The following is a 72089-nucleotide window of genomic DNA, read 5'->3' as shown; positions in this document are numbered from 1 at the left end:
AGTAGGAAAACAACAGAAAAGAAAAAAAAGGTGCAGAAGCTTACAAAACCGGGATATACGTCTGCTTGACTCCCCTGAATTTATTTTTCGAAAAGGGGGAGCTCCCCGGCCTCTGCATTAGAACGATGCGTACGGCCATACTTATTAATAAGCAAAAAGGTTCAACACAAGTCATCATGTCTCAAACAAAAGAACGAAAAATGCTCACAAAGAGCAGAGAAAGAAAAATAAAGCCACAACCGGCTGGCATAAGAAAAATAAGAAAACTAATTGCCTATCCTATCACATAACCGCCATCCAAACTGGTTGAAAATAGCCCGTGCTACCATCTCCCATCTCCCAACGGATAGATCCAGTAACCATACGCTCACTGGCCTTTGTCGGAGTGACTAGCGACCACATACGGATCAACACAGTGGCTCGGAAAATAAGCTGCAAAAAATGAATCCTTGTTGTTCTGTTAAAGAGCAAATCATTTCTGCAGTTCGAGACTGCCCATAATAAAGCACATACTCCTACACGAATGTATCTCGCTGTTTGAGAATGTAACCCGTCAAGCCACGTCCCAAATAACGTGCTGATATTATTTGGAGGAGTAATATTAAAAGCTATGTGAACGGCCCGCCAATTTTTTTTTTTGCCAAAGGGCAGTCAAGAAAGAGGGGTTTGATGGATTCATCCTGAGCAAAAAAACTACATATTGTAGATCCTGTCCAGTTGCGTTTTTGCCAAATTGTCCTTAGTTAAAATGACTTGTTTATGTACGAACCACATAAACACTTTAATTTTCAAAGGAACTTTGACTTTTCAAACATGTTTCGAACTAGGAATAGAGGTAGAGTTGATAACATCCAGATACATGGATTTAACCGTAAACTCCCCATTCCTAGTTAGCTTCCAGCACAACTGATCAGGCCAATGGACCTGAGTAGTCAAGGTCGATTCAGAAACCTGAGTAGTCAAGATCGATTCAGAAACAGTTAGCGGTAGCACCAAGGACCCCGCGTCGCCAACCCTAGGCGACACGGGGGCGACCATGCCGCCGTCCCTAGGCCCCTCCCCTCACCTCCTCCGTCTTGCCGCCACCTGAGGTCTCACTGGTGAATCCTGGCCTATGATGGCGGCGGCGGGGCCTTATCCCTCGCGCGGTGGTGGCGTTTTTTCCGGGCAGTGGCGGCGCATCGTTCGACGCAGATCCGACGGCAAGGAGCGGCGGGATCCCTACGGCATGCGTGACTGCGGCGTCAGCGGAGGCGCGACCTCCCCGTGGCGGAGTCGCCCCTGTGGCGGCGGCCGAGATCGCCGATCTGGTCTTGCCCAGATGGGCTTGGGCGGTCCGGCGGTTCCGGTGTGCATCTACAGGCGAGCGCGGTGGGCCTGACGGCGCCGGCTGTAGGCACCATGGTGGTGCCATGGCCGGTCAAGCGGCGGCGGCCTGGATCCCTTTCGTCCAGTCCCCGGCAGAGATGGCGGCAGTCCGTGCACGAGATGCTTGAGGGAGGATCTTCGAACCGATCTGGGTGAAAACCTACACTCGGCTAGCTACCAAGGTCGGCGGTGGCGGCGCTGTCTGCGTCGTTCCCTTCTTGAAGGCATCGCCGTGGAGAAGTTCAAGGCCACTCTATGCTACCTCCGGGGGAAACCCTAGATCAGTAGATTAGATGACGGCGGCGCTATGGTGTCGTTTCCCTCTTGGGGGCGTCATTCTTGGAGGTGTACACGGACCGATGGACCAGTGGAAGGCTTTTTGGTGGAGCGGTGCTTCAGCTTACACATTGATGGCGGCGGATCTCGGCGGCATGGCGCCGTGAAGACTCGACGTCTGATGCGCGGAGATGGACTCGCGCAGGGAGGTGGTGGCGCTGTCTGGCGTCGTGTGAAGGAAATATGCCCTAGAGGCAATAATAAAGTTATTATTTATTTCCTTATATCATGATAAATGTTTATTATTCATGCTAGAATTGTATTAACCGGAAACATAATACATGTGTGAATACATAGACAAACAGAGTGTCACTAGTATGCCTCTACTTGACTAGCTCGTTAATCAAAGATGGTTATGTTTCCTAACCATGGACAAAGAGTTGTTATTTGATTAACGGGATCACATCATTAGGGAATGATGTGATTGACATGACCCATTCCATTAGCTTAGCACCCGATCGTTTAGTATGTTGCTATTGCTTTCTTCATGACTTATACATGTTCCTATGACTATGAGATTATGCAACTCCCGTTTACCGGAGGAACACTTTGTGTGCTACCAAACGTCACAACGTAACTGGGTGATTATAAAGGAGGCTCTACAGGTGTCTCCAAAGGTACATGTTGGGTTGGCATATTTCGAGATTAGGATTTGTCACTCCGATTGTCGGAGAGGTGATCTCTGGGCCCTCTCGGTAATGCACATCACATTAAGCCTTGCAAAGCAAACTAATGAGTTAGTTGCGTGAGATGATGTATTACGGAACGAGTAAAGAGACTTGCCGGTAACGAGATTGAACTAGGTATTGAGATACCGACGATCGAATCTCGGGCAAGTAACATACCGATGACAAAGGGAACAACGTATGTTGTTATGCGGTCTGACCGATAAAGATCTTCGTAGAATATGTAGGAGCAAATATGGGCATCCAGGTCCCGCTATTGGTTATTGACCGGAGACGTGTCTCGGTCATGTCTACATTGTTCTCGAACCGTAGGGTCCGCACGCTTAACGTTACGATGACAGTTTCATTATGAGTTTATGTATTTTGATGTACCGAAGGTTGTTCGGAGTCCCGGATGTGATCATGGACATGACGAGGAGTCTCGAAATGGTCGAGACATAAAGATCGATATATTGGAAGCCTATATTTGGATATCGGAATCGTTCCGGGTGAAATCGGGATTTTACCGGAGTACAGGGAGGTTACCGGAACCCCCCGGGGGGTTATTGGGCCTACATGGGCCTTAAGGGAGAAGAGGAAAGGAGGCAAGAGGTGGCCGCGCGCCCCTCCCCTTCCTAGTTCGAATAGGACAAGGGAAGGGGGGGAGGCGCCCCCCCTTTCCTTTCCCTCTTCCTCCTCTTTCCCCCCATCTCCTTCTCCAACTAGGAAAGAAGGGAGTCCTACTCCCGGTGGGAGTAGGACTCCCCCTTGGCGCGCCCCTCCTTGGCCGGCCGCCCCCTCCCCTTGGCTTCTTTATATACGGGGGCAGGGGGGCACCCTAGAACACACAAGTTGATCTTCGTGATCGTTCCTTAGCCGTGTGCAGTGCCCCCCTCCATGATATTACGCCTCGATCATATTGTAGCGGTGCTTAGGCGAAGCCCTGCGACGGTTGAACATCAAGATCGTCACCACGCCGTCGTGCTGACAAAACTCCTCCCCGAAGCTTTGCTGGATCGGAGCCCAGGGAGCGTCATCGAGCTGAACGTGTGCGAAGAACTCGGAGGTGCCGGAGTAACGGTGCTTGGATCGGTTGGACCGGGAAGACGTACGACTACTTCCTCTACGTGGCGTCAACGCTTCCGCTTCGGTCTACGAGGGTACGTAGACAACACTCTCCCCTCTCGTTGCTATGCATCACCATGATCTTGCGTGTGCATAGGAATTTTTTTGAAATTACTACGTTCCCCAACAGTGGCATCCGAGCCTAGGTTTTATGGTTTGATGTTATATGCATGAGTAGAACACAAGTGAGTTGTGGGTGATATAAGTCATACTGCTTACCAGCATGTCATACTTTGGTTCGGCGGTATTGTTGGATGAAGCGGCCCGGACCGACATTACGCGTACGCTTACGCGAGACTGGTTCTACCGCCGTGCTTTGCACACAGGTGGCTGGCGGGTGTCAGTTTCTCCAACTTTAGTTGAACCGAGTGTGGCTACGCCCGGTCCTTGCGAAGGTTAAAACAACACCAACTTGACAAACTATCGTTGTGGTTTTGATGCGTAGGTAAGATTGGTTCTTGCTAAGCCCGTAGCAGCCACGTAAAATTTGCAACAACAAAGTAGAGGAAGTCTAACTTGTTTTTGCAGGGCATGTTGTGATGTGATATGGTCAAGACATGATGCTAAATTTTATTGTATGAGATGATCATGTTTTGTAACCGAGTTATCGGCAACTGGCAGGAGCCATATGGTTGTCGCTTTATTGTATGCAATGCAATCGCCCTGTAATGCTTTACTTTATCACTAAGCGGTAGCGATAGTCGTAGAAGCATAAGATTGGCGAGACGACAACGATGCTACGATGGAGATCAAGGTGTCGCGCCGGTGACGATGGTGATCATGACGGTGCTTCGAAGATGGAGATCACAAGCACAAGATGATGATGGCCATATCATATCACTTATATTGATTGCATGTGATGTTTATCTTTTATACATCTTATCTTGCTTTGATTGACGGTAGCATTTTAAGATGATCTCTCACTAATTATCAAGAAGTGTTCTCCCTGAGTATGCACTGTTGCGAAAGTTCTTCGTGCTGAGACACCACGTGATGATCGGGTGTGATAGGCTCTACGTTCAAATACAACGGGTGCAAAACAGTTGCACACGCGGAATACTCAGGTTATACTTGACGAGCCAAGCATATACAGATATGGCCTCGGAACACGGAGACCGAAAGGTCGAGCGTGAATCATATAGTAGATATGATCAACATAGTGATGTTCACCATTGAAACTACTCCATCTCACGTGATGATCGGACATGGTTTAGTTGATATGGATCACGTGATCACTTAGAAGATTAGAGGGATGTCTATCTAAGTGGGAGTTCTTAAGTAATATGATTAATTGAACTTAAATTTATCATGAACTTAGTTCCTGATAGTATCTTGCTTGTTTATGTTTGATTGTAGATAGATGGCCCGTGCTGTTGTTCCGTTGAATCTTAATGCGTTCCTTGAGAAAGCAAAGTTGAAAGATGATGGTAGCAATTACACGGACTTGGTCCGTAACTTGAGGATTATCCTCATTGCTGCACAGATGAGTTACGTCCTGAAAACACCGCTGGGTGACAGGCCTGCTGCTGATGCAACTGACGACGATAAGAACGTTTGGCAGAGCAAAGCTGATGACTACTCGATAGTTCAATGTGCCATGCTTTACGGCTTAGAACCGGGACTTCAACGACGTTTTGAACGTCATGGGGCATATGAGATGTTCCAGGAGTTGAAGTTAATATTCCAGCAGAATGCCCGGATTGAGAGATATTAAGTCTCCAATAAATTCTATAGCTGCAAGATGGAGGAGAATAGTTCTGTCAGTGAGCATATAGTCAAGATGTCTGGGTATTGTAATCACTTGATTCAACTGGGAGTTAATCTTCCGGATGATAGCGTCATTGACAGAATTCTCCAATCACTTCCAGCAAGCTACAAGAGCTTCGTGATGAACTATAATATGCAAGGGATGGATAAGACAATTCCCGAGCTCTTCGCAATGCTAAAGGCTGCGGAGGTAGAAATCAAGAAGGAGCATCAAGTGTTGATGGTCAACAAGACCACTAGTTTCAAGAAAAAGGGTAAAGGGAAGAAGAAGGGGAACTTCAAGAAGAACAACAAGCAAGTTGCTACTCAGGAGAAGAAACCCAAGTCTGGACCTAAGCCTGGAACTGAGTGCTTCTACTGCAAGCAGACTGGTCACTGGAAGCGGAACTGCCCCAAGTATTTGGCGGATAAGAAGGATGGCAAGGTGAACAAAGGTATATGTGATATACATGTTATTGATGTGTACCTTACTAATGCTCGCAGTAGCACCTGGCTATTTGATACTGGTTCTGTTGCTAATATTTGCAACTCGAAACAGGGACTACGGATTAAGTGAAGATTGGCTAAGGATGAGGTGACGATGCGCGTGGGAAATGGTTCCAAAGTCGATGTGATCGCGGTCGGCACGCTACCTCTACATCTACCATCGGGATTAGTATTAGACCTAAATAATTCTTATTTGGTGCCAGCGTTGAGCATGAACATTATATCTAGATCTTGTTTGATGCGAGACGGTTATTCATTTAAATCAGAGAATAATGGTTGTTCTATTTATATGAGTAATATCTTTTATGGTCATGCACCCTTGAGGAATGGTCTATTCTTGATGAATCTCGATAGTAGTGATACACATATTCATAATGTTGAAACCAAAAGATGCAGAGTTGATAATGATAGTGCAACTTATTTGTGGCACTGCCGTTTAGGTCATATCGGTGTAAAGCGCATGAAGAAACTCCATACTGATGGGCTTTTGGAACCACTTGATTATGAATCACTTGGTACTTGCGAACCGTGCCTTATGGGCAAGATGACCAAAACACCGTTCTCCGGTACTATGGAGAGAGCAACAGATTTGTTGGAAATCATACATTCAGATGTATGTGGTCCGATGAATGTTGAGGCTCGTGGCGGATATCGTTATTTTCTCACCTTCACAGATGATTTAAGCAGATATGGGTATATCTACTTAATGAAACACAAGTCTGAAACATTTGAAAAGTTCAAAGAATTTTAGAGTGAAGTGGAAAATCATCGTAACAAGAAAATAAAGTTTCTACGATCTGATCGTGGAGGAGAATATTTGAGTTACGAGTTTGGTGTACATTTGAAACAATGCGGAATAGTTTCGCAACTCACGCCACCCGGAACACCACAGCGTAATGGTGTGTCCAAACGTCGTAATCGTACTTTACTTGATATGGTGTGATCTATGATGTCTCTTACAGATTTACCGCTATCGTTTTGGGGTTATTCTTTAGAGACGGCCGCATTCACGTTAAATAGGGCACCATCAAAATCCGTTGAGACGGCGCCTTATGAACTATGGTTTGGCAAGCAACCGAAGTTGTCATTTCTAAAAGTTTGGGGCTGCGATGCTTATGTGAAAAAGCTTCAACCTGATAAGCTCGAACCCAAATCGGAGAAATGTGTCTTCATAGGATATCCAAAGGAAACTATTGGATACACCTTCTATCACAAATCCGAAGGCAAGACTTTTGTTGCTAAATTCGGAAACTTTCTAGAGAAGGAGTTTCTCTCGAAAGAAGTGAGTGGGAGGAAAGTAGAACTTGATGAGGTAATTGTACCTGCTCCCTTATTGGAAAATAGTTCATCACAGAAACCGGTTTCTGCGATACCTACACCAATTAGTGAAGAAGTTGATGATGATGATCATGAAACTTCAGATCAAGTTGCTACTGAGCCTCGTAGATCAACCAGAGTAAGATCCGCACCAGAGTGGTACGGCAATCCTGTTCTGGAAGTCATGCTACTAGATCATGATGAACCTACGAACTATGAAGAAGCGATGGTGAGCCCAGATTCCGCAAAATGGCTTGAAGCCATGAAATCTGAGATGGGATCCATGTATGAGAACAAAGTGTGGACTTTGGTTGACTTGCCCGATGATCGGCAAGCAATTGAGAATAAATGGATCTTCAAGAAGAAGACTGACGCTGATGGTAATGTTACTGTCTACAAAGCTCGACTTGTCGAAAAAGGTTTTTGACAAGTTCAAGGGATTGACTACGATGAGACCTTCTCACCCGTAGCGATGCTTAAGTCTGTCCGAATCATGTTAGCAATTGCCGCATTTTATGATTATGAAATTTGGCAGATGGATGTCAAAACTGCATTCCTGAATGGATTTCTGGAAGAAGAGTTGTATATGATGCAACAAGAAGGTTTTGTCGATCCAAAGGGAGCTAACAAAGTGTGCAAGCTCCAGCGATCCATTTATGGACTAGTGCAAGCCTCTCGGAGTTGGAATAAACGCTTTGATAGTGTGATCAAAGCATTTGGGTTTGTACAGACTTTTGGAGAAGCCTGTATTTACAAGAAAGTGAGTGGGAGCGCTGTAGCATTTCTGACATTATATGTGGATGACATATTACTAACACTGCGTTTGGATGTCTCCATTGAAGCCCTCGAAATGGATTTGGTAATCATCTCACATCAATACAACTGTTTGGCTGGACACTGAATTCGTATTGGAAATGAAAAACCAATTCAGTCCGTTTTGGCTACCCCGTAAATCTCCCTCGCACGTTTCGGAGGGCTACCCCTTCGAATTGGACTGAAATGGCCACCTCCCGCAAAACATACCTGTTCGAGCCCGCAACGAGAAAATAGAAGAGAGAAAGGAGGGGATATGAGAAGGCGACCTCGCGACGACCTAGAAGGTAGCAGGCGGGCGGCGGCGGCGACCTAGCAGGTTGGTGGCGGCGGTAACCACCATGGAGTCCGACGACGACACAGGTCCCTTCCTCCCCGGTCCTTCCCCAACTCCTCTTCTCCGCCCCACTGAGCCACAACCCGCCATGGAGGACGGCGACGGCCCAGGACCGGTGCGCCCCGCCCCCTTGTGCCACGCCCCGCCGTCCTCCCCGGCCACCGTGCCCCGCCCTCCTCGGCCACGCCCCGCCGTCCTCCCTGACTGCCGTCCTCTGCCTCTCTTCTACTCCATGGCCGAAGGAACTGCTGCTCCTCTTCTGCTCCATGGCCAAAGGACATTGCTAGAATATTTATTTCTTACTGCCATATTTATTTCTTCTGCTCCATGGCCAAAGGAGATGCCCCGCTAGAGTATAATTTTCATGGCAATATAGCTATGCAATTCCAAAGTTTGTCATCCAAACAGGATTTGGTATTGCAACCTCATAGGCATTTCAAGGGGCAATTCAATGAACAACCAAATAGGCGAATTCGTATTCGTGCCATTTCAATTTCCTCACTGATTTGGAATTCCAGACCAATTCAATACAGAGCTCACCAATGGAGACATCCAAACGCAGCGTAATCGGAAATGATATAGAATTTCTGGATAGCATAAAGGGATACTTGAATAAGAGTTTTTCAATGAAAGACCTCGGTGAAGCTGCTTACATATTGGGCATTAAGATCTATAGAGATAGATCAAGACGCTTGATTGGACTTTCACAAAGCACATACCTTGACAAAGTTTTGAAGAAGTTCAAAATGGATCAAGCAAAGAAAGGGTTCTTGCCTGTGTTACAAGGTGTGAAGTTGAGTAAGACTCAATGTCCGACCACTGCAGAAGATAGAGAGAAAATGAAAGGTGTTCCCTATGCTTCAGCCATAGGCTCTATCATGTATGCAATGCTGTGTACCAGACCTGATGTGTGTCTCGCTATAAGTCTAGCAGGGAGGTACCAAAGTAATCCAGGAGTGGATCACTGGACAACGGTCAAGAACATCCTGAAGTACCTGAAAAGGACTAAGGATATGTTTCTCGTATATGGAGGTGACAAAGAGCTCATCATAAATGGTTACGTTGATGCAAGCTTTGACACTGATCCGGACGATTCTAAATCGCAAACCGGATACGTGTTTACATTAAACGGTGGAGCTATCAGTTGGTGCAGTTCTAAACAAAGCGTCGTGGCAGGATCTACATGTGAAGCGGAGTACATAGCTGCTTCGGAAGCAGCAAACGAAGGAGTCTGGATGAAGGAGTTCATATCCGATCTAGGTGTCATACCTAGTGCATCGGGTCCAATGAAAATCTTGTGTGACAATACTGGTGCAATTGTCTTGGCAAATGAATCCAGATTTCACAAGAGAACCAAGCACATCAAGAGACGCTTCAATTCCATCCGGGATCTAGTCCAGGTGGGAGACATAGAGATTTGCAAGATAAATACGGATCTGAATGTAGCAGACCCGTTGACTAAGCCTCTTCCACGAGCAAAACATGATCAGCACCAAGGCTCCATGGGTGTTAGAATCATTACTGTGTAATCTAGATTATTGACTCTAGTGCAAGTGTGAGACTGAAGGAAATATGCCCTAGAGGAGTTATTATTTATTTCCTTATATCATGATAAATGTTTATTATTCATGCTAGAATTGTATTAACCGGAAACATAATACATGTGTGAATACATAGACAAACTTAGTGTCACTAGTATGCCTCTACTTGACTAGCTCGTTAATCAAAGATGGTTATGTTTCCTAACCATGGACAAAGAGTTGTTATTTGATTAACGGGATCACATCATTAGTTGAATGATCTGATTGACATGACCCATTCCATTAGCTTAGCACCCGATCGTTTAGTATGTTGCTATTGCTTTCTTCATGACTTATACATGTTCCTATGACTATGAGATTATGCAACTCCCGTTTACCGGAGGAACACTTTGTTGTGCTACCAAACGTCACAACGTAACTGGGTGATTATAAAGGAGCTCTACAGGTGTCTCCAAAGGTACATGTTGGGTTGGCGTATTTCGAGATTAGGATTTGTCACTCCGATTGTCGGAGAGGTATCTCTGGGCCCTCTCGGTAATGCACATCACATAAGCCTTGCAAGCATTGCAACTAATGAGTTAGTTGTGAGATGATGTATTAAGGAACGAGTAAAGAGACTTGCCGGTAACGAGATTGAACTAGGTATTGGATACCGACGATCGAATCTCGGGCAAGTAACATACCGATGACAAAGGGAACAACGTATGTTGTTATGCGGTCTGACCGATAAAGATCTTCGTAGAATATGTAGGAGCCAATATGGGCATCCAGGTCCCGCTATTGGTTATTGAGCGGAGACGTGTCTCGGTCATGTCTACATTGTTCTCGAACCGTAGGGTCCGCACGCTTAACGTTACGATGACGGTTTCATTATGAGTTTATGTATTTTGATGTACCGAAGGTTGTTAGGAGTCCCGGATGTGATCATGGACATAACGAGGAGTCTCGAAATGGTCGAGACATAAAGATCGATATATTGGAAGCCTATATTTGGATATCGGAATTGTTCCGGGTGAAATCGGGATTTTACCGGAGTACCGGAACCCCCCGGGGGGTTATTGGGCCTACATGGGCCTTAAGGGAGAAGAGGAAAGGAGGCAAGAGGTGGCCACGCGCCCCTCCCCTTCCTAGTCCGAATAGGACAAGGGAAGGGGGGCGGCGCCCCCCCCCCTTTCCTTTCCCTCTTCCTCCTCTTTCCCCCCTTCTCCTTCTCCAACTAGGAAAGAAGGGAGTCCTACTCCCGGTGGGAGTAGGACTCCCCCTTGGCGCGCCCCTCCTTGGCCGGCCGCCCCCTCCCCTTGGCTCCTTTATATACGGGGGCAGGGGGGCACCCTAGAACACACAAGTTGATCTTCGTGATCGTTCCTTAGCCATGTGCGGTGCCCCCCTCCACGATATTACACCTCGGTCATATTGTAGCGGTGCTTAGGCAAAGCCCTGCGATGGTTGAACATCAAGATCGTCACCACGCCGTCGTGCTGACGGAACTCCTCCCCGAAGCTTTGCTGGATCGGAGCCCGGGGAGCGTCATCGAGCTGAACGTGTGCCAAGAACTCGGAGGTGCCGGAGTAACGGTGCTTGGATCGGTTGGACCGGGAAGACGTACGACTACTTCCTCTACGTTGCGTCAACGCTTCCGTTTCGGTCTACGAGGGTACGTAGACAACACTCTCCCCTCTCGTTGCTATGCATCACCATGATCTTGCGTGTGCATAGGAATTTTTTTGAAATTACTACGTTCCCCAACATCGTGGTGGCGTCGATGGCAGCTAGACCGAGAAAGGTTGATGCAGCAGTACAACACTGAAGATAGATTGGTGGCAGGTGGCTGCGGCGGCCTCATACCCGGCAGGCGTCCTGGTTGAGAAGTGCGTCGGACTGGTGGGTGCCCCATACCCGGCAGGTGTCCTGGTTGGGACCTCAGGTCTTAGATGGTAGGTTTGGCTGTGAGGTCTGTTTTGGTATTAGGCCCGGACTATCAACATCCCTTCATCAACTTGATAGAAGTAGCAACAGATGTTGCCTACACTGTAACTTTAGTCTGACTGTTGTTACTTTGTAAGATCTTGTGTGAATAATTAATAAAATGGATGTATGCATCGTCCAGATGCAGAGGTCGGGGGTCCTCCTCCATTTCTAAAAAAAAGGGAGATACCTCCTTGTTTTTCTTCAAGAAAGGGAAGGTAATCATCTTTATGTTAATTTACGTCGATGATATAATTGTTGCTAGTTCATCACAAGATGCTACCTTGGCCTTGTTAAGAAACTTGAGAAGTGAGTTTGCACTCAAGGACTTGGGAGAGTTGCATTATTTTCTGGGCATTGAAGTTAAAAAATGCATGATGGTATTATGTTGACTCAAGAAAAGTATGCCAGAGATGTAATCGAGCGTGTAGGCATGAAGGAATGTAAACCTTCCAATACACCTATGTCTACAACCGATAAGCTGTCATTACATGAAGGAAAAACACTGAGTACAGAAGAAGGGACTAAGTACATAAGCATAGTTGGTGCACTTCATTACTTAACTCTGACCAGACCTGACATATCTTTTGCTGTAAATAAGGTCTGTCAGTTTTTGCATGCTCCTACTTCTGTACATTGGACAACAATCAAAAGAATATTAAGGTATATTCAAGGAAGTACTGGAGTAGGGCTTAAGCTGTATGTCTCCATCGACTGCAGTAAGTGCATTCTCTGATGCAGATTGGGCTGGATGTCCAGATGACAGGAGATCTACTGGATGGATGTTTTGTTGGTTTCCTTGGGTCTAACCTTATATCTTGGAATGTAAAGAAACAAGCAACCGTGTCATGTTCTAGTATTGAAGCAGAATACAAGTCTTTGGCAAATGCAACTACTGAGGTAACGTGGACCCTACTTGATGAACTAGGTATTGGGAGATCACATGTGTCACAACTATGGTGTGACAATCTAGGTGCAACATATATTTATGCAAATCCTGTATTTCATGCAAGAACAAAACATATAGAAATTGACTATCACTTTGTTCGTGAAAGAGTAGCACATAAGTTGATAGAAATATAGTTTATTCCAACAGGAGATCAAGTTGTTGATGGCTTTACTAAGCCTCTACAAGCTCGGCAGTTCCAAGCCTTCAAGAACAATCTGATCCTTGACGACTTAAGATTGAGGGAGGATGTTAAATAATAGGCTTGTAGAAATGTATAGGCTAGTAATATGTGACATGTCATGTCTTGTATATTGCGTGCATGTAAATCTGGTGTGGCAGGTTGTTAGCTAGGATAGATCTTATCTTTGTATAGCTTGGGGTAGAGGTCAAGTCTGGCAACAACCTGTGCCTCCATTGTAATCTATTCTCTCTATATAACACGAACGCGTCCCTGCCGAACAGCGTACACTTCCACGCTTCTCATACTTTCAGGCTTCGACTGCGATTCCTGCTGTGAACGCCTCTGAAAGTCAAAGCGTTTGTGTGGCTAGTGATCAAAGGAAGTATCCTAACCTAAGCAAGGAAAGGATAACCTGAGTAAGAAAGATTATTTTGGGAATTCTATGGCGCCGCTGAGAGCATTGACCATCTTATTTTTACACGTTGGTTTGCTAAATTGTTGTGGAATGTGATCTGTGGGGCTCTGGGAAATCCCAAAACGCACTCGCGGTCGTAGTGGTCATAGACATAGGAGTAGACACATAGCCCGCGCATTTGCAGGCACCAAGCTAGGGAAGGGAAGGAGCAGCTCAGAAGGAAGAGCAACGCTGCTGGAGGTAGACGGCGCAGCCATCCCTAGGCATGATGGCCGGCGCGTACACCAGCTCGTCGCACCCCTCCGTCCGGTCCCGCTTGAAGTCGACGACGGAGACGAAGAGTGCCATGAAAAGCGCGAGGTGGTTGAGGGCGTAGCGCTGGCCCATGCACTGGTGCGCGCCAGCGCCGAAGGCCAGGAAGTTGCGCTTGCACACCACGTCCTCCCTGCGCTCCTCCGAGAAGAAGCGATCCGGGTCGAACTCGTCCGCCGCGGTGAACCCCTGGAACGACGACTCGTACACCGACGGGAAGACGATGGCGCCCTTTGGCACCGTGTACCACTCCGTCAGCTGGAACGGCTCCGCGGCAATGTGCGGCACCAGCGCCGCCGGAGGACGGTACCGGACCACCTCGCGCGCGACCGCATGGGTGTACTTCATTTGCTGGATCATCTCGCCGGTGATGGGCTCCCCAGACTCCGGCGACCAGATCGCGGACACCTCGGCGCGCACGCGGGCGAGGACGTCTGGGTGGGACGCGAGGGCGGAGACAGCCCAGCAGAGCGAAGAGGTGGACGCGTCCTGGGCGGCGAAGAGGAAGTCGAACAGAAAGCCCCCAAGCTCGACGTCATCGGTGTGCATGGGAGGCGTCGCGTCCGCGTCCATCTCTTTCACCAGTGCCTGCATCCAGTAGTCAGCGAGGCACTCCGGCTCGCCGCCGGCGCGCATCCGTGCCTTGCTCTGCCGTACGCACTCCCCGAGCGTGCGCACCAGGCGCGCCACGGCCAGCTTCGCCCGTCTGAAGGCGAACCCGGGCAGGTCCACGGGCATTGCCAGGAGACCCGCGTTGAAGAGAGCGTAGTCCTTGTCGAATCTCTGCCTCGCCTCCTCGGTGAGGTACGGCCCTACGAAGACCGTCTGTGAGGTCTCAAGGTTTATGTTGCGGCAGGTTACCTGTATGGGTATGGGCGTCGGCGTCGCGGCTGAGCTCCGGTTCCGGTCTAGCAACCTCCGGATGTGGGCGAGGATGATGCGCTGCTGGACGGCGGCGTAGGTTGAAAGAGTGCGCGGCGTGAAGTTGGGCGCCATCCTGCAGCGCAGGTCCTTGTGAACGCGTCTCCGGGGCGTGGCCCCCCCTCACGGACGGCGATGACACGGTAGTAGACGTTCTGCGGTAACGATGCGGTGTCAATATTACTAAATACTCGGAGCGCGATAAAATCATGAGTTTTTTTGCACGACGTGGGCACATGTGCTATAGGAACGATGGTATTTTTTCATAATTTTTGGTGATGGAGAAGTATCCGAAAAATTCCCTCTACGCGGATTGCCCTTCGCGCGTCTACGGCTGTGGCCGGCGGCCTCCGGGGGCTAGCATGCCGCCAAATCTTGCGCCGGCGGCCTCTCACAAGTCTGGAAGTGTTGTGGCGGTTGCAAATGCCCGGCACGCGTGTCCGGGGTGTGCCCCCCTCACGGACGGCGCTGCCGCCGGCACCTGGAGGGGGGAAACGGACGCGTGGGGTCTACGCGGAGGGGATCTTGCTGTGGGTCTGGCCCGGATGTTGCTCCAAAGTGTTCCTATGGGCTGACCTAACACAACCGGGTGGGGAGGTCCACTGGTCAAAGCCCGTCCGTGCAAAGTCAAAGGGGTAGATCCCGTGGTCAAACGCTACAGGGTTAGGCGGGACGGGGGCACTGGGGGGTAGCAATGCCACCGGAGCGTCGCCGTTCGTGAGGGGGGCACCTCCCGGAGACGCGTGCCGCCTCTTCGGACATGCCACCACACCACCCCGCATGTATGAGGGCCCGGTGCGACGCTCGGGTGGCATTGCTACCCCCCAGGGCCCCCGTCCCGCCTAACCCTGTAGCGTTTGACCACGGGATCTAGCCCTTTGACTTTGCATGGACGGGCTTTGAGCAGTGGACCTATCCACCCGGTTGTGGTAGGTCAGCCCATAGGAACACTTTGGAGCAACATCCGGGCCAGACCCACAGCAAGATCCCCTCCGTGTAGACCCCACGCGTCCGTTTCCCCCTTCCAGGTGTCGGGTCCCATACAGACGGTAAACTAAGAATCTAAAAATGTAATAATTGAATTGATTAAAAACTCCGATATTCATCATTGAAAATGTACAATTGCTGTGAACCTTTTAGTGCTCGGGCACCGGGCCGGCTGCCCGGGCACACCCGGTGCCCGAGCACTGAAAAGTTCACAGCAACTGTCCATTTTCTTCATGTAAGTCTAATGAATACCGGAGCTTATAACGTATGGATTAGTGAACTATTTAAACAGGTCAAATTGCTTTTCCCTCGGTGAGGTGGGACTATTTTTTTTTTAAAAAAGCAGTTGCCATCTATGCCTACGGCATAGCCGTCGGCATAGGCCTCCTATCTATGCCGACGGCCTTGCCGTCGGCATAGAGACGCACATGCCCACGGATCGATGACGTGGCAAAGTAGCGGGCCTATGCCGACGGCCTGGCCATCGGCATAGGGCCACCTTATCCTCGTCACCCCGGGGCTCCTCCACTCGTTTCTCTCCTCGACCCCGATCCAACTCCCTCGATCTCCTCGACACCCAACCGCCGCCGCCACCCTCTCCGCGCCGTCGACGCCCCCCCTAGCCGCTCGCCCCGCCACCGGCCGCCGCCATCTCCAGCCACCCGCGCCGCGCCGCCGCTCCGCCCTACCCGCCCAGTCCCCACCCACCCACCCGCGCCGCGCCGCCGCTCCACCCACCCGCCCCGACCTCGTCCCCGCCCCGGACGACGCCCCGCCCCGCCCCGACCTCGTCTCCGCCTCCGCGCCCCGCCCCCTCTCTCCGCCCTGGCCGACGCCCCCCCCCCCCGACTCGTCCCCGCCACGAACTCGTCGCCGCCCAATGCTGCTGCCCCGGCTCGACCTCGTCCCCGCCCTGGCCGCGCCCCCGCCCCGCCCCGACCTCGTCCCCGCCCAACGCAGCCACCCCGCCGCCGCCTCGACCTCCTCTCCGTTAGGTCCGGCTCCCTCCCCAGATTTTTTTTCTTTTTTCATGATTTTGCAGAGGATAAGAGGGCTAAATGTGATAGTTAGACACATAGATGGTAGTTAGATAGATAACTTGTTCATACGGATTTGTTTTGAGATGATGATGATGATTGTTAGATGAGAAGTGATAATGATGATTTTTATGCTTCGATGATTTTGAGATGATGATGATGATGATAGATGATTGGTAGATGATGATGATGATGATAGATGATAGATGATTGGTATATGATGATGTTGATGATAGATGATGGTGTTTTTTTATGCTTCGATAATTTTTAGATGATGTTGATGTTTTTTTATGATTCGATGATTGTTAGACGATGATGATGATATTGTGATGTTCTATGAGTTGTGATGTTCTAATTTTTTGTCGCGATGGAATTTGCAGGCTTTGTGGTTTAGCATTTCATTGGAGTGACCGTTGTCCGGCGCGTTGGTCCCCCTGAGCATCCCTCTGCTGTTCGACTACTTCCTCTACAGCCGAGGGTGAGCTACAAGTCCATCTCCTCCAATTTTTTCATATCACTAGATTTCATTCTCAAGTCAACTGACGTAACCTAGGCGTCTCCCGTCCGAAAGGGTTGCATCGATAAATATGCATTCAATTGCATATTTATCACCCCAGCTCTTTCGGATTGTCCAGCGTTTTCCATGGACAGCCCGAGGATGTGTAGATTGGGTATGTTCTCCATGTTCTACCCCGTTCTGAGACAGGATTTCGGCGGCGCCTCCCCATTGTTCACCGGAGCACATTCTCTCGGCTATTTGCCGAGACGTGTATCTGGAGAACAGCGGGGAGGTGCTGCCGAAATTTTGTCTCGGAACGGGGTAGAATGGAGAACGTACTCAATCTACACATCCTCGGGTGGGATTAGGACCCATCTTTACCTATTAGAGATGTAGGTGGATTAAACGCGGTAGAAACTGAAAATTTGATGTGATTAATTTAAGTGAATCCTTAATTATGTTGTGTGGGTTGCAAAAAAGCAGAGGATGGCAGATAATCAGTGGATGTACAGTGGTTTTATCCGTCGGAATCGAGTAACATCAGAGTGGATCGCGAAAACCGATGTGTATTTGAAGGAGATATTCCGTCGTCCAATGAGAATTATCCCACCATGCCCCTGTGCGAGATGTGCCAGACGTCACTGTAGAAATCAGACGGACATGAGTGAGCACCTTCGCATGCACGGATATATGCCAAACTTTGACATGCCGCCGATAAACATAGCCGAGCAGGACCGTGGTATAGAGGAGGTGATGCGACAACGCATCGATGGATATGAGGACGACAGGGTCAGGGACATGCTAGATGATGTCATTGTTGCAGAAACGGCAAATGAGACACCTTCAGAGAATGAACCGGAGGAGCCGGAGGCAACCGCAAAGGCCTTCTTGGAGGTCTTGGCCTCGTCGAAGAAACCTCTTTATGCGGGTGCGAAAATATCTCAGCTGGATGCCATCTCGCAACTGATTGCAGTCAAGGCTGAGTACGGCTGTAGCCAGAAGTACTTCGAAGCATTCCTGGGAGTACGGGCTAACAGCCTCCCTGAGGGTCATGAACTGCCGAAAAGCATGTATGATACAAAGAAAATCATGAAGGCACTCTCTATGGATTATGAGAAAATAGATGTTTGCCCGAAGAATTGCCTTTTGTTTAGGCACGAGTATGCGGATGACAAGTACTGTAGGAAGTGCGGTTCGTCTCGGTACATTGAGGTGGTCGGTGAGGATGGTGAGAAAAAGCAGCTAACCATCCCCGTTAAGGTTCTTCGGTATCTCGATTTTATAAAAAGACTGCAACGCCTTTTCATCATGAAGGAGTCTGCCAAAATGATGAAGTGGCACAAGGAAGGTATAAGGTACAATCCAAAAAAATCGTACATCCATCGGGAGGGGAAGCATGGAAGTCATTCGATGAAGAATACCCCGAGGAAGCAGCGGAGGCTGGGAATGTCAGAATAGCCATATCAGGTGATGGGTTGAATCCATATGGTATGTCATCCAATCCATACAGCTGCTGGCCTGTGTTTGTAATTCCGCTCAATCTTCCTCCCGGTGCCCTAATGCAACGGAAGACCATGTTCTTTTCGCTCATCATTCCGGGGCCTGACTACCCGGGGAAGCAATTGGGTGTGTTTATGCAGCCGCTTGTGGATGCTTTGCACCATTCTTGGTACTTTCCGAGGTTGACATACGACCGGTATCTGCAGAGAAATTTCCTGATGAAAGTTTGGTTGCACTATTGCATGCATGACTTTCCCGTCTATGCTCTATTCTGCGGATGGTGTACAAGTGGTAAGATGCCATGCCCAATGTGCATGCAGGCTCTGCGAATGATTTGGCTGAGTAAGGGTGGCAAGTATGTAGCCTTTGACCTGCATCGACAGTTCCTCCCTCCAGACCATCCAGACAGGGAAGACAAGAAGAACTTCACGAAAGGCCGGGTTGTTCATGAAGTAACCGAGATTCCAACATTTTCGGGGGAAGATGTTCTTGCTCAGCTAAAAGCTCTCAAGCCTAAAGTCAAAGGCAAAGGCAAAGCCAAAGCCAAAGGCTTCGAGGGATATGGTGAGACGCACAACTGGACGCACATTACCCCCTTCTCGCAGCTTCCCTATTTCAAGGACCTCAAACTTCCTTACAATATTGATGTGATGCACACCAAAAAGAATGTGGCAGAGTCCCTTTTCCACACGATCCTCAACATTCCTGATAAGACGAAGGATAACGTAAAAGCTAGAGCCGATCAACAGAAAATTTGTGATAGACCACGCCTGAACATGAAGCCTCCCACAGGCGGTCGAAAAAACTGGTTCAAGCCAGATGCTGACTTTGTCCTTAAACCACCAGAAAAAAAGAAGTACTTATCTGGCTGAAACAAAATTTGAAGTTCACCGATGGTTATGCATCGAATATAAGTAAGGGAGTCAATCTTTCAACAGGCAAAGTGACCGGCTTGAAGAGTCATGACTACCATGTATGGATTGAGCGGATAATGCCGGTGATGGTTCGAGGCTATGTCCCCGAGCATGTCTGGCGAGTGCTTGCCAAGCTTAGCCATTTCTTCCGCACGCTCTGTGCTAAAGAAGTAAGTAAAGAGGTGATTGAAAAATTGCATAAGAAGGCACCGGAGTTGATAGTCAAGCTAGAGAAGATCTTTCCGCCAGGCTTCTTTACTCCGATGACACATCTCATTCTGCACCTCGCGAACGAGGTATTGTTGGGGGGCCCTGTGCAAAATCGCTGGCAGTATGGCCCTGAGAGGCAGAACAAGCATCTCCGACGGAAATGTGGAAACAAAGCTAAGATTGAAGCTTCCATAGCTGAGGCAGTTATCCTAGAGGAGGCGCCAGACCTCAGGACATCATACTATCCATACCACGTTCCCCATCTGCATAACAAGGTGCCTCGATACAATATAGAAGAGCCCAAGTATCAACCCAGGCTCGATCTATTCAACGCGCAAGGTGGGAGGGCTGGGGCCTCGAAATCTTATAACATGCCACGACAAGAGTGGGAGGACCTCATGTTCTATATCTTGCACAACATCAAGGAAGTTGAGGAAGTGTGTATGAGGTAATACCACTACACCATTCCTTTATGTCTTCCACATCATCATGTTTCATGTTCACTTAGTCCTGGTCTAACACCGCTTATCTTTTTTTAGTGATTTCGTTCAAGAAGAATGGACGGGAGTGAATCCTCCTACTGAGGCGGAGGCACTTACTCTTCTCTGTCATGGAAACCCTGGACGTAAAAATTTTGTTGCTTGGTTCATGGAGAAAGTAATTGTCCACACTCCCCTATTAAATACCTACTTCAACATTTATTAGTTAACCTAACTAATGCACGCAACAATTTCCATTATACTTGTAGGGAAAAGATCCGAACATATCTATGGATGATGAATTGAGATGGGTTTCCATGGGTTTTGACCCTGCCGTCATGACATGTAAAAAGTATGATGTGAATGGGTATCGCTTCCATATAGAGGAGCACCAAAACAGCCGCCCCGATCCCAAAACTATAAATACTGGAGTGTACACCCCCGGTCAAAATTCAGTAGACTACTACGGAAGGGTACAAAATATATACGAGGTTAAATTCCGCCAGGGGCGTGAGACCCTAAGTCTGCCTGTGTTCAAATGCCGATGGTTCGATCCACGGGAGGGGGTAAAACATACGCCTTCCATTGGTTTGGTCGAAGTTAAACCATCAACCGTCTATGCCGGAGCCGATCTCTTCATTGCGGCTACCCAAGCTACACAAGTATATTATCTGCCTTACCCATGCCAAAAAGTGTATCTAAAGGGTTGGGAAGTTGTGTTCAAGGTGTCGCCACATGGTAAGCTACCAAACCCGAATGAAGACGATTACTACAACATTAACCCCATGACATACGAGGGAGTGTTCTATCAAGAGCAACCTGATGATGATGATGATGATGATGTGGTTAGAAACAATGACGCTAGACCATTGGGTGATGATGATGTGGACCCAAACGTCGACGATGCACGGAATGATGGTGAGACCATTGTCAATGAAAATGACATACTTATGCTAGAAAAGTTAAACGAAGACGCTGACGACGAGGAAGAGCCTCCACCTCCGTCGGACAACGAAGATGATATGATTGATAGTGATGATGAGACGGACCGAGAAAGAGGTTACAACAGTGATGATTCATATGGGTTCTAGCAGATGTACGTTTCAAGTACTTTTTTCTATAGTTTAGGAATATGCCTTTTATGCATTTTTATTAATGTGTTTATTATCATGCCTTTTCCTTCATTTCATTAATTTACTAATTGCTTTTTCTCTTTTCAATGCAGGTTCGTGGAACATGGGCAAGGGGAAGGCCGACGGCGTGGGTTTCCTACGCAAGGTCGTCGGCCTGCCTAGTCGGAGTGGTCGAGAACGTAATCCTCCCCCTCGGCTACTTGACGATGACTCCTCACAGGGAGGTCGAGGGAGAGGTGCCCCTAGAGGAGGAGGGGGCAGGGGGAGAGCCTCTAGAGGACGAGGTGCTGGGGGGAGAGCCACTACAGGGGGTCGCGGCCAGAAAGAGCGCACCCTCACCGACTTAGGGGTGTTGTCTTCGAGGCCCTCCTCTAGTGAGGTACCCTCCTCTAGTGAGGTACACTCTAGGGAGGAGGAGGTGGTGGAGGAGGAGGAGGAGGAGGAGGAGGAGGAGGTTGGGGAGGAGGTTGGGGAGGGGGAGGCAGGCGAGGAGGAGGGTGGTGGCGGGGATGATGGTGGTGACGGGAAGGGGGTTGACAAGAAGGGGTGGCTGCGTGGTAACGCAAAGCTACCAAAGCAGGTTCCGGCTACTGAGGAGCAGAAGTGGCTCATTGAACCCACGGGAAAAGAGTAAGTGGTTCATTATTTTGCTTGTCACATCCTTATTCCGGTTGTTATTTATTTTGCTTGTCACATGCTAATAGTTCATTCTTTTGCAGCAACTGGATATATTCTAAAGGGGTCCGTATTCCCAACGGCCTCATCACCGTCTTGTTGAAGTTATACTGGACAGGGTTGTATTGTCCGGATCCAGTCAGGCAGCCGGCTCGTCGGGTTTTGGCCACGAGCTGGGACCACTGGGAAGCGGCCCGCCACGCGGACCATGAGACCCATGCCAAGGCCGTGATCACTACTTTCTGGGTGAGTTCTCTTCAGAAGAACAAGTCCATTCTAGTTTCATGAAAATGATTTAACTCATGGCTTCTTCCATTCTTGTTTTCATGCATGATTGTAGAAATTCTATCGAGTTCTTCCGGAGCACAGGGCTAGAGCGGACCAGATCGTGCTGCGCCAATGCAAGAAGAAGGCCCGCCAGATGCAGTACGAGGTGCGCTATGTGGCCATCTCCACATACTACCACGACTATCTTGGTGTGAAGATGACCAAGGAAGAAGCGCGGAGGATGGGCATTACCTTGGAGAGGCCCGAGTTCTTGGCGGTAAGTATAAAAGATTTTTCATTATGCTTTCATATATTATGCTTTCATTATGCTTTCATTACCTTGTGGTGCTTTATGCTTTATGCTTTATGCTTCCATAACACCAATTTGGACACACCTACATGCCATTATGCTTTTATTATGTAGGTGTGTCCAAATTGGTGTTATGGAAAAGACGAGTCCTGGCCGGCATTGGTGGGTCATTGGTGTGATGAGGCTGGAGCCTGGGCGGCTATGAGAACCAAAAATAAGGCTAACCGAGGGAAGGAGGGAAGTACATGCTCAGGGAAACCGAAATCACTATCTCCACAAGGCAGTTAATGTATGACTAATCCCATTAAACATTTTTCTTCTTCTATTTACCATCACTTTCTTATGTATGACTAACCTCTGTTTGGTGGTGCAGGAGGAGAAACTGAAGCGGCCGCTCTCAGACATGCAGGCGTGGGAGATCGCCCATACGCGGAAGGACTCCAAGCCTGGCGAGCCCCAGTACTACGGCAAGCATACCGCGGGGAGGAAGCAGGCCTACTCCGAAGCGTATCTGAAGTTGCATCCTAACACACCTGACCCCATTGCGGCGCCTCTAGACGACATGGCGGTGGTGAGAATGGGGCCCAAGGAGCACGGTCGGGAGGCGGTTCTCGATGCTGTGATTACTCCTAGTATCTCCTACACACAGCTTCGTCGGATCGACCCGAGCCTGACCCAGCGCACGAGCCAGCCAGTGACCAGTACACAGTCCCTCTTTCAGGAGCAACAATCTGTAAGTATTTTCCCTCTTATCTTCATTGCTCACTTTATTTTCCGCATTTAGTAGTTTTATGAGTTCCATCATGTCATACCGTAGGCCTACCTGGAGTACACACGCCAGGAGACCATGGGGTGGCATCAGAGGCTTTATGAACACCAAGTGCAGAGGGATAGCCAGATGCAGCAGGCTTTTCAGGATATGGTGGCCGGCAGGTGTCCTCAGTTCCCTCCAGCACAATGCCCTCCAGCACAACCAGTGCTGATGAGCTTTGAGGAGTTTGTGGCACAGAATGCTGGCCCCTCGCCGGTTAGTTCATCCCCAATCTATTCACCAAATCATGTCATGCCTTTCAACACAGTCATATATCCTGTTAATATGTCTTTTCAACATCCAGGGAACGGGTGGATCTACTGTTGGCGGTGGTCTTCGCAGCACTCCCGAGTCACGGAGCCCGACCACTCCGATCCACGGAGGCGGAGGCGGAGGTGGAGGCGGTCTTGGCGGTAGCGCTGCCGCTAGCAGTGACGACCTGGGCTTCGGCCGTCTTGGCGGTGACGACCTCCGTGGTGCTCGATGATCCTTGTGTGTGGTGATGATGCTGGAGATGACTTGTGTGTGGTGATGATCATTTAGATGACTTGTGTGCTTCTGTATATGCTTATGCTTATGTTGGTTGTGATGATGTTCATTTAGAGACTTATGTGTGATGATGCTTATGCATATATTGTTGTGATGGTGCCGGATGATATCCCGTTGTGTTTTATATGTCTATCCCATCATATATATCTGCTGTGCTGATATGTGCTGTTATTTGAATTGAATTGATTTGAAAACAAACAGAAAAAAGAAAAAAAAGCAAATGCAAACTATGCCGACGGCCTAGCCGTCGGCATAGGGCTAGCGTGAGCCCCCAGTAGCTGACACGTGGCACCTATGCCGACGGCCTAGCCGTCGGCTTAGTTTAAAAACTGTGCCGACGGCTAGGCCGTCGGCATAGGTGCCCACGTTCAGCTACTGGGAGCTCTGTATGAAGGACTATGCCGACGGCCCTGCCGTCGGTTTAGTTTCAAGTTATGCCGACGGCCAGGCCGTCAGCATAGCCCTGGTCCTTGCCCAACGAATGGTCGCCACGTGGCACCACTATGCCGACGGCCTGGCCGTAGGCATAGTAGTGCCACGTGGCGACCATTCGTTGGGCAGACTTGACGGCGGCCGCCGTTAGGCGTGATAGTTGCCGACGGCCAGGGCCGTCGGCATAGATGTACGGCCTCCATCGGCGTAGCATATATGCCGACGGCCTCCCTGGCTGTGCCGACGCATATGTTGCCGACGGCCCTTTGCCGACGGGGGCCGTCGGCATAGGCCTATCCCGATGGGTGCCAGGCCTATGCCGACGGCCCTGGCCGTCGGCATAGAAGGCGATTCCGGTAGTGACAGGATGCTACCGAGGAACGGCACCACCCACGACGGGCCTGGCAGGGCCCCCTTCTTGCGGTGGTAGGACAGCTGCTCCACAAGAAAGTAGTATAAAGCTATCGCCGCCACGAACGGCGCCACCACCCACAAGTCCATGAAACCCACACCCACAGCCACAGGGAGCAGCAGCTCCACCATTGCGCTGCGCTAGCGCTGTACCTCCTCCTCCTCTCGTAACTGAATATGCATACTAGAATACCGGAGAGCGCATATCACACACATATAAAGGGTCTGTCTATATCACATCTAGATGTGAGATAATACCTCACATCTAAGTGACATCATCCTCTAAAAATCTGTACCACCTCGTTAACAAACAAAAAATTCAGCTTGTTTGTTTGTCGATCTCCCACCTCGCTTGTTGTTTGTCTATCGTCAACACTAGCCCACCCATCCGACTACCCCCCACCTGGTGGGCCTTGTTAGTTGGGCTTTTGTTTTGTCTGTTTGTTTGTCTGAAAATTTGCTCACGGCCTGGCCCTTGTTTGTTATTAGTAGATAAAGATCTTGCTTGCTTGTAAAAGAAGTTGACTGCAGTTGACTGCAGAAGCTTGATTCTGGTCTGTATAGAAACAGCACAACAGTTGACTGCCGTCAGTGCGTAGCAAGAGGGAATTTGTTTTGATTTCTCCAGTAAAAAAACAGAACTAAAAGCGGACAACATGTAGATGAACAAGCAGATATCATTTTGGGATGCCTCATGCGTCGAGCAGAGGTGTGGAGCGGGAGGCTCGTCGTCGGCCATCTCGGTCGCCAGAGGCTTCGAGCTTGTCGTCCCCGTCTCCTCCTCCTCCTCTGCTCCACCAATTCAAAACAGTGCAGTGGGAGACAAAATAAATGCGAAAATAAATGTGTCTATGTGGATAAATATTGAAGATCCGTTATTGTTTTGGAGATCTTGCACAAAACCCCCCTAAAAGACTTTAAAAAGGGCAGTTGAGTACAGAACACTGTGTTTAGTCTAAAAACACATAGAAAAAGCATTTTTGGGGGTCTGCCTTGTAAAAAAAAATTGTGAAACTAAAAAATGAGATTAAAAAAAAGGGTCACTAAAAACACTAGTGCGCCTAAAAAATCAACAAAAAAAGAGATGAAAAAGGAAAAAAAACATAGTTATTAGTTGGCGCTTGGTTGCAAAATTTTAGCTTAAAAAAGATACGGAAAAAAAATGTTTGTGAAATATAAACTATCGAATCAAAAAAGGTTGGACTTGCAGTTTCGAGTGAGTAAGACTTGCAAAAAAAGCGGCATGAACACAAAGAACCATAGTTGCAAGTCAAAAGAAAATGGTGGACTTGGAAACTCGGTTGACTACAAGATCGTAAAATACAAAAATTGCAAAAAATGACACTTGACTTGCAAGTGGCAAGAAACAAAAAAAAGTATGGTCCCATAGTACTGAGTTGACCCTCGACTGGCAAGTGGCATGAAACAAGAAAACCCAATTGCAAAGTTGACCATTGACTTGCAAGTTGCATCAAGCAAAAAGCCGAGTTGCAAGCCGAGTGTCCACTTGCAAGTGGGCATCAAAATAAAAAACACAGTTGCAAGTCGAGTGTCCACTTGCAAGTGGCATGAAAAAACAAAAGACCCAGTTGCAATATTTGAGGGCCCACTTGCAAGTGGACTTCAAACAAAACAAACTCAGTTGCAAGTCGAGTGTCCACTTGCAAGCGGGCATCAAACAAAAAAACTAGTTGCAGGACGAGTGTCCACTTGCAAGTGGGCATTAAACAAAAAAAACCACTTGCAGGTCGAGTGTCCACTTGCAAGTGGCATGAAAAATAGAAGACCCAGTTGCAGGTGGAGTGTCGACTTGCAAGTGGCATCAACCAAAAATACCCAGTTACAGGTCGAGGGTCGACTTGCAAGTGGCATCAACCAAAAATACCCAGTTGCAGGTCGAGGGTCGAGTTGCAAGTGGGCATCAGAAACAGAAGACTCACTTGCAAGTGGCATGAAAACAGAAGACCCCAGTTGCACATCAACCCTCGACTTGCAAGTGGCATAAAAAACAAATGACTTCAGTTGTAAAAGTCGAGGGTCCACTTGCAAATGGCATCAACCAACAAGATCTAGTTGCAGGTCGAGGGTCGACTTGCAACTGGGCATCAAAAATACAAAAGACACCGTTGCAAACAAAAAGACCAAGTGACATGAAAACAGAAGATCCCAGTTGCACATCGAGGGTCGACTTGCAAGTGGCATAAAAAAGAAGACAAAGCTGCAAGTCGAGGTACCACTTGCAAAGTGGCATGAAAACAAGAAACCTCAGTTGCAAGTCCGAGGGTCGACTTGCAAGTAGTATCAAACAAAAAAAGCAGTTGTAAGTCGAGGGTTAACTTGCAAGTGGGCATAAAAAAATAGAAGACCCAGTTGCAAGTGAGGCTCGACTACAAGAGGCATCAAACAAGAAGAACCATTTCCCAAGTCGATGGTCCACTTGTAAGTGGCATGAAAACAGAAAGACCAAGTGCAAGCTGAGTGTCGACTTGCAAGTGGCATAAAAAAAGAAGACCTGGTTGCAAGTCGAGGGTCGACTTGGCAAGTGGGCATCAACCAAAAAGATCCAGTTGCGGGCGGAGGGCCGACTTGCAAGTGGACATAAAAAAACACTTGCAAGTGTGCATCAAAGAAAAAAAACAATTGCAAGTCGAGTGTCGACTTGCAAGTGGCATGAAAAACAGAAGACCCGGTTTGCAGGTGGAGTGTCGACATGCAAGTGGCATCAACCAAAAAGACCCAGTTGCAGGTGGAGGGTCGACTTGCAAGTGGGCATCAGAAACAGAAGACCCACTTGCAAGTCGAAGGTGCACTTGCAAGTGGCATGAGAACAGAGAACCCCAGTTGCACATCGAGGGTCGACTTGCAAGTGGCATGAAAACAAAGGACTCTGGTTGCAATAGTCAAGGGTCCACTTGTAAGGGCATCAACCAACAAGATCTAGTTGCAAGTCGAGGGTCCACTTGCAAATAGACATTAAACAAAAAAACTCAGTTGCAAGTCAAGTGTCCACTTGCAAGTGGGCATCAAACAAAAAAACCCAGTTGCAAGTCGAATGTCCACTTGCAAGTGGCATGAACAATAGAAGACCCAATTACTGGTGGAATGTCTACTTGCACGTGGCATCAACCAAAAAGACCCAGTTGCAAGTCGATGGTCTACTTAAAAGTGGCATTCGGGCCTCACAGTTGTGAGTCGATGGTGGACTTGCAACTAGGACAATTACAAAACTACAAACAAATAAAAAAACCAGTTGCGAGTCGATGGTCTACTTGCAAGTGGCATGCAGCCCCCCACAGTTGTGAGTTGATGGTGTACTTGCAACTAGGGTAATTACAAAACTATAAAAAAAATAGACCAGTTGCGAGTCGATGGTCTACTTGCAAGTGACACCGAGTAAACATCCCTAGTGGCAAGTCGATGGTCTACTTGCAAATGGCATGCGGGCACGCACAGTTACGAGTCGATGGTGTACTTGCAACTAGGGCAATTACAAACTTATTACAAAAAAAACTGAGTCGCAAGTTGATGGTCGAGTTGCAAGTGGCATGCGGGCACCCCATGGTTGCAAGTCGATGGTGGACTTGCGACTAGGGCAATTACAAACTACAAAAAAACAGAGTTGCAAGTCGATGGTCGAGTTGGAAGTGGCATCGAGTAAACATCCCTAGTTGCGAGTCGATGGTCTACTACAAGTGGCATGCGGGCCCCCACAGTTGTGAGTCGATGGTGGACTTGTAACTAGGGCAATTACAAAACTACAAACAAAAAAACAGACCAGTTGCGAGTCGATGTTCTACTTGCAAGTGGCATGCGGGCCCCCACAGTTGCGAGTTGATGGAGGCAATTATAAAACTACATACAAAAAATAGATCGGTTGCAAGTCGATGGTGGACTTGCAACTAGGGCAATTACAAACTACAAAAAAACGAGTTGCAAGTCGATGGTTGAGTTGCAAGTGGCATGCAGGCACCCACAGTTGCGAGTTGATGGTGGACTTGCAACTAGGGCAATTACAAACTACAAAAAAGCTGAGTTGCAAGTCGATGGTCGAGTTGCAAGTGGCATCGAGTAAACAACCCTAGTTGCGAGGTGATGGTCTACTTGCAAGTGGCATGCGGGCTCCACTAAAATGGCATCTCTGCTGTAGATGATGTCTAGAGCGGCTTCTTCCATATTCTGGACATTGTTACACCCCTCATCCACATGTCCACCATGCCCTTGCTCTCCTCCTTCCTCATCATGATTGAATACAACACCCTCTGTCGCTTCAGCTTGATCTCCGACAGAAAAACCTCCACCGAAACAGCACACAAACGCTTTGGCGATATGTCCAATCATGGGAAAAACAACAAGCTCCCCATGGCCAAGGTTGAAGTCCTTGATGAACTTCCTTTAGTCATCGCCGCCGATGCATGTGCTGCCATGCGCAATGAGAACACCCACAACGTATCGGCGGCCATGAGCTTTGAAGTTCAAGAACCCATCGGCAAACTTTTGTGGGAACCGCTGCATGGTAGAGCATGGGAGTATCTGAAAAAAATGCATATCAACTAGAGCACACAAAAAAACACACGTACAAAGTAAAAGATGGCAAGCAATTTTTTACTGCAAAGGTTTCGTTGGCATCACGAAAAAACATGCCAAAGCTCTCACCACTGTCCGCCTTGCAGTGAGCAAAGCAAACTGGGCACACCATCCTAAATAGTACCAAAAAAAAAATCAACATAGGGCAAGACTGTAACTGATGGTGCTCATACTGATGCTTACACTAATGAAAACTGTTGGAACCAGTAACTATGAAAAAAATATCAAAAGTACTCATAGCAAAGCTGTCGAAAACTAGTAAGTAGAAACTAGGAACTAGAGATTAGTAACAAGCAAAACAGGGTAAAAAAAATAAGCAAGAAAAGCTAGGAGTGTATTACACAACTAGTATTTAATACTGTTCAAAAAATCTTCCGATTCAGCGATTTATCGTCCGATTTATCGCTACTCTTGGGGCGACCGATAAGATTATTTCATTGAGCGTACCATCTTTAACATCCACACAAAAAAACTAGTAGATGTACAGAGCACTACAAAAAACAAGATAATCATGAGCTGGTGCTCCAACTTATATATGTAGAATACTACTAGATATAAACAACACTACAAAAAATCAAACTACCAAACATCCCACTTAATCCCCCACATTAGATTAGATTAAACACACATATAACCTAACAAAGATGAAAAAAAATGCATATAAATTAATCACATGTAGTTCGGATACTTAACCGGCACTCTCCTCCACTTCCCTTTTTGATCCCCACAATCCCCGCTGGCTGACAATAAAGAAACTGTCATGAAACATGGATATAAACTGAAAAAAGAAAGAACAAAATGAAAACCTTGTTTCATACAAAATGAAAACTAGCTCTGTGTGAAAAATTAGCTTAGCAAGACACAAGACACTTCATCTTCTACTGAAACTTAAAAACCGCATGTTTATGCCCCATTTCCTACCTACAGAGACAAGACACTTCATATGGGGAAAAATATGTGCCAACCCCCACTAAAACTATCAAAATCACTTAAAAACAAAAAAGATCAACTTGTGCTGAAAAAAATGGAAATCCTATCGTTCCACAGAATTATCTTTTTTTAGGGGGTTCCACAGAATTATCTGAACGCACAAGTTACTACACAGCCGGCCAGCTGAGACTTAGCTACTTCAAACATCAAAACTGCTCAGAACAGCCCCGCCAGGCCAACAAGAACCGCCAGCCCGCAACAGGCAAAACAAATCTCAGTCAAACAGCCCACCAGCCCAACAAGCAACGCGGCCCGCAACAGGCAAAAAACAACACAAACCCGCTAAAATGATGGGCCGCGCGCACCTACGAACGACGCCCGATACGAGCGAAGCGCATGACCAGAACAGAAAAAACAACTTGCACGAATCCTAAAGATAAGACAAAATCCAATGGCTATGGACTTAGATATGAGATAGCTATTTCACATCTAGATGTGAAATAGCAAACCTATATATATATATATAGGTAAATTAACTGGGGCACCTAGGTGTCTGGGCACCTTGTTCGGGTCAACCCATTAATATATTTGGATATAAGTGACATCCATCATTGTTGATTTGTTTCCTAATTTATTCCATGCAAGACTATCCATATATGAGATAACATTTAAGCGTTTGATTTTTCCCCCTAGTTTACTTGCATTCTGGTGACACTTTCCATCTAGCACGTACTGTATAAGTTAGAATAAATTAAATAGCAACATTAGTTCAGTTGAATTTCATATTATTCTTGTCTACTTGAACCTAAGATACGTACATGTACGTGTTCGCAATTTATTTTTACATAATAAAAACATTTGTTGGTACACACATACCTAATACCCATGTGTTCATATTATTAAACCGCGACACCAGTTGATGGATATTCTTTCTAATCAACATATGTACATGTTGGTGTTGGTACTATACCTAATGAAATAATACACATACCTAATGTATTTTATGTACTAAAAAATGTACGCATAGCCGTGGTATTATATGTAATGATAATATTCCGGAATATACCTAATAATAGTGTACTGGTTGGTAGGTATTATACGAGTTGTTGGTTATTATACCTAATGAAAATATTTATGGGTGGTGTTACACCTAATGAAATGTATATATGTGTTGGGTATATATTATTAGACTGCGATACCAATTGTTGGGTATCATACCCAATTATTTGCGACTATGTATTTCAAAAGTAGTAGATATAATACCTACGTATTTTTGGGGTATGTACTCATGCATTTCACGTCGGGGTATGTAGTTATAGAAAAATACGATGAGTATGCGCATACCTAAAATTATATTGAGTACTTTCAATTTCGCGTATACATATATATTTTAGGTATGTAGGTGTTGCGTATTATATCTAACGAAAATATTTATGTGTACACATACTCAAAATATGCACATACTCAGGTATTTATCCAATAAAAATATACACATACTCAAGATACGCTTGTGTACGTTTTGGTAATTCAGTCAGAATACGAAACTTGCATACCGTACTAACTACAAATAGTTTTTCCTATATTTTTAATGAGTATGAAACATGGCAAGTAATATCAGACAATTAATCACGACACATTAATTTATAATTTCTCTCTCCTATTACGTCTATCTACATGCAATTTGCCATGCATGGTGCGTGCGGGTTATATTTATGGCATTCAATTAGTAATTATGTCACAATTAATTTGATCCGCAATTTTCAATGGAATAACCCGTTAACAAATATACCCACTACAACAGCACGCATCTAAATGCGATCCAGTGATGGAAAGGCAAGGAGCCTGGACACCTAGGTGTCCCAAATGGCCGTCCTATATATATATAAGCCGTATGGCCGGGCAGGCTGGGTCGTTGCCCTTTAAGTTTTAGGCGTCTAATTCAAGTGATAGGACACAATCCCTTTTCCTGAAAGCTAGTCATCAGCCGGAGAAGAGAGCGGGCCGGCGGCGCCCAACGAGCGCGGATCTGGGTGCGGCGCAGTGCGAGGTGGCTGGGGACGGCGCAGTGGGAGGTGGCCGCGCCCAGATCCGATGTTGGGGCGGTGCTCTGTCGCCGGGCGGCCCCGAGCTGAACACTCCGGCGGTCCGGCCTGTGCGTGCGTGTTTTCTTTTTCAAACTCTGCATGCGTGTTTCCATATAATAGGAGTATAATGAAAGAGGTCTACAACTTAACACGCAAATGCATGGTCTCATGTGCCTAGCACGCGTGAGCAGCAGGTTTGAGTCCTGGGTGCACACGCATATTTAGTTTTCTGCATTTATTTTATTCACCCACTAAGAGATGGGACCCGCATAATAGAGAGTGGCGTGACCACGTATACTATTTGACTGGATAGGTTGACCAGTCAACTCGGCAGAATACAGAGCAATACGGCTCATCAGTGACCGTATAATCACCTCAACACGTATACAATGACCATAACAAGCGTATTCTAAAGTCCAATGACCATAGTGTGCTTTTGCCTCAAATACGATGACCGGCAGTGTATTTACCTCAGAGAACTATCTCATCTATCTTCAAGACAGGATGGAGAGCTACTTGCAGTCATATGCATCCCTCTGCGGCCTTGCACTTATTGTTGCAGGGTGGCTGGTGCACTGGGTGTACAAGTGGAACAATCCTCCGTGCAACATTGGGAGGCTTCCTCCTGGATCCATGGGCTTCCCTCTCGTTGGCGAGTCCTTACAGTTCACGAGGCCAAGCCTTTCTCTCGACATCTCAGGCTTCTACAAGCAAAGGCTGAAAAGGTAGTAACTAGGCCCTGCAATCCTCCGCTCCTTCAGCGCGGAGTGGAGCGTGCGGAGTGGCCCTTCAGCGACTCCGAAAATTTGAACTGGATGCTGCTCCGCTCCAGAGCGGAGTTGGAGCGGGGAGAGAGTCCGAACAGGCTCCTAATTAGTCGTGGTTGGAGTTAACCAAATGGGGACTAAATTACGCTATATCTAGTGTATTTTTCACTAATTAATTGAAGTTATGCTATTCAATTCGTACATTGCACATACATATATACCGCTAGCTAGCTAGTTGTAGCTAGGCTAGCTTCATAGATGGATGAAGCTGCAGGAGTGGATTGACGATCCAAATCGGGCCGCGCAAAGCAGGTACGGCACGTTGTTCAAGACGAACCTGGTTGGACACCCGGTGGTGGTGTCCATGGACGCGGACGTGAACCGCTTCATCTTCCAGCAGGAAGGCAAGCTGTTCCGGAGCTGGTACCCGGACACGGCCAACAGCATCTTCGGAAAGGACAGCATGGCCAACTGCGACGGCTCCGTCCACAAGTACGTCCGCAGCTTCGCGGCCAGGCTCTTCGGCCCCGACAGCCTCCGGGACGTGCTCCTCGCTGAGATAGGGCGCAGCGTGACGCAGAACCTTGCTGCATGGGCCGCGGAGCCTGTCATCGAGGTCAAGGACGCCATGGCCACGGTAAGTAAGTAAGGTCTTTTTTTAAAAAAGAAGTATTACCCCGGCCTCTGCATCAGAATGATGCATGCAGCCATCAGTAAGTAAGGACATGCATGTGATGTAATAGTTTACTTTGATGATCGCGTCACCTAATATAATTGTAGCCATCAACTGACTTGCATTGCCTAGCTAGTTGTTGGGTACTAACGTGACTCAGTGGCATTATCGGCTTCCTGCGATGCAGATGATATTTGACCACACGGCCAAGAAGCTTGTTGGTTTTGGCCCCGAAAAGTCAAGGAAACTTAGGAAGAACTTTGATGCCTTCTTCCAGGGAATGGTTTCCTTCCCGCTGTATTTTCCTGGGACAACATTCTACGGATGTATACAGGTATGTACACATGTGTTCAGTACTATATATAATTACTTACTATCTCTGATTCATAATAAGTGCCGCAATTTCCAATTTAAAACTGCGACACTTATTTTGGATAGGAAGGAGTAGTTTTAAAGAAAGACATCGAGAAATCTAAGCTTAAAACATACTTGCAAAAGGTACAACCGTGGTCTTGATGCATGCATGCTTCTGCATGCAGGGAAGGAAAAACGTGCAAAAGGTACTCACGGACCTACTAAAAGAAAGGCTCAGTACACCTCAGAAGCGACACGGTGACTTCCTCGATGAGGTGGTCGACGAGCTACAAAGTGGGACGGGAATGATGAGCGAGAAATTTGCTGTAGATTTCGTTGCCGCCCTCCTGTTCGCCGCCTTTGCAACAGTCTCGTCAACGCTCGCGATCGGCATGAAGTTTCTCAGGGCATCTCCAGCCGTTCGCCCCCCTCCCCCCTCCTCGGACGCGCGCCGGTGCTAAACCGCGCACTGGGGGCGTGATGCCCCCCAATCGCGGCGCCCACGTTTTTTTAAAAAATTTAAATACGGCGCAAACACGATTGAAATTTAACGCAAACATCGGCGAGTTCGTTCAAACTTAAACATATTTTACAAAAAAAAAAACTTCGGCGGGCTACCCCCGCCGTCCCCCTCGCTGCCCGCCTCGCCACCCGCCCACGCGGTTTACATGCCGAGGAGGCGGTAGAACCGCGTGTAGTCGCCGCCGCCGTCGTCGTCGTCGCCGCCGCCCCCGCCTGCGCCTCCATCGTCTCTGCTACATCCCTCCCCCGGTTGGCGCGGCGGGTTGGACGGTCCGGGGGCGTCGTCGTCGTCGTCGCTGTCGAGGACCACGACGCCGTGCTCGTCCTCGCGCCCACGCTTGCGGGCGGCGATCTCCTCCAGTGCCCGGCGCTGCCGGACCATCTCGTCGCGGAGGTAGTCGTCCCGCGCCCACCGCAGGGCGTCCTCGTCGGAGATGCCGCGCCGGGCTATCTCCTCGTACTCCGCGGGGAGGCCGCGCTCCGGCTTGGGCTTGACGAGGACGAAGCGGCCGGTGGGTGGGGAGGTGTTGGCGCCGCCGATGTGGACGCCGGAGCTGCGCGTGCGGGCACTGACCGGCGTGCCCTGGGGCTCCGGCTTGACGCGGCGGAGGCAGGGCGAGCCGCCGGACGACGAGGAGGACCCCCCGGTCTCCATGCGCCTCGGGGTCCAGGAGCTTCCCCGGCGGCGTGAGAAGGACGGGGGATCGGGGTACTCGAGGCGCGCGTGTTGCCGCCCTCGAAGTACTCGAGGACGGCCTCCAACGTGCGCCCGGGCACGCCCCACCACCGGCGCCGGCCGTTGGAGTTGAGCCTGCCGGAGGGCTCGACGCCGTTGGTGGCCTCGAGCTGCTTGGCGTGACGGCGGCGGAAGTAGGGCTCCCAGAGCGGGCTGTCGGGGACGTACCGTGGCCCCTCCCTCGCCGCCCGCGGCAGAGACGCGCGGATGCGTGCGATCTCCGCACGCCGCGCCGCCCCGGTGGGTGGTGGTGGCACCGGCACGCCGCCGGCGCTGATCCTCCACGCGCCGGGCACCCGCATGTCCGGCGGGACCGGGTACCCGGCCTCGTAAAGGAGGCGAGCCTCGTCTTCGTGGAGATGGCGGCGGCCGAAGCCGTTCGCTGCCGCGCCGTCACCAGGGAAGCGCTCGGCCATGGGTGGAGACGACGAGAGAGAGGAGAGGGAGAAACGACGGCGAGAGAGAGGAGAGGGAGAAACGACGGCGAGAGAGAGGAGAGGGAGAAACGACGGCGAGAGAGAGGAGAGGGAGAAACGACGGCGAGAGAGAGGAGAGGGAGAAACGACGGCGAGAGAGAGGAGAGGGAGAAACGACGGCGAGAGAGAGGAGAGGGAGAAACGACGGCGAGAGAGAGGAGAGGGAGAAACGACGGCGAGAGAGAGGAGAGGGAGAAACGACGGCGAGAGAGAGGAGAGGGAGAAACGACGGCGAGAGAGAGGAGAGGGAGAAACGACGGCGAGAGAGAGGAGAGGGAGAAACGACGGCGAGAGAGAGGAGAGGGAGAAACGACGGCGAGAGAGAGGAGATGGAGGAACGACGGCGGCGAGAGAGTGTGGTCGCCGAGCACGCTGGTGCGCGTCTTATATAGGCCGAGACGCCGCCCGTACGCGTGGCCGCCGTGTGTACGCGTGGCGGGCGAGGAAGGGCGAGGGGCGCGCGTCGTCCGGCCTTCACTGCGCCGCCGTGAGGCATCAATGGCGCAGGCTGACCGGCGCGGCAGCGCGGCAGCTTTGGCATTGATTCGCCGCGGGAAACGAGGCGATGAGGACGACGAAGGGGCGAGAAGAGAGCCGTGTCGCTGACGGGGCGGGCCCGTGGCTTTTTCGCGCCAAAAAAGTTCGCCCGGTGCCCCCGGGCGCCCCCAGCGCGTCGGGTTCGGCCTGGGTCCGCCGACGCTGTTTTCGGCCCAGGCCGGTGAAAATCGGGCTCCTGAGAACGCGATTGGGCCGATTTTTTGACGCCGGCGCAAGAAAAACGCCTGGAAAGGCCTTCCTGGGACGCGGCTGGAGATGCCCTCACCGACTACCCCAATGTAGTAGAGTCACTCAAGGTAACTTCCTCCTACAAGCTAGCTACTTGAGTGACTCGAGTACAAGTCACATGGGACGAATACAAGTCCATGACATTCAGTGCTCAGGTTTAATTTCAGTGCATGCATGTGTACCTTGAATTCATTCATGTGTACTTTCAATCCATTAGTACTAGTATCTCGGTTCACAAATATAAGATATTCTTACCTTTTTCTAAATCAGATGTATATAGATACTCCCTCCGTCCGAAAATACTTGTCATCAAAATGGATAAAAAGGGATGTATTTAGAACTAAAATACATCTAGATACATCCCCTTTTATTCATTTTGATGACAAGTATTTTCGGACGGAGGGAGTACATTTCAGTGTGTTTGTTCATTCATTTCAGTCCGTATTTGTTCATATACGAAATATCCAAAATATCTTATAAAAAACATCAAAAGTTTGAATACTTAATACGTGTTAGAGCTATATAATTGTATATATAGAGAGCAGCTCAGCATGCACGCGCCTACTGAAGCCCAACTTTCTACATGCAGGTCACGAATGAGATAGTTCGCCTCGGTAGCGTGGCCCCTGGAATATTCAGGAAAACACTAGCAGACGTGCAAGTGAAAGGTACTCTCAGCACAGCAGCTTACACAATTCTCTTACCCCACATCGTATCACGTCCCTTTTGTAGTGTGTAGTTACCGGGCAAATTATTCTTCCCTGACGCAGGCTACACGATCCCCGCTGGTTGGCTCGTGATGATCAGCCCCATGGCTATCCATCTGAACCCAGAATTCTATGAAGATCCCCTGACCTTTAATCCATGGAGGTGGCAGGTCGGTGACAAATTCCTCAGCAACCATCCATAATCCATGCCGGAATGAAATAATTGTAATTCATCCATCCGCAGGATGAGTCCAGGAAGAGCATTCTACTCAAGAACTTCGCGCCATACGGAGGTGGGGTAAGGCACTGCCTGGGAGCAGAGTTCAGCAAGGTTCAGATCGCGGTCTTCCTCCATACCTTGGTGACAAACTACCGGTAACTGCCGATCGTGTGACCTGAAAAAAAAAAAGAAACTGTTGATCGTGTACAAAATAAATAAATCACATTATCAGTACGAGTAATTCATAAAAATACATTGAACAAATCTTTGGCAGATGGAAGGAGATAAAAGGCGGCGAAGTGCAGCGCATAACGAAGATCGTGTTTCCAAAGAGATACCACATCCAGATACTCCCTCCGTCCAGATACTTGTCATCAAAATGAATAAAAGGGGATGTATTTAGATGTATTTTAGTTCTAGATACACCCCTTTTTGTCCATTTTGATGACAAGTATTTTCGGACGGAGGGAGTAATACCTAGGGAGGGAGGGATAAACTGATTCACCCATGGAAGAGCTCCCATGGCTCTTGGTACAAGAAAGCAGAGCCTACTTTATTATCCCTAGGGTGGGTTGATCTTACTCCTTCAATAATTGGGGATTGACAGAGAAAATGTGGAGAGAATTTCTGTAACATCCTGCCTCCTTAAAATGTAACTTTGCAACGTGTGACTGCCTGGGCACTGCTGTGGAGTTTCTAAACTATATATGTATGCTATTTCCTTTTTACTACAATATATGCATTGTCATTGTGTATGTCAAATAATAACACTACCGTTAGTGAGAGGTGTATCGCATGTAAGTGTTTGGTTATAATGTACTACTATTAGTTTCAAAGGTGTGTGACCCTGGTCAATTGGTTGGTAATTTTGGTTACAATGTTCGGTGTTTGAGCTGCAACACTGTAGAATTCAGAAGAAAAACTGTCTACATAACTTAATGAGTACTACAGTGATCCTAGCGCAATGTGAATGAAAAGACCGCTACTTCACAACAATTGTGTTTGTACGTCATGCCTATATGTTGCAGTTGCAGCGTTATAGACAACTGGCACTATCATTGCACACATAGCAAATAGTTCTTTCATATTTTAAAAACTACATAAGATTCCACGTGTTGTTGTGGAAATTTGCTGTAGTTTATTTCAATGAGATTCAATTGCATGAAACATGCATATTTGAATTAATAATATGAAAAGCTTAATTTAGATATACATATAGTCTCTTATATTTGATTATTGTATAGTTGTAAACAGCAGCAAAAAACGAAAGTCCTCTTCCACACAACTTGGGATGAATAATAAATGCCAAAAATATGAAAAATAATAATTAAAAAAATTCTGATTTTTAGCAAACTTTTAAAAAATGTTTTGAGTGCTTGAAATTTTTCATCATGAAACAACATGCATGGAAGTCATGGAAAAAAAGAAATATCCACTCCAAAATGCTTTCAAAGTAGCATTTGGAGCATCAATTTTGTTTTTGTTTTTCGCCACGACTTCCACGAATGTCATTTCATGATAAGTGTTTGCAAGAACAAAAGAATTTGTCAAAGTTTGCCACAAATTTTTTTGGAATGCTTTAAATTCTTTTATTTATTTTTTGATTTTATAGTTCGTCAAGGAGCATTTGAGCCCAGGAGCAGATACTCCGCGTCCAACAGCAAAGCCTTTTGTGAAACAAGTTAGGGTAGGCTAGAAATGAAACCCAACAAAAACTACAAGAATCCATAAAAGAAGTCATAGAGTACAAAGTAAATTAAGGTTATATTGATTGCCGACTTCCACGCAGCCCTATGAAGAGTGAAATCTCTAGGTACAACGAGACATCTCCCGCTCGCCCCTAGACGTGAAGCCGCCTACCGTCATTGCACTCGATCGGGCCTAGATCGTTGGAAAGGTTGATTTGACCGTTTCTCCAGAGCTGGGCTTTAGGCCGCTTTGAGTACCGTGCTATGGAGGCCTAGCGGGTAGCCATTTTTTTAGAACTCACCACTATATGAAGGCTCAATATTGTGGTTTCGTGCATAGTATTAGGTGTGGTGGGTAACCGGGCATGGCGTCCACTAGCAAGAGTAGTCACCGCTTTTGCCGGTTCATGGGCTTCAAAGTTCGTCTCTCTCCCTGCATGCACTATTTCAGAACCTGCGGAAATTTGCCGCCTTGACTAAATTTCACGGATAGTCATGGCAGATGGCCTCAAATAAGCCTCTTCCGGATCAAAAACTATAGAAATGCAGCATGTAACCACTCTCAACTTGTGGAGAAAGGATTGGGCATCTAACCTTCGCTCTCGCTTGAACATTGTCCACCCAGGGTAGCATGGGCTTTTATGTATGTTATGATTTTTTTAAGAAAAATTGCATGAACAAATTTTTACATATCATGTTTTTTTAATTGTGATGAACATATTTTTAAACGTGGGAACATTTTTGAAATGTTCGGAAGTACTCCCTTTGTAGACTAATATAAGACCTTTTGGTTGGGGAACGTAGTAATTTCAAAAAATTTCCTACGCACACGCAAGATCATGGTGATGCATAACAACGAGAGGGGAGAGTGTTGTCCACGTACCCTCGTAGACCGAAAGCGGAAGCGTTATAACAATGCGGTTGATGTAGTCGTACGTCTTCACGGCCCGACTGATCAAGCACCGAAACTACGGCACCCCCGAGTTCTAGCACACGTTCAACTCGATGACGATCCCCGGACTCCGATCCAGCAGAATGTCGGGGAAGAGTTCCGTCAGCACGACGGCGTGGTGACGATCTTGATGTTCTACCGTCACAGGGCTTCGCCTAAGCACCGCTACAATATTATCGAGGATTATGGTGGAGGGGGGCATCGCACACGGCTAAGAGATCAATGATCAATTGTTGTGTCTATGGGGTGCCCCCCAGCCCCCGTATATAAAGGAGCAAGGGGGGAGGCCGGCCGGCCCTTGCAAGGCGCGCCAGGAGGAGGAGTCCTCCTCCTAGTAGGAGTAGGACTCCCCTCTTTCCTACTCCTACTAGGAGGGGGAAAGGAAGGGGGGGGGGGAGAAGGAAAGGGGGGCGTCGCCCCCCTCTCCTAGTCTAATTCGGACCAGAGGGGGAGGGGGCGCGCGGCCCACCCTGGCCGCCCCTCTCTCTCTCCACTAAGGCCCATAAGGCCCATTACTTCTCCTGGGGGGTTTCCGGTAACCCTCCGGCACTCCGGTTTTCTCTGAAATCACCCGGAACGCTTCTGGTGTCCGAATATAGTCGTCCAATATATCAATCTTTATGTCTCGACCATTTCGAGACTCCTCGTCATGTCCGTGATCACATCCGGGACTCCGAACAACCTTTGGTACATCAAAACATATAAACTCATAATGAAACTGTCATCGTAACGTTAAGCGTGCGGACCCTACGGGTTCGAGAACAATGTAGACATGACCGAGACACGTCTCCGGTCAATAACCAATAGCGGAACCTGGGTGCTCATATTGGCTCCCACATATTCTATGAAGATCTTTATCGGTCAGACCGCATAACAACATACGTTGTTCCCTTTGTCATCGGTATGTTACTTGCCCGAGATTCGATCGTCGGTATCTCAATACCTAGTTCAATCTCGTTACTGGCAAGTCTCTTTACTCATTCCGTAATACATCATCTCGCAACTAACTCATTAGTTGCATTGCTTGCAAGGCTTAAGTGATGTGCGTTACCGAGAGGGTCCAGAGATACCTCTCCGACAATCGGAGTGACAAATCCTAATCTCGAAATACGCCAACCCAACATGTACCTTTGGAGACACCTGTAGAGCTCTTTTATAATCACCCAGTTACGTTGTGACGTTTGGTAGCACACAAAGTGTTCCTCCGGTAAACGGGAGTTGCGTAATCTCATAGTCATAGGAACATGTATAAGTCATGAAGAAAGCAATAGCAACATACTAAACGATCATGTGCTAAGCTAACGGAATGGGTCATGTCAATCACATCATTCTCCTAATGATGTGATCCCGTTAATCAAATGACAACACATGTCTATGGTTAGGAAACATAACCATCTTTGATCAACAAGCTAGTCAAGTAGAGGCATACTAGTGACACTCTGTTTGTCTATGTATTCACACATGTATTATGTTTCCGGTTAATACAATTCTAGCATGAATAATAAACATTTATCATGATATAAGGAAATAAATAATAACTTTATTATTGCCTCTAGGGCATATTTCCTTCAGTCTCCCACTTGCACTAGAGTCAATAATCTAGATTACATAGTAATGATTCTAACACCCATGGAGCCTTGGTGCTGATCATGTTTTGCTCCTGGAAGAGGCTTAGTCAACGGGTCTGCAACATTCAGATCCGTATGTATCTTGCAAATCTCCATGTCTCCCACCTGGACTAGATTCCGGATGGAATTGAAGCGTCTCTTGATGTGCTTGGTTCTCTTGTGAAATCTGGATTCCATCGCCAAGGCAATTGCACCAGTATTGTCACAAAAGATTTTCATTGGACCCGATGCACTAGGTATGACACCTAGATCGGATATGAACTCCTTCGTCCAAACTCCTTCGTTTGCTGCTTCCGAAGCAGCTATGTACTCCGCTTCACATGTAGATCCCGCCACAACGCTTTGTTTAGAACTGCACTAACTGACAGCTCTGCCGTTCAATGTAAACACGTATCCGGTTTGCGATTTAGAATCGTCCGGATCAGTGTCAAAGCTTGCATCAACATAACCATTTACGATGAGCTCTTTGTCACCTCCATAAACGAGAAACATATCCTTAATCCTTTTCAGGTATTTCAGGATGTTCTTGACCGCTGCCAGTGATCCACTCCTGGATTACTTTGGTACCTCCCTACTAGACTTATAGCAAGGCACACATCAGGTCTGGTACACAGCATCGCATACATGATAGAGCCTATGGCTGAAGCATAGGGAACATCTTTCATCTTCTCTCTATCTTCTGCAGTGGTCGGGCATTGAGTCTTACTCAACTTCACACCTTGTAACACAGGCAAGAACCCTTTCTTTGCCTGATCCATTTTGAACTTCTTCAAAACTTTGTCAAGGTATCTGCTTTGTGAAAGTCCAATTAAGTGTCTTGATCTATCTCTATAGATCTTAATGCCCAATATGTAAGCAGCTTCACCGAGGTCTTTCATCGAAAAACTCTTATTCAAGTATCCCTTTATGCTATCCAAAAATTCTATATCATTTCCGATCAATAATATGTCATCCACATATAATATCAGAAATGCTACATAGCTCCCACTCACTTTCTTGTAAATACAGGCTTCTCCCGCTAGTAGAAAACAAGCCTTTGGTCACAGGGCAATATTCACATTAGTCCCGGTTCAGTCACGAACCGGGACTAATGTGAGCATTGGTCCCGGTTCATGCGGCTAAGGCATTAGTCCCGGTTCACCTGAGCCCTTTAGTCCCGGTTTGAGACACGAACCGAGACTAAAGGGTGTGATGCCCTTTAGTCCCGGTTTGTGTCTCAACCCGGGACTAAAGGTCCCATTTTCAAACTCCCCCCCCTTGTGGATCACCTTTTTTGTTTTGAAAAAATCAAAAGAAAATGATAAAAACTTCAAAAAATAAAATCCTTCGAGAGGTAGTTATATTACTACATCTACGAGTTAGGAAAATTTAAAAACTTAAATTTGGACATGTTTTGCAAAAAATGTAGGGAAAATGTGAAACGGCTATAACTTTTGCATACGATGTCGGAAAAAAACGTATAATACATCAAAATATTCAGAACAAAAATCTGCATCCGATTTTGACGGCCTACGGCCTGTTTGCAAATTTTTAGAATCCTCAAATTCTTAAAGGAAAAAAAGTTATGCTCAAATTTCAGTTTTTTGTGAATTTTTATTAAATCTGGTCAAACTATGGTCAAAATACTTATTCAAGAAGTATTAGTGTTACTAAATAATTATTCAAGAATATTAGTGTTACTAAATAATTATTTCAGTTTTTTTGAATTTTGGTCAAATATGGTCAAACTGTGGTCAAACAATGGTTAAACTACTTATTCAAGAAATATTAGTGTTACTAAATAATTATTTCAGTTTTTTTGAATTTTTGTCAAATCTGGTCAAACATTGGTCAAACTATGGTCAAACTGTGGTCAAACTAGGGTCAAACTGTGGTCAAACTACTTATTCAAGAAATATTAGTGTTACTGAATAATTATTGTTTTTTAGAACAATAGTTTCAAACTCAAACAGTGAAATGTGTGACTTCATGCTCAAGCTAAATTCCTGAGGGTTCATAGGATTGACATCTTACTATTGTGAGGAAAACAACAAGTGCAGACTTGGAAACGAGGGAGAATAGAACCCGGAAGTTAAGCGTGCTCAGGCTGGAGTAGTGAGAGGATGAGTGACCGTCTGGAAAGTTAGATGATTTGGAATGATGAGGGGTGATTAGAGATTAGAGGTTAAATTGAACAGTGATGAGGGGTGATTAGAGATTAGAGGTTAAAATAATTCAGAAATTTGAAAATAAAAAAAATCAAAAAAATCAAAAAATAATTAAAAAAAATCATAAAATTTCCTTTTCGTTCTTGAAGCGGGTGCGGATGTTGCTGAGCTCCTTGTCGACGTGGAGGCGCTCCTGCTCCTTGTTGTGGCAGTTGCGGATGTCGTTGATGAAGACCGACAGCCCCCGCATCCCGGACAGCGCCATCCCCTCCCGGCTCTGCCCTCTCTAGGCGGGCACCCGGCCCAGATCTGCTCGCCGCCGCGCGAGATTTGGCCGCCCTCTCTAGGGGGGGAGCAAAACCCTCTGACCGCTTGGCCGCGGGGGCGGATCGGCGGCGGAGGTGGGGGATTGGGGAGAGACGACCGGCGACGGTGGGGAGGGGTTTTGATTGGTCGCGTCCGGCGCCGTGGTTTGATCTGCCTGGGCGCTGGCTGGCTTTTTCGCTGGTTTCTTTCTTTCTGGAAGGTTTCTTTCCTCGTCCTACCCCCAGTCTCCAGTCTCCAGTCTCCAGCCTCCTCTCCTCCTCGAAAGAAAGAAAAACAAAAGGAGGCCTGGTTGGTTGGGCCGATATTTTAAAATGTTTGTGAAGGATGACCTTTGAAGTCCTTTTAATTCAAATAATACAATCATTTTTTCACAAGAATGGCCTTGGCTTTGAGGGACTTTTAATCCAATCAAATGATACCTAAAAAAATCCAATCAAATGCTTTAGACAAGAAGAATATAAGCCTAGGTTTATTTTGATTGTCTTCTACATGGATTGTTTGATTTGTACATAGTAGTAGTACTACTAGTGGTAGTAGTAATTTGAAGAGAAATGATCCCATCAAAGCGGACACCGCTATTTTGGTTGGTGCTCTTTTGATCTTGGTCAATCGCGTAAAATGTATTCCCATTTATCTCGTATCCTTTGTAAATCAATACAGTCAAAGATGGTCCCCTGGACAACAAGTACAGCTCATCACAAACAGTGTTGTCACCTCTGAGACGTGTTTCCAACCAACTGCTGAAAGTCCTGATGTGTTCACATGTAATCCACTCGTCGCACTGCTCCGGGTGTTTGGAGCGCAGACTGTTCTTGTGTTCATCGACATACGGGGTCACCAAGGTAGAGTTCTGTAGAACTGTCTAGTGTGCTTGAGACCAAGAATATCCGTCCCTTCATATTATTGAGTCCCTGAAGGAAATATGCCCTAGAGGCAATAATAAAGTTATTATTTATTTCCTTATATCATGATAAATGTTTATTATTCATGCTAGAATTGTATTAACCGGAAACAAAACGCATGTGTGAATACATAGACAAACAGTGTGTCACTAGTATGCCTCTACTTGACTAGCTTGTTGATCAAAGATGGTTATGTTTCCTAACCATAGACATGTGTTGTCATTTGATAATAGGATCACATCATTAGGAGAATGATGTGATTGACATGACCCATTCCGTTAGCTTAGCACACGATCGTTTAGTATGTTGCTATTGCTTTCTTCATGACTTATACATGTTCCTATGACTATGAGATTATGCAACTCCCGTTTACCGGAGGAACACTTTGTGTGCTACCAAACGTCACAACGTAACTGGGTGATTATAAAGGAGCTCTACAGGTGTCTCCAAAGGTACATGTTGGGTTGGCGTATTTCGAGATTAGGATTTGTCACTCCGATTGTCGGAGAGGTATCTCTGGGCCCTCTCGGTAATACACATCACTTAAGCCTTGCAAGCAATGCAACTAATGAGTTAGTTGTGGAATGATGTATTACAGAACGAGTAAAGAGACTTGCCGGTAACGAGATTGAACTAGATACCGACGATCGAATCTCGGGCAAGTAACATACCGATGACAAAGGGAACAACATATGTTGTTATGCGGTCTGACCGATAAAGATCTTCGTAGAATATGTGGGAGCCAATATGAGCATCCAGGTTCCGCTATTGGTTATTGACCGGAGACGTGTCTCGGTCATGTCTACATTGTTCTCGAACCCGTAGGGTCCGCACGCTTAAAGTTACGATGACAGTTTCATTATGAGTTTATGTGTTTTGATGTACCGAAGGTTGCTCGGAGTCCCAGATGTGATCACGGACATGAAGAGGAGTCTCGAAATGGTCGAGACATAAAGATTGATATATTGGACGACTATATTCGGACACCGGAAGTGTTCCGGAGAAGTTTCGGAAAAAACCGGAGTTTCGGTGGTTACCGGAACCCCCCCCGGGAAGCTATTGGGCCTTAGTGGAAAGGAGAGAGGGAGGCCAGGAGGTGGTGCGCGGCCCCCTTGCCCCAATCCAAATAGGACAAGGGAAGGGAGCGGCTGCCCCCCTTCTCCTTCCTTCTCTCCACCTCCTCCTTCCCCCCTTCTCCTAGTTGGAATAGGAAAGTGGGGGCAAACCTACTTGGAGTAGGATTGCCCCCCTTGGGCGCGCCTCCTCCCCCTGGCCGACCCTCTCCTCCTCCCCCCTTTATATACGGAGGAGGGGGACACCCCATAGACACACAAGTTAATCTTCGTGATCGTTCCTTAGCCGTGTGCGGTGCCCCCCTCCACCATATTCCACCTCGGTCATATGGTAGCAGTGCTTAGGCGAAGCCCTGCGACGGTAGAACATCAAGATCGTCACCACGCCGTCGTGCTGACGGAAGTCATCCCCGACACTTTTGCTGGATCGGAGTCCGGGGATCGTCATCGAGCTGAACGTGTGCTAGAACTCGGAGGTGCCGTAGTTTCGGTGCTTGATCGGTCGGGCCGTGAAGACGTACGACTACATCAACCGCGTTGTTATAACGCTTTCGCTGTCGGTCTACGAGGGTATGTAGACAACACTCTCCCCTCTCGTTGCTATGCATCACCATGATCTTGCGTGTGCGTAGGATTTTTTTTGAAATTACTACGTTCCCCAACAGTGGTATGAGAGCCAGGTTTTATGCGTTGATGTTATATGCACGAGTAGAACACAAGTGAGTTGTGGGCGATATAAGTCATACTGCTTACCAACATGTCATACTTTGGTTCAGCGGTATTGTTGGATGAAGCGGCCCGGACCGACATTACGCGTACGCTTACGCGAGACTGGTTCTACCGACGTGCTTTGCACACAGGTGGCTGGCGGGTGTCAGTTTCTCCAACTTTAGTTGAACCGAGTGTGGCTACGCCCAGTCCTTGCGAAGGTTAAAACAGCACCAACTTGACAAACTATCGTTGTGGTTTTGATGCGTAGGTAAGAACGGTTCTTGCTAAGCCCGTAGCAGCCACGTAAAACTTGCAACAACAAAGTAGAGGACGTCTAACTTGTTTTTGCAGGGCATGTTGTGATGTGATATGGTCAAGACATGATGCTATATTTTATTGTATGAGATGATCATGTTTTGTAACCGAGTTATCGGCAACTGGTAGGAGCCATATGGTTGTCGCTTTATTGTATGCAATGCAATCGCCCTGTAATGCTTTACTTTATCACTAAGCGGTAGCGATAGTCGTAGAAGCATAAGATTGGCGAGACGACAACGATGCTACGATGGAGATCAAGGTGTCGCGCCGGTGACGATGGTGATCATGGAGGTGCTTCGGAGATGGAGATCACAAGCACAAGATGATGATGGCCATATCATATCACTTATATTGATTGCATGTGATGTTTATCTTTTATGCATCTTATCTTGCTTTGATTGACGGTAGCATTATAAGATGATCTCTCACTAAATTTCAAGATAAGAGTGTTCTCCTTGAGTATGCACCGTTGCCAAAGTTCGTCGTGCCCAGACACCACGTGATGATCGGGTGTGATAAGCTCTACGTCCATCTACAACGGGTGTAAGCCAGTTTTGCACACGCAGAATACTCAGGTTAAACTTGACGAGCCTAGCATATGAAGATATGGCCTCGGAACACTGAGACCGAAAGGTCAAGCATGAATCATATAGTAGATATGATCAACATAGTGATGTTCACCATTGAAAGCTACTCCATTTCACGTGATGATCGGTTATGGTTTAGTTGATTTGGATCACGTGATCACTTAGAGGATTAGAGAGATGTCTTTCTAAGTGGGAGTTCTTAAGTAATATGATTAATTGAACTTAAATTTATCATGAACTTAGTACCTGATAGTATTTTGCTTGTCTATGTTTGATTGTAGATAGATGGCCCATGCTGTTGTTCCGTTGAATTTTAATGCGTTCCTTGAGAAAGCAAAGTTGAAAGATGATGGTAGCAATTACACGGACTGGGTCCGTAACTTGAGGATTATCCTCATTGCTGCACAGAAGAATTACGTCCTGGAAGCACCGCTAAGTGTCAAGCCTGCTGCAGGAGCAACACCAGATGTTATGAACGTCTGGCAAAGCAAAGATGATGACTACTCGATAGTTCAGTGTGCCATGCTTTACGACTTAGAACCGGGTCTTCAACGACGTTTTGAACGTCATGGAGCATATGAGATGTTCCAGGAGTTGAAGTTAATATTTCAAGCAAATGCCCGGATTGAGAGATATGAAGTCTCCAATAAGTTCTATAGCTGCAAGATGGAGGAGAATAGTTCTGTCAGTGAACATATACTCAAAATGTCTTAGTATCATAATCACTTGACTCAACTGGGAGTTAATCTTCCTGTTGATAGTGTCATTGACAGAGTTCTTCAATCACTACCACCAAGCTACAAAAGCTTCGTGATGAACTATAATATGCAAGGGATGAATAAGACTATTCCCAAACTCTTCGCAATGCTAAAAGCCGCGGAGGTAGAAATCAAGAAGGAGCATCAAGTGTTGATGGTCAATAAGACCACCAGTTTCAAGAAAAAAGGCAAAGGGAAGAAGAAGGGGAACTTCAAAAAGAACAGCAAACAAGTTGCTGCTCAGGAGAAGAAACCCAAGTCTGGACCTAAGACTGAAACTGAGTGTTTCTACTGCAAGCAGTCTGGTCACCGGAAGCGGAACTGCCCCAAGTATTTGGCGGATAAGAAGGATGGCAAGGTGAACAAAGGTATATGTGATATACATGTTATTGATGTGTACCTTACTAGAGCTCGTAGTAGCACCTGGGTATTTGATACTGGTTCTGTTGCTAATATTTGCAACTCGAAATAGGGACTACGGATTAAGCGAACACTGGCAAAGGACGAGGTGACGATGCGCGTGGGAAATGGTTCCAAAGTCGATGTGATCGCGGTCGGCACGCTACCTCTACATCTACCATCGGGATTAGTATTAGACCTAAATAATTGTTATTTGGTGCCAGCGTTGAGCATGAACATTATATCTAGATCTTGTTTGATGCGAGACGGTTATTCATTTAAATCAGAGAATAATGGTTGTTCTATTTATATGCGTAATATCTTTTATGGTCATGCACCCTTGAAGAGTGGTCTATTTTTGATGAATCTCGATAGTAGTGATACACATATTCATAATGTTGAAACCAAAAGATGCAGAGTTGATAATGATAGTGCAACTTATTTGTGGCACTGCCGTTTAGGTCATATCGGTGTAAAGCGCATGAAGAAACTCCATACTGATGGACTTTTGGAGCCACTTGATTATGAATCACTTGGTACTTGCGAACCGTGCCTCATGGGCAAGATGACTAAAACACCGTTCTCCGGCACTATGGAGAGAGCAACAGATTTGTTGGAAATCATACATACAGATGTATGTGGTCCGATGAATATTGAAGCTCGTGGCGGATATCATTATTTTCTCACCTTCACAGATGATTTAAGCAGATATGGGTATATCTACTTAATGAAACATAAGTCTGAAACATTTGAAAAGTTCAAAGAATTTCAGAGTGAAGTTGAAAATCATCGTAACAAGAAAATAAAGTTTCTATGATCTGATCGTGGAGGAGAATATTTGAGTTACGAGTTTGGTCTACATTTGAAACAATGCGGAATAGTTTCGCAACTCACGCTACCCGGAACACCATAGCGTAATGGTGTGTCCGAACGTCATAATCGTACTTTACTTGATATGGTGCGATCTATGATGTCTCTTACAGATTTACCACTATCGTTTTGGGGATATGCTTTAGAGACGGCCGCATTCACGTTAAATAGGGCACAATCAAAATCCGTTGAGACGACGCCTTATGAACTGTGGTTTGGCAAGAAACCAAAGTTGTCGTTTCTCAAAGTTTGGGGCTGCGATGCTTATGTGAAAAAGCTTCAACCTGATAAGCTCGAACCCAAATCGGAGAAATGTGTCTTCATAGGATACCCAAAGGAGACAGTTGGGTACACTTTCTATCACAGATCCGAAGGCAAGACATTTGTTGCTAAGAATGGATCCTTTCTAGAGAAGGAGTTTCTCTCGAAAGAAGTGAGTGGGAGGAAAGTAGAAATTGATGAGGTAACTGTACCTGCTCCCTTATTGGAAAGTAGTACATCATAGAAACTGGTTTCTGTGACACCTACACCAATTAGTGAGGAAGCTAATGATGATGACCATGAAACTTCAGATCAAGTTACTACTGAACCTCGTAGATCAACCAGAGTAAGATCCGCACCAGAGTGGTACGGTAATCCTGTTCTGGAAGTCATGCTACTAGATCATGATGAACCTACGAACTATGAAGAAGCGATGGTGAGCCCAGATTCCGCAAAATGGCTTGAAGCCATGAAATCTGAGATGGGATCCATGTATGAGAACAAAATGTGGACTTTGGTTGACTTGCTCGATGATCGGCAATCAATTGAGAATAAATGGATCTTTAAGAAGAAGACTGACGCTGACGGTAATGTTACTGTCTACAAAGCTCGACTTGTCGCGAAAGGTTTTTGACAAGTTCAAGGGATTGACTACGATGAGACCTTCTCACCCGTAGAGATGCTTAAGTCTGTCCGAATCATGTTAGCAATTGCCGCATTTTATGATTATGAAATTTGGCAGATGGATGTCAAAACTGCATTCCTGAATGGATTTCTGGAAGAAGACTTGTATATGATGCAACCGGAAGGTTTTGTCGATCCAAAGGGAGCTAAAAAAGTGTGCAAGCTCCAGCGATCCATTTATGGACTGGTGCAACCCTCTCGGAGTTGGAATAAACGCTTTGATAGTGTGATCAAAGCATTTGGTTTTATACAGACTTTTGGAGAAGCCTGTATTTACAAGAAAGTGAGTGGGAGCTCTGTAGCATTTCTGATATTATATGTGGATGACATATTGCTGATCAGAAATGATATAGAATTTCTGGATAGCATAAAGAGATACTTGAATAAGAGTTTTTCAATGAAAGACCTCGGCGAAGCTGCTTACATATTAGGCATTAAGATCTATAGAGATAGATCAAGACGCTTAATTGGACTTTCACAAAGCACATACCTTGACAAAGTTTTGAAGAAGTTCAAAATGGATCAGGCGAAGAAAGGGTTCTTGCCTGTGTTACAAGGTGTGAAGTTGAGTAAGACTCAATGCCCGACCACTGCAGAAGATAGAGAGAAGATGAAAGATGTTCCCTATGCTTCAGCCATAGGCTCTATCATGTATGCAATGCTGTGTACCAGACCTGATGTGTGCCTTGTTATAAGTCTAGAAGGGAGGTACCAAAGTAATCCAGGAGTGGATCACTAGACAGCGGTCAAGAACATCCTGAAATACCTGAAAAGGACTAAGGAGATGTTTCTCGTTTATGGAGGTGACAAATAGCTCATCATAAACGGTTACGTTGATGCAAGCTTTGACACTGATCCGGACGATTCTAAATCGCAAACCGGATACGTGTTTACATTGAACGATGGAGCTGTCATTGGTGTAGTTCTAAACAAAGCGTTGTGGCGGGATCTACATGTGAAGCGGAGTACATAGCTGCTTCGAAAGCAGCAAACGAAGGAGTCTGGATGAAGGAGTTCATATCCGATCTAGGTGTCATACCTAGTGCATCGGGTCCAATGAAAATCTTTTGTGACAATACTGGTGCAATTGCCTTGGCAAAGGAATCCAGATTTCACAAGAGAACCAAGCACATCAAGAGACGCTTCAATTCCATCTGGGATCTAGTCCAGGTGGGAGACATAGAAATTTGCAAGATACATACGGATCTGAATGTTGCAGACCCGTTGACTAAGCCTCTTCCACGAGCAAAACATGATCAGCACCAAGGCTCCATGGGTGTTAGAATCATTACTGTGTAATCTAGATTATTGACTCTAGTGCAAGTGGGAGACTGAAGGAAATATGCCCTAGAGGCAATAATAAAGTTATTGTTTATTTCCTTATATCATGATAAATGTTTATTATGCATGCTAGAATTGTATTAACCAGAAACATAATGCATGTGTGAATACATAGACAAACAGAGTGTCACTAGTATGCCTCTACTTGACTAGCTTGTTGATCAAAGATGGTTATGTTTCCTAACCATAGACATGTGTTGTCATTTGATTAACAGGATCACATCATTAGGAGAATGATGTGATTGACATGACCCATTCCATTAGCTTAGCACACGATCGTTTAGTATGTTGCTATTGCTTTCTTCATGACTTATACATGTTCCTATGACTATGAGATTATGCAACTCCCATTTACCAGAGGAACACTTTGTGTGCTACCAAATGTCACAACGTAACTGGGTGATTATAAAGGAGCTCTACAGGTGTCTCCAAAGGTACATGTTGGGTTGGCATATTTCGAGATTAGGATTTGTCACTCCGATTGTCGGAGAGGTATCTCTGGGCCCTCTCGGTAATACACATCACTAAAGCCTTGCAGGCAATGCAACTAATGAGTTAGTTGTGGAATGATGTATTACAGAACGAGTAAAGAGACTTGCTGGGAACGAGATTGAACTAGATACCGACGATCGAATCTCGGGCAAGTAACATACCGATGACAAAGGGAACAATGTATGTTGTTATGCGGTCTGACTGATAAAGATCTTCGTAGAATATGTGGGAGCCAATATGAGCATCCAGGTTCCGCTATTGGTTATTGACCGGAGACATGTCTCGGTCATGTCTACATTGTTCTTGAACTCGTAGGGTCCGCACGCTTAAAGTTACGATGACAGTTTCATTATGATTTTATGTGTTTTGATGTATCGAAGGTTGCTCGGAGTCCCGGATGTGATCACGGACATGACGAGGAGTCTCGAAATGGTCGAGACATAAAGATTGATATATTGGACGACTATATTCGGACACCAGAAGTGTTCCGGAGAAGTTTCGGATAAAACCGGAGTTCCGGGGGTTACCGGAACCCCCCCCCCCCCCCGGGAAGCTATTGGGCCTTATGGGCCTTAGTGGAAAGGAGAGAGGGAGGCCAGGAGGTGGTGCGCGGCCCCCTTGCCCCAATCCGAATAGGACAAGGGAAGGGGGCGGTGGCCCCCCTTCTCCTTCCTTCTCTCCACCTCCTCCTTCCCCCCTTCTCCTAGTTGGAATAGGAAAGGGGGGGCAAACCTACTTGGAGTAGGATTGCCCCCCTTGGGCGCGCCTCCTCCCCCTGGCCGACCCTCTCCTCCTCCCCCCTTTATATACGGAGGAGGGGGACACCCCATAGACACACAAGTTAATCTTCGTGATCGTTCCTTAGCCGTGTGCGGTGCCCCCCTCCATCATATTCCACCTCGGTCATATCGTAGTGGTGCTTAGGCGAAGCCCTGCGACGGTAGAACATCAAGATCGTCACCACGCCGTCGTGCTGACGGAACTCATCGCCGACACTTTGCTGGATCGGAGTCCGGGGATCGTCATCGAGCTGAACGTGTGCTAGAACTCGGAGGTGCCGTAGTTTCGGTGCTTGATCGGTCGGGCCGTGAAGACGTACGACTACATCAACCGCGTTGTTATAACGCTTCCGCTGTCGGTCTATGAGGGTATGTAGACAACACTCTCCCCTCTCATTGCTATGCATCACCATGATCTTGCGTGTGCGTAGGAATTTTTTTGAAATTATTACGTTCCCCAGCAGTCCCCTCCAAGCGTGCCTTTTCCAGTCAGTCTCCCCTCATACCGCGATTTAGGGAGACCTATCTTCTTAAGGCCAGGAATGAAGTCAACACAAAACCCGATGACATCCTCTGTTTGATGGCCCATGGAGATGCTTCCTTCTGGCCTAGCGCGGTTACGGACATATTTCTTTAGGACTCCCATGAACCTCTCAAAGGGGAACATATTGTGTAGAAATATGGGCCCCAGAATGACAATCTCGTCGACTAGATGAACTGGGACGTGCGTCATGATATTGAAGAATGATGGTGGGAACACCAGCTCGAAACTGACAAGACATTGTGCCACATCACTCCTTAGCCTTGGTACGATTTCTAGATCGATCACCTTCTAAGAGATTGCATTGAGGAATGCACATAACTTCACAATGGCTAATCGGACGTTTTCCGGTAGAAGCCCCCTCAATGCAACCGGAAGCAGTTGCCTCATAATCACGTGGCAGTCATGAGACTTTAGGTTCTGGAACTTTTTCTCTGGCATATTTATTATTCCCTCTATATTCGACGAGAAGCCAGTCGGGACCTTCATACTGAGCAGGCATTCAAAGAAGATTTCTTTCTCTTTTTCGTAAGAGCGTAGCTGGCAGGACCTTCATACTGCTTCGGAGGCATGCCGTCTTTTTTGTGCAAACGTTGCAGGTCCTCCCGTGCCTCAGGTGTATCTTTTGTCTTTCCATACACGCCCAAGAAGCCTAGCAGGTTCACGCAAAGGTTCTTTGTCACGTGCATCACGTCGATTGAAGAGCGAACCTCTAGGTCTTTCCAGTAGGGTAGGTCCCAAAATATAGATTTCTTCTTCCACATGGGTGCGTGTCCCTCAGCGTCATTCGGAACAGCTAGTGCGCTGGGACCCTTTCCAAAGATTACGTGTAAATCATTGACCATAGCAAGTACGTGATCACCGGTACGCATGGCGGGCTTCTTCCGGTGATCTGCCTCGCCTTTGAAATGCTTGCCTTTCTTTCGACATTGATGGTTGGTCGGAAGAAATCGACGATGGCCCAGGTACACATTCTTCCTGCATTTGTCCAGGTATATTCTTTCAGTGTCATCTAAACAGTGCGTGCATGCGTGGTATCCCTTGTTTGTCTGTCCTGAAAGGTTACTGAGAGCGGGCCAATCGTTGATGGTCACGAACAACAACGCCTTTAGGTTAAATTCCTCCTGTCTGTGCTCATCCCACGTACATACACATTTCCATTCCACAGCTGTAAAAGTTCTTCAACTAATGGCCTTAGGTACACATCAATGTCGTTGCCGGGTTGCTTAGGGCCTTGGATGAGAACTGGCATCATAATGAACTTCCGCTTCATGCACATCCAAGGAGGAAGGTTATACATACATAGAGTCACGGTCCAGGTGCTGTGCTTATTGCTCTGCTCCCCGAAAGGATTAATGCCATCCGCGCTTAAAGCAAACCAAACGTTCCTTGGGTCCTCTGCAAACTCATCCCAGTACTTTCTCTTGATTTTTCTCCACTGCGACCCGTCAGCGGGTGCTCTCAACTTCCCGTCTTTCTTACGGTCCTCACTGTGCCATCGCATCAACTTGGCATGCTCTCTGTTTCTGAACAGACGTTTCAACCGTGGTATTATAGGAGCATACCACATCACCTTCGCAGGAACCCTCTTCCCGGGGGGCTCGCCGTCAACATCACCAGGGTCATCTCGTCTGATCTTATACCGCAATGCACCGCATACCGGGCATGCGTTCAGATCCTTGTATGCACCTCGGTAGAGGATGCAGTCATTAGGGCATGCGTGTATCTTCTACACCTCCAATCCTAGAGTGCATACGACCTTCTTTGTTGCGTATGTACTGTCGGGCAATTCGTTATCCTTTGGAAGCTTCTTCATCAATATTTTCAGTAGCTTCTCAAATCCTTTGCACAGCATTCTCTGCCTTCCACTGCAACAATTCCAGTACGGTAACGAGCTTTGTGTTTCCATCTTCGCAATTGGGGTACAACCCTTTTTGTGATCCTCTAACATGCGATCGAACTTCAGCTTCTCCTTTTGACTTTCACATTGCGTTCTTGCATCGACAATGACCCGACAGAGATCATCATCATCGGGCACATCGTCTGGTTCCTCTTGATCTTCAGCAGCTTCACCCGTTGCAGCAGCATCGGGCACATCGTCTGGTTCCACTTCATCTTCACCAGCTCCCCCCGTTGCAGCATCACCGTATTCAGGGGGCACATAGTTGTCATCGTCCTCTTCTTCTTCGCCGTCTTCCATCATAACCCCTATTTCTCCGTGCCTCATCCAAACATTATAGTGTGGCATGAAACCCTTGTAAAGCAGGTGGGTGTGAAGGATTTTCCGGTTAGAGTAAGACATCGTATTCCCACATTTAGTGCATGGACAACACATAAAACCATTCTGCTTGTTTGCCTCAGCCGCTTCGAGAAACTGATGCACGCCCTTAATGTACTCGGAGGTGTGTCTGTCACCGTACATCCATTGCCGGTTCATCTGCGTGCATTATATATAATTAAGTGTGTCAAAAACCATTACAGAACATTATGAATAGATAATTAAGTGACCAAATTAATGGAAGTTCATCATCACATTAAAACCAAAGTACATACATAGTTCTCATCTAACAACATATAGCTCTCCAGAGCATCTAATTAATTAAACCATACATTGAAACTATGTAAAACATTTCAATGCGAAAACAAATGCGATCATAATCGCAACCAAGGTAACAATTGATCCAACGGCATAATGATACCAAGCCTCGGTATGAATGGCATATTTTCTAATCTTTCTAATCTTCAAGCGCATTGCATCCATCTTGATCTTGTGATCATCGACGACATCCGCAACATGCAACTCCAATATCATCTTCTCCTCCTCAATTTTTTTATTTTTTCCTTCAAGAAATTGTTTTCTTCTTCAACTAAATTTAACCTCTCGACAATAGGGTCGGTTGGAATTTCCGGTTCACATACCTCCTAGATAAATAAAATCTATGTCACGTTGGTCGGCATAATTTTCATAAACAATAAATGAACCAATAGTTATAAAGATAATATATACCACATCCGAATCATAGACAGGACGAGGGCCGACGGGGGCGGATACCAAAACAATCACACTATATAAGATGCAATAATAAAAGTAAGAAAATAATACAAGTATCTATCTAAACATACAAGTAAGAATATTTTTCCTTTCAGAAAGAAGATAAGAACAAGAGGCTCACCACAAGGTCCCGGTTGGTGGCACCTCATTGGTCCCGGTTGGTGGCATGAACCGGGTCTAAAGGTCAGCCTTTGGTCCTGGTTTAAGCCACCAACCGGGACCAATGGTGGTGGGCCAGGAGCGAGGCCCATTGTTCTCTGTTCGTCCCACCAACCGGGACCAAAAGGTCCAGACGAACCGGGACCAATGGCCCACGTGGCCCGACCGCCCCCCTGGGCTCACGGACCGGGACCAATGCCCACATGGGTCCCGGTTCTGTACTGAACCGGGACTAATGGGCTGACCCGGCCTGAACCTTTGCCCCCTTTTCTACTAGTGACGGCCCTCCCCCCCCCCCCCCCCCCCCCCCCCCCCCGCCGCACCTTCCCCCCTCTCCGCCGCTTGATGCACCCTCTGGCAAAGTCCGTATGGCTCCAAGGAAGGCTGCGGCAGGGCCGTTCTTTGGCTGCTTGGCACTGGTAAGGCGGTTGTGATCCATGGATCAGGGACGACACTTCCTTTGGTGAGGCTTCCTCGTCGCTGGTGCGGCTGGGCTGGCGGGCTGCCAGCGGTTGGCTTGGGCGGCTGACAGACCATCGATGGGTTCAGGCCGAGGCAGCAATGCCCTGACGGCTAATGATGTCATTTTGTCCACTGCCTATTACCCCTTCTAGGTGCACTTCAATCTCACTGGACTTGGCTGTGTTGGCTAGCTAGCCTTTCACCTATTTGTGGGCGGAGTGGGAGGTGGGAATCCAGATCAAGATAATTCCCTGGTTGGTTTCGGCTGGCTACGACGACGACGCGCCCGCGGGTGCCGATGTACTTCTTGGAGATGTCGTTTGTGTCCGCCTTACCTCTTCCCACCTCACCGCTTCTCAGGTGAAAACCCTAACTGCAGTGGGCGGCGATGCTCAAGGCGTCGTGTCCTTCTTGAAGGTATCACAGGGAGAGCTTTGTGATGGTGGGCACCGTTTTGGTTCGTTGGCAGGTGTAGATTGTATGCCCCTCTTCCTCCAAGGGGCATGTATTCCGAGGGAAACCCTAGATCTGGGTCTCTTGGATCGGATGATGACGGATACTATGGTACCGTTTCCCTTCCCAGGGCATTGTTTTGGAGTAGAGGTTCACTTGAGCGGCCAATAGGTGAGCAGTGTTGCTTCTACTGCATTGAAGATGGCGGGTCTCGACGGCGTGGAGCAGTTGAGTCTCGGCGTTGGACATAGTTTGATGGACGCGTAGGCTGGTGGCGTTGTCTGTCGTCGTGGTGGCGTTGACGGCAAATCGGCCTAGGAAGGTCTATGCAATGATCACTCCTGAAGATGGGACAACATAAGATGGCGATGGAAAATCCTAGAGCATGCACATGCGATGCGCGTTGTGGGACGCTTAGACCGGTTGGTGTTCTCAGCTTGCCACGCGGGCGATTTCTTGAGACACTAGATTAGATGGTGTTCGTTGATGCGGTCAGGACACATGTAGGTGTAGGGACTTTGTTCACCTCGATGATGGCTTTGGGTTAATCTTTGTATTTATTTTGTCAGACTCTGCTGAATAACTTAACAAAGATGGCTGCTTGCATCCTTTTGATGCAGAGGCCGGGGTAATCGTCCTTTTCAAAAAAATCACCTCTGAGGATGCTCACGAACAAAAGCACCGTAGATTTCGACAAGCTCACGTCCTCCCTCGCACAGATGCTCCTCAGGTGTTGCTACCCCTCAATGGTCGTTGACTGGCCAGGGAGGTCCACCAGGTGCGTGGGGAGCCAAACAGGTCGCCGTAGAAGGCGCCGTATCCATACACCAGACCCGAGTCGTGGTGTGTGGGCAAAGTGAGGGCCATCAAGAAGGAACACCGGGGGATCTTCAGTGTTATCCTCTCACGTTATGGATCCAAGCTGGATCAGCAAATTCCATGGATGGAGGTACTGAGAAGACGAGAAGAATATAAAAAGGAAGAAGTGAAGGATCAGCCTCATAATATATATGAAACCAATGTTGTTTTATACATAAGTAGTGTGGACAATGTTTCTTTTTAATTCTAGCCCGCACATTGAGCGGGCCACTCTATTAACCTCACACTCAAAAAAGCATCCAAGCAAAATAAGCAAATCTCTATATAGCAAAAGATGTGCGGCTCCCTATTGTAGAAGGACAAGATATGGGCTGTGCAATCTTAATGTATTGATCGGTGCACCAGGCACGTATATATAAGTACAGAGGTGGGCCACAACCTCAACTATACAAAGGAAACAGGAGGTGGGCCCTACACACAAATATACACGTACACAATATACTCAACACCCTCCCGCAGTTGAAGCGGCGCCAGTGACGCAAAGACTGGAACGAAACTCCTCGAAAGTAGAAGTCGGCAGTCCCTTCGTCATCACATCGGCGAACTGCTGAGCGGTCGGCACATGGAGAACCTGCATGCGTCCAAGAGCCACCTGCTCGCGCACAAAGTGAATGTCCAGCTCGATGTGTTTAGTCCGGCGATGATGAACGGGGTTGGCGGAGAGGTACACCGCAGAGACGTTGTCACAGTAGACAACCGTAGCCTGGGACACGTCGTGATGCAGCTCCTGCAGTAACTGTCATAGCCAGGTGCACTCGGCAACGGCGTTGGCCACAGCTCGGTACTCAGCCTCCGCGCTGGAGCGCGAAACTGTGGGTTGTCGCTTAGACGACCACGAGACGAGTGAAGGACCGAGGTAGACGCAGTAGCCCGAGGTGGACCGACGGGTGTCAGGGCAGCCAGCCCAGTCAGCATCGGAGTAGGCCACCATCTCCAGAGAAGTAGACGCCGTGAGTGTCAGCCCGAGGGTCATCGTGCCGCGGATGTAGCAAAGGATACGCTTCACGAGAGTCCAATGAGTGTCACGAGGGGCGTGCATGTGGTGATACACCTGCTGAACAGCATACTGAAGATCCGGTCGAGTGAGAGTCAAGTACTGAAGAGTGCCAACAATAGACCGGTAGAAAGGAGCATCCGACGCAGGCGAGCCCTCAAGAGAAGAGACCTTGGCCTTCGTGTCAATAGGAGTAGCAACAGGATGACAGTTGAGCATACCGGCACGCTCAAGAAGCTCATGTGCATACCTCTACTGATGAAGAAAGAAACCGTCCGGGCGCCGAACGACCTCAATGCCAAGGAAATAATGTAGAGCACCCAGGTCCTTAATAGCAAACTCGTCACGCAGCCGGAGAGTAATCTGCTGAAGAACAGCTGCGGAGGAGGCCATCAGGATGATGTCGTCGACGTAAAGCAGCAAATATGCAGTCGTGTCACCGTGGCGATAGACAAACGGTGAGGCGTCCGAGCGAGTAACGCTGAACCCCAGTGTCTGGAGAAACCCGGCGATCCGCTGGTACCAGGCGCGGGGTGCCTGCTTGAGCCCGTAAAGAGAGCGGGATAGCAGACACACATGGCCGGGAAGTGAGGCGTCGACAAAACCGGTGGGTTGCTCACAATACACCTGCTCCTCAAGATGGCCATGGAGAAAGGTGTTGGAGACATCCATCTGATGAACGGGCCAGCCGCGAGACACGGCGAGCTGGAGGACGGTGCGGATCGTGCCCGGTTTTACAACCGGGGCGAACGTCTCGGTGAAGTCCACTCCAGCACGCTGGCAGAAACCACGGACCACCCAGCGAGCCTTGTAGCGCTCGAGAGTGCCATCCGAGCGGGTCTTATGGCGAAAGACCCACTTGCCGGTGATGATGTTGGCGCGAGGAGGCCGGGGAACCAGTGTCCAAGTACGGTTCTGTTGGAGCGCATCGAACTCTTCCTGCATCGCCGCAAGCCAGTGAGGATCACGTAGGGCGGCGCGAGCGGACACGGGAAGAGGCGACGGCTCCGCAGTGGAGGCGGCGAGGATGTACTCGCCACTCGTGTACCGGAGGCTCGGATGATGAACGCCGGTACGAGCACGGGTGACGGGGCCAGAGGGCACCAGCGGAGCCACCGGCGAGGCGGCCGGCGAGGCGACCAGCGTCTGGGCCGGCGAGGCGACCGGCGTCGGGGTCGGCGAGGCGGCGGAGGAAGCGGCCGAGCCGGCCGCACCCGATCCCGCGACGGGTGAGGGAGGGGCGCCAGGGGCGCCGTCAGAGCCGGCCTGGGAGGCCGAGGAGGCGGGCGCCGACGTGAGGGCGCGAGGACCGCCAAAGCCTGGGGGCGGTCCGCGGGCCGAACGGGACCGTCCGCCTGACGGAGTCGTCGAGGGGCCGCTGGTGGCCGGCGGTGACGAGACGACCAGGGGTACCTGCTGCTGAAACAGAAACACCATCTCATCAAAGTAAACGTGTCGCGAGGTGAAAACACGATGGGAGACGGGATCATAACAGCGATAGCCCTTGGTGTTGGGTGGGTAGCCGAGAAAGATGCAGGCGACGGAGCGAGGTGCAAGCTTATGAGGCGCAGTAGCGGCGATGCTAGGGTAGCAAAGGCAGCTGAAGATGCGAAGCCCATCATAAGAGGGGGGTGCACTGAAGAGAAGATGATGAGGTGTAAAGTTCCCGCGAGTACGACATGGGCGGATGTTGATGAGGAGAGAAGCGGTGGCGAGAGCGTCAGGCTAAAAGCGTGGAGGCACATTGGCATGAAAGAGAAGAGTCCGAACGCAGTCATTGAGAGTGTGAAGGATGCGCTCAGCACGACCGTTCTGTTGCGAGGTGTACGGGCAGGAGACGAAAAAATCGTGCCATGTGTGGTAAGAAGATTACGAATGGCGAGGTTGTCAAACTCCCTCCCGTTGTCTGTCTGCAACGCGAGAATGGGGCGACCAAACTGCGTGAGAACATAGGAGTAGAACGCGGCGAGAGTGGATATAACATCCGACTTGCGGCGCAACGGGAAGGTCCACACATAATGCAAAAAATCATCAAGTATGACAAGATAATAAAGAAAGCCCGTATTACTGGCAACAGGAGAGGTCCAAACATCACTATGAATCAACTCAAACGGGTACGATGCAACAAAAGAAGAAGTCCTAAACGGAAGACGAGCATGTTTGCCGAGGCGACATGCATGACACGAGTGATCCTCGTTCTTATTACACGTGAAAGAGAAACTCCGAAGTATGTGGCGAAGGGTGGCAGGATTAGGATGACCCAAGCGAGCATGCCAAAGATCCACTCCGGTGGCGAGGGCGACGGGGGCGGCGGAAGTGGTGGAGGTGGCGGAGTGAACCGGGTAGAGCTCGTCGGGGCTATCACATCGGTGGAGCACCATCCACGTGCGAGCGTCCTTAACAGAAAAACCACATTCGTCAAATTCAACTGTAACCGGATTTTCACGTGTAAGAGAACGAACGGAAACAAGATTTTTAATAAGTTCAGGAGAAACGAGAATATTGGACATGGATATAGGAGTGGAGTTAGACGGAAAATATGTATGACCAATATGAGTGATAGGAAGGGAAGAGCCGTCACCGACGGTGATGCGGTTGGAGGTGTGGACAGGATGGGCGGTATGAAGGTTACCGGGATACGCCGCCATGTGAGCGGTGGCGCCGCTATCCATGTAACAGTCGCCGCCGCCAGTGTAGCTGGACGGGGAAGGAGCATTGTGGAGAGCCGCCAACAGGGCCGGGTCCCACGGTGCCGGCGGGAGAGGTGGCGCGGCCGTCAGGGGCAGCAGCGGCGGCCCACCTGGCGGCGGCTGCTGACCATAGGGCGCCGCGTAAGGCTGTGGCGTGGCGTAGTACGCCTGGTGCGGCTGTGGCCGGGTGCCGAGAATGCCCGGGGCAAGGGCCCGAGGAACCGGCATGGAGTAGGCGTGCACAACGCCGGTCCATGGGTTCTGGCCGGCGTACCACGGGGCCGGCTGAGAGGCCTGCTGCGGCGGGCGAGGCGCTCCTCCCTGAGCACCGCCGCCGCCCTGCTTGCGGCCTCCGCGACAGCCGCCGCGACGACCCCCCCCCCCATTGGCCGCCGACTGGGGCGGCGGGAAGGGGGCGGCCGGTGCGGGCGGGAACCCGGGCGGGAAGGCGGGCGCCGCTGGGTGGGGCGGCATCGGGCGAGGCGGTGGCGGGGCCGAACCCCCGCAGGTGCCGGCGACGAGGGCGGTGTGGGTCGCGCGAGTCCGGGCCACCCGCATCCGGCGCTCCTCCAACTTGAGGTACGCGACCACCTTGGCGAAGGTAGGCTCCGGGATGAGGGTGAGGTTGGAGGCGGCGTTCCCGAAGTCCTCGTTGAGGCCGCCGGAGAGGGTGCTGATGAGGAGCTCATCGCCGATCGTTTCCCCGAGATCACGGAGCTCATCGGCGAGCTTCTTGAGGCGCATGCAAAAATCATCGATGGATGAGTCAAGTTGCTGGCACCCGTAAAACTCACCATAGAGCAGGACCTTGCGCTGCAGCCGATTGTCGGTGAAGAGGCCGTTGAGCTTGGTCCAGACCGCATAGGCGTCGTCCTTGTCGTTCACCATGGTGTGGAAGAGGTCGCTGGAGATGATGAGGTAGAACCAGCGGATGATGGTGGCGTCGAGGATCATCCACTCCTCGTCGTTGATCATGAGCGCCGAGTCGACGGTGCCGTCCACGTGGCCGTGCAGGAGGTACTCACGGAACACAAGCGAAAAATACCGCTTCCAAGCAGAGTAGGACGCGGTGGTGTGATCAAGCTTGACCGGGACACGCTCATGGATGTTGAGGTCGCGAACAAGGGTGACATCGGGACCGGCGAACGGGTTGGAGACAGTGGACGAGGAGGAACTCATGGCTAGGGTTAGGGTTTCGGGAAGTGCGGCGGCGGCGGCTTAGGGAGAGGGTGCGGGTGCGGCAGCGACGGCTTAGGGAGAGGGTGCGGGTGCGGCGCGGGTGGAGGGGGAGGGTGTGGCGCGGGTGGAGGGAGAGATGGGGTGCGGGCGAAAGCTGGAGGCGCGGCGGCGGCGGCCTCGGGAAGAGACGGCGGCGGCGGCGTGCGAGGAGGTGGGGGGAGGCGGCGGCGACCGGAGAGGTGGCGGCGGCGCGTAGGGGCGCGGCGGCGGCGGCGCGTAGGGGCGCGGCGGCGGCGGCTTAGGGTTTTAGGATCGTGCTGCGATAGATACCATATAGAAGGACAAGATATGGACTATGCAATCTCGATGAATTGATCGGTACACCAGGCACGTATATATAAGTACAGAGGTGGGCCACAACCTCAACTATATAAAAGAAACAGGAGGTGGGCCTTACACACAAATATACATATACACAATATACTCAACACCTATCAATACAGTATTTGTTCCACTAGTAGTAATCAAAACGAAAAGAAAAAAACTTAGAAGTTCAGAACACTAAGAAGAAGCTGCCCTCCTATGGCACAGGGATGAATGGGGCCTGCAGCATGAAAGGAAGTTGGCACCGTCTTCTTGCATGTTAGTGAAAGGAAATGGAGTTATGCTCTCTTAGAACAAACGCCAAGTGAGTGCAAAGTCAGGACAATCACCCTTGTGGCAGGTTGCGCAACCTAATATGATACGGTATGATACTCAACCATCTCTTCTTCATTTAACCCTTCGTCTAGGTGTATAAGTCACCTTACGAAAACCAAAGAAAAAAGTCTAAAATAAACCTTAAGTTTGTAGATGAAAGCTAAATCAATCCCTGAACTTTGAATCCCCGAAATCAGCACGCTGTACTATATGATCCCGGTCTATTTTAAACCTTAAGCGTGTTTTCAAGGGGATTGTCGACGTGGCAGGTAAGGCTATGACTGGGCCGGCCCATCAGGCGCGAAGCGTCTTTTTTTTTTAGTATCGTGCGACTTAAAAATACCAAAGAGAAAAAAATTCACTAACAAGGATTCAAACTTAGGACCTGCTGCTTCCAAGCTCATACCGCCAACCACCAAGCTAATAACTTTTGTTGTAAATTGGAAGCGCGAACATATTTAATAAGATACTGCAGGGTTGATATTTGAAACATTTAATTTTGAAACATTTTCTTGGAAATGGTCAACAATTTTGAAATCCAAGTGTTCTTACTAGCAAAAAAGAAACACAAACAAATTTTAAAACATGAACCATTTTAAAAATCCCCCAACATTTTTTGAAGTGCAAACACTTTTTAAAAAGCAAAGAAAATTTTGAGAACATGAATAATTTTGAAACCTAAACAAATAAGTGCGAAGAATTTTCCAAGATGAGAATTTCTTGAAACATTAATATTTCTTTGTAAAAATGTGAACAAATTCTGAAACCTGAATAAACTTTTAATGTGCGAACACTTTCTAACTTTTAAAAAATGGGAACAAATTTTCACAAAATTGTTCGCACTTTCATATTTTGTTCAGCTTCCGAAATTATTCCTTTTATAAAAGTGTTCGCAGTTCGCACTTTAAAAATCGTAGGGGATTTCAAAAATGTTTCACGTTTTCAAATTTTGTTTGTGTATTCCACATAATTCCAAAAAATGTTCGGATTTCAAAATTGTTGACAATTTTCAAGAAAATATATCTACAAATTTCAGAAATGTTTTCAAATCTCGATGTTTCGCGCTTCTCTTTTATCAACAACAGCTACGAGGTAGAGTAGCTAGCTATCTTGACAAGGTCAGCATTGCGAGGTTGAAAGTACGATTCCTGACAACGTCTCCATTGTTTTTAGTATTTTTAAGTTTACCTGGTGCGCCGGCCCAGTGCTGTCCAGCGGCAGATTTTAAGTTCGCCTAGTGGGCCTGCCCAGTACAGTCCGCCTGCAGTAAGAAATCCCAGGTTTCAGCTGGGTGTCAACAATCCTTGTTTGGGAATACACTCAAGGTTTAAAATAGACCGGGATCATATAGTTCGGTGTGCTGATTTCAGGGATTCAAAATTCAAGGTTTGATTTAGCTTTCGTCTGTAAGTTTAAGGTTTATTTTAGACTTTTCCCAAAACCAAATAATCCCAAAAAACTAAGGCACGAAAAAGTAATATTAGTTGCATGCATATTAATTAGACCTCATCTACTAATTGGAGGACCAATGCATACAATTTCTGCGGCACACTATTGGGATTTGAAAGGGTCTTCTAATTAATAGCACATTTTGAGTTGAGAAAGAAATGATGTGATTGGCTTCATCCGTGATTCAATTTTTTTCCTAGCCCAATCTCTTTGTGCCTAGGTTGCGGTGCACCTTCTAAGATGTCTAATACACCTAGACGGTGGGAGTATGATACTGCCATTACGGTTAGCCTTAGGCCCGTGTGCCAAAGATGAGTGGGCCCGGCCAGTTGACTTGGTGGTCAAACCAACAGATGGGCATGGGGTTGCAAAACTTTAAATAACCCCAAACGCGCCTGGTATTTTTCAGAAAATAAAGAAATTCTGGGCTTGGTATAAACTTCTAAATTCACAGTAGCTCCAAATTTAGTGATTCAAATTGGTAAATTCATAGTGGTTCCAAATTTGGTGATTCAAATTGGTAAATTCATCATTTGTAATGGTTTGCATGATGATATAAAAAATGAACTATCATCAATTGTGAATATGAGTCCCTGATAGGCTAATACGTAGTAATGTCATCTGTTGGTATTCAAATTAACCGTATAAGTCAAGTATCACTTCAAATTAAACGATGGAACTTATACCGTGTAACAATGTTTAAATGTGCCACTTATTTCATTAAGACCATTTTGTGGTAGAAAATCCCACGAATTATGTGTTCCTACCATTTTGTCGTACGAACGGGCTTAACGACACTTCCTCGATGCCTCTTGGAGATTACGCATGGCCATCCGAGACTCGTTTGCAATGGTCAGGCATGTACTTAATCCACGTGCGGGAAGAGGGACACGTGTATGGACGGTTTATCTTAATAAAATGTTTATTATGCTGCTACATAGCAAACGGTATTTTCAGTGACCGTCACGCATGACTTACCACCCATTTTTTATCCTGTAGAATCGTGTGAGACGCCAAAACCCTACTCACTTTATTTCGTTGAATGCAACATTTCGCCAGGTCGCCGACCCGCTCGCATCTGCCGACAAATAGACCGACATTCGCAAGGTGCGTGTTCAAGTGTTCTATGCAATCGTGGTTGGGGCCGGCGAGCGATCACGGTTGAGGCGCCATGTGGTTGTGCCGCATGCGGCACCTCCATGCAATTACGTACACATCAGTTGCAGAACGCCATGTGGATGTGCGATATTTCAGGCGGGCCGGCCCCAATTTATTCCCTTGGCGCCATTAATTGTGTCAATTCAAACTCTCGATCTCCCCATAACCCAAGTACCGCGCCCACGTAGACACTGTGTATACAGAGAACATCGAGCGGCTACTCCAATGGTGCTCCAAGGAAGTTCAACCAGCATTTCACCGTGCCATCCCACGACAGGACGGACCTCATGGTGATGTACACCAACGAGCCACATTGGGTGGACCGCTACATCACCATGTTTGAGCTATTCTCGAGGGAGGGCAAGTACAATGTGCCCGGGTTCAACCTTGAGTACACCGGCGGGCGTGCCGGGCATGATCAGAAGGCCATTCTCGTGTAGTTGTGTGTACGCCAGTATGTCCTCATCTACCACTACTGCAGGGTCACGAGGCCTTGTCAATAGACCTGATTATGTATTCACCAATGGACACTGTCAACGATGCAAATGTGCTCCTTAGTTCGGACATCTCTTGCTCGAATCTCATCGACATCCAGAAGCAACACAGGATCATCAGCAACGGAAAGAAGCAGGACTCCCTGACTAACCTTGCCGCGGCCATCGTCGGCCCCTTCTACGTCGGCACGAAGAATGACATCAAGAACAAGTGTGTCTAGCACTCGGTGTGGGGGGAATAATCCAACTCATCATTTTGTGCGGTTGACTTCAGTCATCTATTAACAAAAAGGGCGTGGGATGTGCCTGGCGTAATTAATCCATCTTAGCTTTAACAAAAGGTGAGTGTGATGCGCATGGCGCAATTAATTCAGCTTATCATGTTATAGAGTTAGTTAAGAGATCCAGATGATGAGTTATGTACAAGTTTTCACGGTTACTGTGTGTGGCGGAGTAATAAGAATGAAACATGACAGCCTGTGAAGACTTGTTTGTTAATACGTACGTGAAAATCCATATGTCCTGGGCTCTCCGCTAGTGCGATCAAATCTAGAGTTAACCCTGTATCCCTACAGTAAGCACCCTTTTAGGCTTCTAATTCAAGTGATAGACACAATCGCTTTACTCGAAAGCTAATAATCAGTCAATGACTGCTGAGATTGATTCGGATCCTGTTAAAAATTTGGAATAATCAGACCCAGAGTCAACCAAAATCGCCCCAAATGCTTCCACGCACAACACGAGTTGGAGTTTCGTAGTACTCCCTCTGTAAAGAAATATAAGATATAATATCATATATTTGTTTACAGAGGAAATACTATTTGTTTAAAACTGCTTAGCAGTGGCACTTATAGCGTATGTAAGGTAATATCCGAGACCCGGCCGATCGATCCTTGTAAATTTTGGGAGCCTACTTGAGAGGTCCTGCATACACACCTCAATCTCTATATAAACATGAGAGCCTAAGGCTGCTAAGCCAGACAAGTAGAGTGGCATCTAGCTTCAAGATGGAGAGCTACTCGCTGTCATATGCATCCCTGTGCGGCCTTGCAGTTGTTGTAGCAGGCTGGCTGCTACACTGCGTGTACAAGTGGAGGAATCCTCCCTGCAACATTGGGAGGCTCCCTCCTGGATCCATGGGCTTCCCTCTCGTTGGCGAGACCTTCCAGTTCCTCAGGCCAAGCCCTTCTCTCGATATCCCAGCCTTCTACAAGCAAAGGCTGGAAAGGTAATTACTTAATTTGAATTAAGCAAATTAATTTCTAGTTCTAGTCTAGTGTAGTATAAACATTGTTCTAGGATGCTAGATCCGCCACTGCCCACCGGATCAAGCAGCTGCAGCAGTGAGGGGATTGACAAATTCTGCACGTCCGTGCAGGTATGGCCGGCTGTTCAAGACGAACCTGGTGGGTCACCCTGTGGTGGTGTCCATGGACGCCGAGGTGAACCGCTTCATCTTCCAGCAGGAAGGCAAGCTGTTCCGCAGCTGGTACCCGGACACCACCAACGACCTCTTTGGAAAGGAGAGCATGGTCTACTACGACGGTTCCGTCCACAAGTACGTCCGCAGCTTCGCGGCCAGGCTCTTCGGCATCGACAGCCTCCGGGACGTGCTCTTCGCTGAGATGGAGCACAGCGTGACGCAGAACCTGGCCGCGTGGGCCACGGAGCCTTTCATTGAGGTCAAGGACGCCGTGGCCACGGTAATTAATTAAGGACATGCATGTGATAGTATAGTTTACAACTCCCCCCGTCCCAAAATAAATGACTCAATTTGGGACGGAGGGAGAAATTTGGTTGGCTGGCTGGATAGCTAGTAGGTACTATAGTAATAAACTAACTGAGTGGCATTCAGATGATATTTGACCACATGGCCAAGAAGCTTATTGGTTTTGGCCCCGACAAGTCAAGGAAGCTTAGGAAGAACTTCGATGCCTTCTTCCAGGGAATGGTCTCATTCCCGCTGTATTTCCCTGGGACAACATTCTACGGATGCATACAGGTATAAGTCATCCATGTTCAACATAATTAAGTAGTTATACATGCTCAATTCAAGCTTAAAACAGCACGTCGTGTTCTTGATGCATGCAGGGAAGGAAAAAGCTTCAAAATGTACTCAAGGACCTACTAAAAGAAAGGCTCAGTACACCTCAGATGCGACACGGCGATTTCCTCGACGAGGTGGTCGACGAGCTCCGGAGTGGGACAGGAACGATGAACGAGAAATTTGCTGTAGATTTTGTTGCCGCCCTCTTGTTCGGCACCTTTGCGACGATCTCGTCAGCGCTTGCGGTCGGTATGAAGCTCCTCAGCGACCATCCTAACGTAGTAGAATCACTCAAGGTAAAGTCTTAATTTGTTCGACTCCTTGAGGTTTTCACTTTCAGTTTTTTTTTAAAAAATCAGCACCAACCGAAATTGAGTGATTTTGGTTTTGTTTTCAGCCAAAAGGCCAAAATGTTCACTTGAAATCAATTAAAAATTTGAATGTTTTGAGCATATTTTAAAAAAATATTTGAATTCATGTGTACTACTACAGCTGCTGAAATATTTTGGCCGAAAGGAAAATATTTCAATGACTGCTGAAATTAATGAAATTCAGTGAATTTCATCGAAATCTCATTGAAAATGAAAACCATCGGAGTAGCAAGTAATTCTTACTGCTGCACTTGACTCGTGTAAATCTTGCCAATCTTATACACTTACTTGGATTTGAACGGTTGAACGACAAAGATTTACGGTAGTTCTAAAACCTTGGTGCAGGAGGAGCATGAAGCGATTCTCAAGAAAAGAGAGGATGGAAGAACTGGGATCACATGGGATGAATACAAGTCCATGACATTCACTGCTCAGGTTTCACTTCATGCATGCATGTGTACCTTGAATTCACCAGTAATTTGTGATCAATCATGTCCAATCATACAACAACATGAACTGATGGAAGCCAAACGTTTTCTGCACTGCATGCATGCAGGTCACGAATGAGATAGTTCGCATCAGTAACGTGTCCCCTGGAATATTCAGGAAAGCACTGACAGATGTGCCAGTGAAAGGTAAGGTACCCTCAGCATAGACATAGCACGTCCGTTTTGTAGTACGCACGTGCTACTTAATTATCTTCCCTGACGCAGGCTACACGATTCCCGCCGGTTGGCTGGTGATGATCAGCCCCATGGCTATCCATCTGAACCCAGAATTATATGAAGATCCACTAACCTTTAATCCATGGAGGTGGCAGGTTGGTGACAAATTCCTCAACAACCATCCCTTTATCCATGAATGACCAATCAAAATTCATACGCAGGATGAGTCGAAGAAGAGCACTCTACTCAAGAACTTCATGCCATTCGGAGGGGGGACGAGGCATTGTGTGGGAGCAGAGTTCAGCAAGATTCAGATCGCCATCTTCCTCCACACCTTGGTGACAAACTACCGGTAACTGCCGATCATGTAAACCAATAAATCACATTCTCAGCACGAGCTAGTAATTTATAAGACTACGTTGAACAAATCATGTGCAGATGGAAGGAGATAAAAGGAGGCGACGTGCAACGCATAACGGAGGTCGTGTTTCCAACAGGCTATCACATCCAGATAATCCCAAGGGAGGGATAAATTGATTCAACACATGCATGGACGACTCCATTGCTCTTGGTACAACAAAGCACGGCCTACTTTATCCCTAGGGAGCACAAGGACGGATAATCGTACTCCTGCAATAATTGGTGATTGATTTCTCTACCATTCCAACTTCGTAAAATGTAACTTTGCAACATGTGACTACCTCGACACTACCGTGCTCCTTGATGTGTAATTTCTAGACTATGTGTGTTATTTTCTTTTCACTACAAGATATATGTCCATGAATAAAAAAACACCACTTTTATTTAGAAGTGTGTCACGTGTAAGAGTGTTTGGTTATAATGGGTACTAGTGCAGAATGGTGCTATGAAGGCACACCTATGGCACACCCTTGAACCGAACTGTGTGCGATGCAGGTATCACAAACATTAAAAAAATAAAACTGGGTGCAAAAAAAGAAATGTATGCGATAGTCGATCCATTGTGCACGACTTTGAGATGCAAACCATGCGTGATACAAGGCACATAGTTCTGTAGAAATACACGTGTGCAATAAGTCGTGATAATGCACATGATTCCACTTCTCAAATCGTATGCATTGATTGACAAATGATTTAAATAAATGAATTGTATTGATTAGGAGCATCCCGCGCATTGTGTTACATGCACACTGTGTGTAAAGTTTCGCACACGGTTGTCTAAAGGCAACTCATGTGCGATAACTTGTGACAACGCATATGATTGTGTGGTGAAAATTGTGTGCTTTATCAGCCACACAATTGAATTAAATAAACTATGTGCGATACTGAGAATCATTGCACAAGATTCCC

At 47.6% G+C, this 72089-nt stretch overlaps 3 protein-coding genes across 3 annotated transcripts; 2 read left to right on the top strand and 1 right to left on the bottom strand.

Moving 5' to 3' along the window:
- Nucleotides 1-13478: 13478 nt before the first annotated feature.
- On the bottom strand, nucleotides 13479-14594 carry LOC125507657 (cytochrome P450 710A1-like; the record flags this gene model as incomplete). The annotated part of the gene is made up of 1 exon (XM_048672167.1): nucleotides 13479-14594. A coding segment is annotated over one exon (1116 nt), but the record flags the coding sequence as incomplete, so codon positions are not given.
- Nucleotides 14595-32760: 18166 nt separating this feature from the next.
- On the top strand, nucleotides 32761-38396 carry LOC125507656 (cytochrome P450 87A3-like). Its single transcript, XM_048672166.1, has 10 exons — nucleotides 32761-33035; nucleotides 33390-33714; nucleotides 33938-34084; nucleotides 34290-34527; nucleotides 36733-36779; nucleotides 37214-37292; nucleotides 37395-37501; nucleotides 37576-37706; nucleotides 37826-37909; nucleotides 38381-38396. Exons 1-10 carry the CDS (start codon nucleotides 32761-32763, stop codon nucleotides 38394-38396), a joined length of 1449 nt encoding a protein of 482 aa, XP_048528123.1.
- Nucleotides 38397-68587: 30191 nt separating this feature from the next.
- LOC125506552 (cytochrome P450 87A3-like) lies at nucleotides 68588-71638 on the top strand. The gene is made up of 9 exons (XM_048671344.1): nucleotides 68588-68905; nucleotides 69056-69380; nucleotides 69533-69679; nucleotides 69769-70020; nucleotides 70441-70530; nucleotides 70652-70730; nucleotides 70809-70915; nucleotides 70982-71112; nucleotides 71199-71638. The coding sequence occupies exons 1-9, from the start codon at nucleotides 68685-68687 to the stop codon at nucleotides 71290-71292; spliced, it is 1446 nt and encodes a 481-aa protein (XP_048527301.1). The 5' UTR covers nucleotides 68588-68684; the 3' UTR covers nucleotides 71293-71638.
- Nucleotides 71639-72089: the final 451 nt, after the last annotated feature.

Source organism: Triticum urartu, chromosome 5, assembly GCF_003073215.2.
Source record: "Triticum urartu cultivar G1812 chromosome 5, Tu2.1, whole genome shotgun sequence".
Lineage (NCBI taxonomy): Eukaryota > Viridiplantae > Streptophyta > Magnoliopsida > Poales > Poaceae > Triticum > Triticum urartu.
Note: the sequence above shows the minus strand (reverse complement) of the source record. Positions and strands in the feature narration are given on the sequence as shown.

Bases quoted from the DNA above. Each gene is read 5' to 3' on its own strand.
- LOC125507656 (XM_048672166.1), top strand. From the start codon at position 32,761: ATGACCGGCAGTGTATTTACCTCAGAGAACTATCTCATCTATCTTCAA. The intron at 33,036-33,389 runs GTAGTAACTAGG...CGCGCAAAGCAG, and splicing joins TACAAGCAAAGGCTGAAAAG to GTACGGCACGTTGTTCAAGA. The intron at 36,780-37,213 runs GTTTAATTTCAG...TTCTACATGCAG, and splicing joins CCATGACATTCAGTGCTCAG to GTCACGAATGAGATAGTTCG.
- LOC125506552 (XM_048671344.1), top strand. From the start codon at position 68,685: ATGGAGAGCTACTCGCTGTCATATGCATCCCTGTGCGGCCTTGCAGTT. The intron at 69,680-69,768 runs GTATAAGTCATC...TGATGCATGCAG, and splicing joins CATTCTACGGATGCATACAG to GGAAGGAAAAAGCTTCAAAA. The intron at 70,731-70,808 runs GTAAGGTACCCT...TCCCTGACGCAG, and splicing joins GACAGATGTGCCAGTGAAAG to GCTACACGATTCCCGCCGGT.